The sequence below is a fragment of the Oncorhynchus clarkii genome, chromosome 9 (assembly GCF_045791955.1).
Source record: "Oncorhynchus clarkii lewisi isolate Uvic-CL-2024 chromosome 9, UVic_Ocla_1.0, whole genome shotgun sequence".
NCBI lineage: Eukaryota > Metazoa > Chordata > Actinopteri > Salmoniformes > Salmonidae > Oncorhynchus > Oncorhynchus clarkii.
This window is the reverse complement of record NC_092155.1, coordinates 49,737,893-49,809,981: the sequence shown is the minus strand read 5'-3', so window position 1 is coordinate 49,809,981 and position 72,089 is coordinate 49,737,893. Positions and strand designations below refer to the sequence as shown.

The 72,089-nt window shown below is 45.4% G+C and overlaps 1 long non-coding RNA gene across 2 annotated transcripts; it reads right to left on the bottom strand.

Moving 5' to 3' along the window:
• Positions 1–36,970: 36,970 nt before the first annotated feature.
• On the bottom strand, positions 36,971–60,699 carry LOC139417280 (uncharacterized). Of its 2 annotated transcripts, XR_011635174.1 has the most exons (3): positions 60,593–60,699; positions 59,682–59,819; positions 36,971–37,580 (listed from the first exon to the last, which is right to left on the bottom strand). It is a non-coding gene; the product is annotated as an uncharacterized lncRNA (long non-coding RNA). The 2 variants fall into 2 exon arrangements; XR_011635173.1 differs by lacking the exon at positions 60,593–60,699 and having other exon boundaries at positions 59,682–60,306.
• Between the last annotated feature and the right edge of the window lie 11,390 nt (positions 60,700–72,089).

Sequence of the window (72,089 nt, the reverse complement as noted above, 5' to 3'; positions counted from 1 at the left end):
GAATCATGAAGTAACCAAAAAAGTGTTCTTCAAAGTAGCAACCATTTGCCTTGATGACAGCTTTGCACACTCTTGGCATTCTCTCAACTAGCTTCACCTGGAATGCTTTTCCAACAGTCTTGAAGGAGTTCCCACATATGCTGAGCACTTGTTGGCTGCTTTTCCTTCACTCTGCGGTCCAACTCATCCCAAACCATCTCAACTGAGTTGAGGTCGGGTGATTGTGGAGGCCAGGTCATCTGATGCAGCAGAGACGGATTGGTTGCTGAAGAGACGGAAGAACAGAAGGTGCAAAAAGTGACATCATAAAACTTCCTGATGTTAGTACATCTGTATTTCAAATCTTTTTTGTTGTTTTTGTGACCTACTTTGTATTTTGTTTTTATCATGGGCTCAGATTGATTGAAGCTAGATCTCCTTTATAAAGCTAGCCAGCCTCAGTTAGCTTCACATTCCAGCTCAGTCGTAATCCGTACAACAGCGGTGGATACTGTTTATCCGCCTGCCGCTCACTCTAGCAGACTTGCACTTCATTCAGGATAAATGGAGTTAGCCTGCCCATGAGCAGGTTCATTCTGAAGGATTCGTTGCCATCGAAATGAACGTGGCTAAAAGGTGAGCCACTTTCGTGATTCCGGTTATCCCGAATTGAACTCAGAGTTGACCAAAGTTACCTCACAAACTTCTCAAACTATGTACGTAGTAGAGGGCACACACACACAGGTGTGTGTGCAAAATCGCATTTAACAAATACATAAACAAAGAATTGAAAGACAGTAGAAAATAAGAACAAGCAGTCAACGCAAAACGCCAAACAGAAACAATAAATAATAAACAAGTTAACAATTGTCCTGTCTACAAATCGACTTTCTCATCTGTGACATGACCTGCCGCTAATAACATCCACTCTGGCTCTGATGGAGGCAAAGCTGAAAACTGGCTGCCCTCCAGCTGCAGGTTGGTGAACCCTGCCAACCCCGCAGCCGTCCTCCAATCATTCTGTATCATAGAGACACTCCCCACCAAGGAGCTGACAGACGTTAAAGCAGAGCTGGAGAGCCTTAGCCTTCAGCTGCTGTTCACCCACGAGTCCTGCACAGAGAGGGGCAGCTTCTCAAACCTGTTGCCCATCAGTGGGTTCTCACACAAGGTACATGAGTTGGTGGTGGTGACCAGGTAGCTCTGAGAGCCAATCACGTAGGCCCCTTTGAGCTTTAGCGTGACCACGCCGAAGCCCTGGCCCACAAGGCTGTGGCCAGGAACAAATGAGGCTTGGTGCACTAGTTGGTGGTCCCCTGATGGCAGTGGGAGACCTCAGACAAGGCCCAGGTGTGACCAGACCAACAGACACAGGCACAGGTGGATCAGGGGCGAGTGAGAGAGTGATGCTGTCAAAGTGGTCTTCTCTCTTCCAGCTTGCTGCAGTCTTTAAAACAGTTTAGAACCATTGGTGAGAAATACTGTGACAGACAAACACTTCTACGATCAGTACATTCCAGTCTTAACCACTATTACAATCAGTCAAGTCATCAATCTGCAAAATATTTGAAGCATTTTGAAGGTAACTCACCGGAAAAGTATTTCCCATTTTTCTTTTGTCACTTCTAGATTAGACTACTGTCATGTTCTACTCTCCGGCAACCTGGATAAAACACTAAATACACTTCAGTTAATGCTAAACACGGCTGCTAGAATCCAGACTAGAATCCCAACATTTTATCATATTCCTCCAGTGTTAGCCTCTCTACATTGGCTTCCTGTTAAGGCTTGGGCTGATTTCAAGGTTTTACTGCTAACCTACAAAGCATTACATGGGCTTGCTCCTACCTATCTCGCCGATTTGGTCCTGCCGTACATACCTACACGTACGCTACTGTCACAAGACGCAGGCCTCATTATCCCTAGAATTTCTAAGCAAATAGCTGGAGGCAGGGCTTTCTCCTACACTGCTACATTTTTATGGAATGATCTGCCTATCCATCTAAGAGACGTAGACTTGGTCTCGACCTTTAAGTCTTTACTGAAGACTCATCTCATCTTCAGTAGGTCCTATGATTGAGTGTAGTCTGGCCCAGGGCTGCGAAGGTGAACAGCAAGGCACTGGAGCGACGAACTGCCCTTGCTATCTCTGCCTGGCCGGCTCCCCTCTCTCCACTGGGATTCTCTGCCTCTGACCCTATTATGGGGGCTGAGTCACTGGCTTACTAGTGATCTTCCTGTCTGGTTTTGCGCCCCCTCAGGCTTGTGCGGTGGAGGAGATCTTCATGGGCTATACTCAGCCTTGTCTCAGGGTAGTAAGTTGGTGGTCAGCTGATATCCCTCTAATGTTGTGGGGGCTGTGCTTTGGCGAAGTGGGTGGGGTTATATCCTGCATGGTTTGCCATGTCTGGGGGTATCATCGAACGGGGCCACAGTGTCCCCCGACCCACCCTTGTCTCAGTCTCCAGTATCTATGCTGCAATAATCTATGTGCTGGGTTGCTAGGGTCAGTCTGTTATGTCTGGTGTAATTCTCCTGTCTTATCTGGTGTCCTGTGTAAATTTAAGTATGCTCCCTCTAATACTCTCTCCCTCCCCTCCCGGAGGACCTGAGCCCTAGGATCATGCCTCAGGACTAGCTGGCCTGATGACTCCTGGCTGTCCCCAGTCCACCTGGTCGTGCTGCTGCTCCAGTTTAAACTGTTCTGCCTGCGGCTAGGGAACCCTGACCTGTTCATCGGACGTACTACCTTGTTCCGGACCTGCTGTTTTTGACTCTCTCTCTCTACCACACTTGCTGTCTCAACTTCTGAATGCCCGGCTATGAAAGTCCAACTGACATTTACTCCTGAGGTACTGACCTGTTGCACCCTCTGCAACCACTGTGATTATTATTTGACCCTGCTGGTCATCTTTGAACATTTGAACATCCTGAAAAACAGTCGGGCCTTAAATGGCCATGTACTCTTACAATCTCCACCGGGCACAGCCAGAAGAGGCCTGGCCACCCCTCAGAGCCTGGTTCCTCTCTAGGTTTCTTCCTAGGCTCCTGCCTTCTAGGGATTTTTCCAAGGCACCGTGCTTCTACATCTGCATTGTTTGCTGTTTGGGGTTTTAGGCTGGGTTTCTGTATAACACTTTGTGACATCTGCTGATGTAAAAAGGGCTTTATAAATACATTTGATTGATTGATAGTACATACAGCCCAGTACATCACTGGGGCCAAGCTTCCTGCCATACAGGACCTATATACTCAGCGGTGTCAGAGGAAGGCCCAGAAAATTCTCAAAGACTCCAGTCACCCAAGTCATGGACTGTTCTCTCTACTACTGCATGGCAAGCGGTACCGATGCACCAAGTGGAACCAACAGGACCCTGAACGGCTTCTACCCCCAAGCTATAAGACTGATAAATAGTTACCCGGAATATCTGCATTGACTCTTTTTGCACTAACTCTTTTGACTCATCACGTACGCTGCTGTTACTGTGCATTGTCTATTTCGTTGCCCAGTCAATTTATCCCTACCTACAGTATATGTACATATCTGCCGTGGGATTTATTTAAGATACACTTTGAAGATGTTTTTGGAGGACGGGCAGGGACTCCGCTGTCCTGACATTAGGGGGTAAGCTTGTTCCACCATTGGAGTGCCAGGACAGAGAGAAGCTTTGACTGGGATGAGTGTGAGCTGACCCCCATAGGGGTGCGAGGGCCAAGAGACCAGAGCTGGCAGAACGGAGTGCTCGGGCTGAGGTGCAGGGTTTGAGCATAGCCTGAAGATACATGGCTATATTCAGGGAGTACCAGTACCGAGTCGATGTGCAGGGGTACAAGGTAATTGAGGTAGCTATGCACATATATGTAGGGGTAAAGTGACTAGGCAACAGGATTGATAATAGACTGAGCTGTAGCAGCAGTGTATGTGGTGAGTGTGAAAGTGTGGGTGTGTTTAACAGGGTTAAGTTGTTAAAGTGTTGATCGCAGGCTCTGTCAGTGCCAGTTGTCTGTAAGTGCCAATTAAGGGCATGGCCCAAGGAACAAATACTTGTTTGTTTCATTCATTCACGGGACCCCGTTACAATGTGCAGGTTGGCGTGCCTTGGGAGGATGGTTGTGGTGATAGCGGCCTAGACAAATATGATGTAGTGTGAGTATGTTAATGACAAGGTTGCCTGTAGCCTTTGGTATCTGTTCTCCTTCTCTCATAGCACATCTTCCTAAGTATGTATTTTGTGTGTTGACCAGAACTGATAAGTATATTGATTAAAACATAATACTGTCACGTTTTGACCATAGTTCTGTTATTTTATTCTTTGTTTTAGTATGGTCAGGGCGTGAGTTGGGGTGGGCAGTCTATGTTTGTTTTTCTATGTTGGTTTTTGGGTTCGGCCTAGTATGGTTCTCAATCAGAGGCAGGTGTCGTTAGTTGTCTCTGATTGAGAATCATACTTAGGTAGCCTGGGTTTCACTTTTGGTTTGTGGGTGTTTGTTTTCCGTGTTTGGTACTGTTTCGGTTTTCGGTCGTTCACGGTATTGTTTTGTATTTCAGTGTTCAGTTCGTTTCATTAAATATTACATCATGAACACTTACCATGCTGTGCTTTGGTCCGATCCTTCTTCCACCCAAGACAACTGTTACAAATACATTGATTGACAATTGAATGCCTATGTGCTGATGGAACTCAGAAGATGATTTAACCCTGTTGTGCTTGTCAGCAGTGATTGTACCGAGTGCCAGGGGCTAAAGATGATCTACATGAGAAGCTTTTATTGAGCTGTTTGAGTAATTCAGATTGTTAATAAAACATATTTTAAAATATTTCTGGACTGGTCATTCCCATGCTCCACTCCCTGATGCAAAGCACCTGTGTATTTTAGACTAATCCTGAGGACCTCAGCTTTCATAGATAAAAAGTGGTAAAGTAGGGCTATGGCGATATTATTTTATGTGTGAAATCCCCTATGTACATTTGACGATGGTTGGTAGGATCAGGTACTGGAGCATGGGAATATATTTAGTGTTTATTTATTTGGTAAGGGATCGTTTTAGTATATGTATTGGTGCATTTAGATTTGTATGCCTCTCTAGTTGCTCTTGGTTTTAGTGGAGCATCTGAAGCCTGGAGTGCACTGTGGTGTTTGGGTGAGTGGGAAGGAGTTGTGCTGAGGAGGGCAGGCCCTCAAGAGGCAGCAGAGGCCAGTCCCTGCCATGAGAAACGTGTATAAAGGTGTTTGTTCATCTCTCCCTCTTTGTAAGTTTGTTCATTTTATCTGGGATCGCTTACGTTGCCATATGAATTTTGAAATCGCACTAAGAATTTTATCCCAATAGCCAGAAGGGGGAGACATGGGAAGCATTGAACTACAGAAATTCAGCCGTGGCAATATATTCATTTTTACAATAGATATTCTGCCGGTTAAAGTAACTGGGATGTTAGTCCATCTGAGGTTGGATTGAATTAATTTCAGCGTTCTGTTAGTTTCTAGCAATGGTTTTATGTAAGGAATTAAATATATATACTCCCAAACATTTAATATGGGTAACAATTGGGATTCCATAAGCAGAGATGGAGTCCTCCTTTGGGGTCTTGAGAGGCAGTAGATCTGATTTGTTTAGATACAGTGGGGCAAAAAAGTATTTAGTCAGCCACCAATTGTGCAAGTTCTCCCACTTAAAAGGCCTGTAATGTTCATCATAGGTACACTTCAACTATGACAGACAAAATGAGAAAAAAAATCCAGAAAATCACATAGTAGGATTTTTTATGAATTTATTTGCAAATTATGGTGGAAAATAAGTATTTGGTCAATAACAAAAGTTTATCTCAATACTTTGTTATATACCCTGTGTTGGTCAAATGTTTTCTGTAAGTCTTTTGCTGGTATTTTGGCCCATTCCTCCATGCAGATGTCCTCTAGAGCAGTGATGTTTTGGGGCTGTTGCTGGGCAACACGGACTTTCAACTCCCTCCAAAGATTTTCTATGGGGTTGAGATCTGGAGACTGGCTAGGCCACTCCAGGACCTTGAAATGCTTCTTACGAAGCCACTCCTTCGTTGCCCGGGTGGTGTGTTTGGGATCATTGTCATGCTGAAAGACCCAGCCACGTTTCATCTTCAATGCCCTTGCTGATGGAAGGTACGATACATGGCCCCATTCATTCTTTACACGGATCAGTCGTCCTGGTCCCTTTGCAGAAAAACAGCCCCAAAGCATGATGTTTCCACCCCCATGCTTCACAGTAGGTATGGTGTTCTTTGGATGCAACTCTTTGTCCTCCAAACACGACGAGTTGAGTTTTTACCAAAATGTTCTATTTTGGTTTCATCTGACCATATGACATTCTCCCAATCTTCTTCTGGATCATCCAAATGCTCTCTGGCAAACTTCAGACGGGCCTGGACATATACTGGCTTAAGTAGGGGGACACGTCTGGCACTGCAGGATTTGAGTCCCTGGCGGCGTAGTGTGTTACTGATGGTAGGCTTTGTTACTTTGGTCCCAACTCTCTGCAGGTCATTCACTAGGTCCCCCTGTGTGGTTCTGGGATTTTTGCTCACCGTTCTTGTGATCATTTTGACCCCACGGGGTGAGATCTTGCGTGGAGCCCCAGATCGAGGGAGATTATCAGTGGTCTTGTATGTCTTCCATTTCCTAATAATTGCTCCCACAGTTGATTTCTTCAAACCAAGCTGCTTACCTTTCGCAATATTCAGTCTTCCCAGCTTGGTGCAGGTCTACGGTTTTGTTTCTGGTGTCCTTTGACAGCTCTTTGGTCTTGGCCATAGTGGAGTTTGGAGTGTGACTGTTTGAGGTTGTGGACAGGTGTCTTTTATACTGATAACAACTTCAAACAGGTGCTATTAATACAGGTAACGAGTGGAGGACAGAGGAGCTTCTTAAAGAAGAAGTTACAGATCTGTGAGAGACAGAAATCTTGCTTGTTTGTAGGTGCCCAAATACTTATTTTCCACCATATTTTGCAAATAAAATAATTAAAAATCCTTCAGTGTGATTTTCTGAATTTTTTTTCTCTCATTTTGTCTGTCATAGTTGAAGTGTACCTATGATGAAAATTACAGGTCTCTCTCATCTTTTTAAGTGGGAGAACTTGCACAATTGGTATCTGACTAAATACGTTTTTGCCCCACTGTACATGTTATGACTTGAGAGGAAGCTGAATTTATCTATGATATCCAAAGCGTTTGGGAGTGATTGAGATATATTGTCTAGATATAGTAAAATATTGTCTGTGTATAATGAGATGACGTGATCTGTATATTTTAGGGAAACTTTGTCTGTTGTTTCTAGTGATTCTGAACGGAGCATAGCAGATAATGCCTGTTATAACTCTAGTCGAAGGATTGGCATATAGTATTTTATTCATAGTAATGAAATTGCAGCCAATTCCCATATGTTCCAAGACAGATCAGAGATATGACCTTTCTAGTCTATCAAAAGCTTTTTCAGCATCGAAAGCTGTTATTTCTGATGAAGCATCTAAGATATGTAATGGTTGACAGAGGTTAGTCTGAGGATAAATGTTTTGTAACAATCCCACGTGGACCAATTTGTGTAAGTAAGTCTCAAGATGGGATGACAACATTTTGGAAAACAGTTTAATACGTGTTTATCAAAGATAGGGGGTGATAGAGAGAACACTGGGCAGCATCCTTACCTTTTTTAAATAAAATTGATATTTGTGCTGTATTCACATCTCTCCCAAATGAACTGTTTTAGACTCAAGAGTTGCTATATCAGCTATTTGATTATTACTGCATTGCTTGTTGGCCAGTAAACTGGGACGATTAACATGGAAGTTATGGTTGAGTCTAACGCTCTGTCTTATCAATAATTTAAGTTCTGTCTTGACTTTGGAAAATGCAATAGCTACCAGGTTTGATTTTTTTTTGTTGCTTTTGTTGAACGCTCATATGCAGTTAACAACATTTCCAATTCTGATATCTTCTTTAATTGTGATTTATTCAACCCAGATGCAAATGCAGTTGCACTGTTGTTTTGGGTGGCATCCCATAGATTTAACTGTCCTCTTGTGCTTTATTGCTTAATTATTACATTTGTCCCACATGTCCAAAATGGCATTGAAGTCTTTCCCAATAGCAGTTGGAATTCAGTTAATTCTAACAACATGCTGTTCAGAGAATAAAAAAAACTTAGGATCATAATTATGGAATTGGAGCATACACAATAATAATTGAAATGTCCTTTCCATTATGGATGCATTTAAGTAAGGTGATTCTGCCTTCTTGGTCTTTGTCTTTAACCAAGATGGTGATTTCAACTTTTTAATGTAAGATTATGTTTACACCTTTAGTTTTGTTTGGGGCTGATGAAAAAGAAGCTGTTTGTCCAAATGGTTTTGTATTTTTAACTTTTATTTAACTCAGCAAGTCAGTTAAGAACAATTTCTTATTTTCAATGATGGCCTAGGAACAGTGGGTTAACTGCCTTGTTCAGGGGCAGAACCACAGATTTTTAACTTGTCAGCTCGGGGAATCGATCTTGCAACCTTTCAGTTACTAGTCCAACTCTCTAGCCACTAGGCTACCTGCCGCCCCAATATCATATCTGCATCCTTATGCAGCAGGTGTGTTTCTTGGAGCAATGCTATATCAATATGGTTTCTTGCTAGGATATCAAGACAGCTGGAACATTTGATAGGACAAAAGTTTGTTATATCTGGAATACTTCTCCTGTCCTATCCGGTGTCCTGTGTGAATTTAAGTATGCTCTCTCTAATTCTCTCTTTCTTTCTCTCTCTCTCGGAGGACCTGAGCCCTAGGACAATGCCTCAGGACTACCTGACATGATGACTCCTTGCTGTCCCCAGTCCACCTGGCCGTGCTGCTGCTCCAGTTTCAACTGTTCTGCCTGTGATTATTATTATTTGACCATGCTGGTCATTTATGAACATTTGAACATCTTGGCCATGTTCTGTTATAATCTTCACCCGGCACAGCCAGAAGAGGACTGGCCACCCCACATAGCCTGGTTCCTCTCTAGGTTTCTTCCTAGGTTTTGGCCTTTCTAGGGAGTTTTTCCTAGCCACCGTGCTTCTACACCTGCATTGCTTGCTGTTTGGGGTTTTAGGCTGGGTTTCTGTACAGCACTTTGAGATATCAGCTGATGTACGAAGGGCTATATAAATAAATTTGATTTGATTTGACAATTTAGCCCTTTCAAATTCCAAGCCAGAACAGCTAACAATGTCATTGTTTTTCAGACAGGAATGTTATATTAATTATATAATTGTTGTCTTTAGTGTTGATAAGCATGGATGTGTATCAAAAAGCAGCACTCACAGGGAAACCCACCAATTGTTTGTTCCCCACCCAGAAAACCCTACCTGTAAACTATTTTTCCCTTGCCTGATCCCCCCCTTCCCTTTAGTCTTGAGCCTTGTTGGCAGTGGAAAGTTTGCGGGTTGCTTCATCCACCTCGATGTTGGTCGCCTTCTGTTTCAGCAGTTCATCACTCAGATCTGGTTAGATGCTGATCCTCTTCTCCGAATAGGTCAGAGCCCCCAGATCTGCTGCAAGGTGAACAATTAACCGTCTGACTTCGAAACTGTGGATTTGTACAGTCATACACCGAGATCCGTTGTGGAGAGGACCCGTGTAGTGGGACCCAGCTTCCCCTGCCCAAACAGTTTCATATAGCCTTCTCATATGTTTATCTGAAGGTAAACATTGAGTAAAGAACCCACGTGAGAGGAACACTTGAATGCACCCACCTCCGTTGTTTTTTAAAATCAAATTAACTTCCTTGTGCAGTACTTTCAAAGTCTGGCTCTAAATATCACATGTTTCTGCACGTAGATATTTGTCAAGAAATAAGCGAAAAACACAATTGGCCTAAATGACAGAACAGGGAAAATAACATGAACAATAAAGAATATCGTATCATATATATTCTTATGTATTTTTTCTTCATGTAGAAGCCTAAATGAATCTTTGTGCTTTATTAGAGCTTTATTGTATGCAGATGAGTCATCAGGTTAAATAATAGTCTAAATGAAGGTATGCCTATCTCAATAAGTAGGACAGGGTCATCTCTATTACTCATTCAATGTCCAAGAGCCATCAATAGGTTTGTTGTTATCACCAGGCCTAAATAAATACAATTACCAAAAGTTGTAACATAAACCTGTATACCGATGACACTTGTGTATTGCATTGCACCCACGGTTGACTAAATTCTTTCGGAGCTTCAATCTGCCTTCATTGCATTGCAAAAATACTTTGTTGAACTGAAATTGGTACTTAATGCATGTCAAATCAAGTATGTTATTCTCCAACGTAAAAAAAAAAATTTATCCAATGATTTGTTAATTGGATAGTGCCATTATTGATCGTGTCCGGGCTTATAAATATCTGGGCATCTGGATTGAAGGAAAGCAATCTTTCAAAAAGCATTTTGAGGAGTTAAGAAATTAAGAATTGAAATGTGCTTATTGTATAGGAATAGGCCATGCCTTTTATTAGATAGCAGAAAACAAATCATTCAGTCGCCATTCATACCGGTCATAGACTACAGAGATATTGTCTATATGAATGCAGCTGCCATTGTATTAAAGCCATTGGATGCAGTTTATCATAGGGCAGTAAGCTATATTACGGGTGATAAGTTCAATACACATCAATGCATTTTGTATCAGAAAGTACGCTGGCCCTCTTTGAAATCCCGTAGATCAATGCGTGTTCATAAAGCCTTCCTTACTTTTGGAATGGCTCTCTAAAGTTGGATGAATTGGTGCCTCTAGGGAAATTTAAAAAGGCGGATTGAGGACCTTTTTACTGAAAACCACGTTTGTTTTCTATGATTGTTTTGCTTTTAGTGTATTGATGTGAATATCGATGTGAATATTGATGTGTAGTGATGTGCACGCAGGGCTCATCTGAGAAAGAGACCTTGATCTCAGCTTGAGAATAAAAATAAAATTTAAAAAAGTACCTTAAGATTACCCTAATCAAAAAGTGCATCTTGTCTTTCCTCCCAAGGCCAAGTTGTAATAGCAGCTCAATAATACCATCAATAATAAGGTAAACTTTGAAGTCACACAAATTATTTAGCTATACATATTAATGGGCAGCTTCACATAAAGCAATACTCTATTGCAGACAGTGGTTAAACTGTTGTGGCACCAACTACAGTGTGTAAGCATAGACTCCGGTCACATGGATCTAGGCTACTGCACAAAGCCACCTGCCCCGTCTCATCTCTCAGCCATCTCTCAGCCATCTCTCAGCCACCTCTCAGCCATCTCTCAGCCATCTCTCAGCCATCTCCCAGCCATCTCTCAGCCATCTCTCAGCCATCTCCCAGCCATCTCTCAGCCATCTCCCAGCCATCTCTCAGCCATCTCTCAGCCTCGTCTGAACAGTGACATCACAATTACGTTTGATTCCTTGTGAATAATAGGGTGTCATTGTGCACAGTACTGTATATATCACTCTGGTTAGATTTGATACATTTTCCCTCACTAGTTAGCTTAGGTCTTGCATGGTGGTAAGGCCCATGGTTTATAATATTGAACCAGGACAGCGTCCTCATGAATCAAAGCAGGAGTCCCTGTCCATTTATCATTCATCATTGTTGCATTATGATATTCAGGTGATTCAATATGAATGAACTCACTGGGCTGAGACGGTGTGCCAAAAAGAAAGAGCTGGCTGAAAGCGAAAAGAAATCAATGTACACAGGAAAGGCTGTTCTCAGCAGTACTGGAGAGATGGCTTTTCCAGCTATAGGCTTCTGTTCTGTTCTCCATATCACAAAGATCTGAAGACTTGGAGGACAGTAGGCTTAGCTTCATTCAGGAGGTAGGTACACAGACACCCACATAACGCACACCTTTCCATAACAGCTGTGACAGCCTAAGCAGGCCTCTCTCAGTTTGGATTTATGCGAGCGATGATGACCACTTTGGTTATTGTTTCAGTGATGTAAAAATTAGATGGAGGGACGAGGTAGAGATTACAATGCATTTTTTATGAGGGCCATGGTTTCATATGCATTATTGTACCTAGTGTGGAAAATGCCCTGCATTAAAAGTGAGGGATTGCTTACAGTGATGATCTAATGCTTCACAAATAAAACTCACTCTTGCATAATAATAACCAAGACGTCTGTTATACATTTGAAGATCTTCTATGGCCTACTTGTTTGTTTAGCATGAACTATTGGGATATGTGGTGAATGAATGAAGATTCTGAGAATTGTTATATCTTCTTTTGACCAGCAGGGGGAGTCCGGAACACATTACAGCAGGATTTACAAGACCAAGTTATTGACTAAGATTATTTAAGATTTCTCATCAATACATTTATTTACTATGAGGTATCAAATATATTGCATTAGTTACAGAAGGGAAAATGAGTCAGAACCATCATAAATAGCCTACAACCAAAAGGGGCAACTGTAATGAAGGCCCTGCTACTGGGTGCTCCTGCTCTGACAAGCCAGCCAGACCAACTCTGATTTCGTATACTGGCCAATCACCTCCTTAGCACCCTGCCCTTGGGCAGGTTAGTTACACCCTTAGCAGAGTTGCGAACAACCGGATTTATCAGGTTTTTAGGGGTACAGTCTTCAACCTAGCTTCCTGTACAGTATTGCAGAGGTCAAACAGTATGAGAACCTGCACTAAAACCCTGTTTAGTTCAAAGACTTCAGGAACTTTGTCTCTGTGCAATGAAATGAAGTCAACAGAGTAGATGGGTTCCCTGCAGACCTCTTCTTCTACTTCTTGATGCAGGTAAATGGCCTGAGGTGTCTGACGCGGACGTGAACAAAAATAAATACATAAAGTGCAGCAATTCGCACCTTTACACCGTTGCATTGTGCCCATTGGACTAGAGGCATCCACCCTCTCTGGCAGTGTTCCACTCTACGGATTGTCCCCTGCAAATAATTCATGATTTTTGTCCTACTTTGCAATTAAAACGCCATTCTCAGAAGAGACAGCGGATGATGCAGTGTGTATTTAGGCCTACAAAGTCATTTATTCAATTCCAAATTAAAACATGCATCTTTAGCGTTAAACTGGGGGAAAATAATGCTTCGACATTGATCTTGGTGGACGATAATGTCTGTTCTGCAATAATAACTGGAGATTGAAAAAAAAAAAGTAAATTAGCTGAAGTCATTGTGCAGTTCAAATGGATACCTTCAGTAGTCTTGTCATGGAGATGAGTTTACATGAATACGCTGTTTGAACTTCAGCTTCGTCATAGTGTGGTGGTGATCAACGTGCATATCAGATAATGATGACATACAGCTAGCAGCAATCTCAACACTTCACCTTGAGTTTTGATTTCTCATTATCACCTTTGTCCCACCGTTCCCCTTTCTCTGTGCCTTTCTATCTCTCTCCTTCTCCCTCTCTCTCTGAGAGATGGCTGGGCTAGGCATATGGGCTCCCCCTCTGACCTTTCCCAGGCCAGACACAGAGGTTGACAGGACTGAGAGAGAAACCATTGATCTGGAACACAACAGCAAGCAGCCTTGTATGGAGACCACCATTGGCCTCAGCTTCAGTGAGAGAGGGAGAGGGAGAGGGAGAGGGAGAGGGAGAGGGAGAGGGAGAGGGAGAGAGATACTGTACAAAGTGCAGTATTCTCATGTGTGCATTTGTCCTGACATTGTAATGTACACAGTATCTTTATCTGCATCCTCTCTATTCCTGCTGTGCAGGCAGGTTGACATTTATTGGGATGAGTCTTGTCCTGGAGGCAGAAATGAGTGATTTCCTCTAGATGGGCCAGCTGCAAAGTGAAAATGGTCTATATTGTAAAAATTCATAAAAAACGAAATTTGCTTAATTAAAGGTTAGTGTTAAGCATTAGGGTTAGCAGTGTGGTTAAGGTTAGGATGTTATGACTTTGTGGCTGTGCCAGTGGGAAGGAAGTAAGTTATTATTAGAGCCGGTGCAGTGCATTGTAAATCCATTCAGTGTTGCTGTCACAGCGATTCTGTTCCATCGAATTAAGTGGGGTCAATCCGACAAATCAAAAGATTACACTGAGGAGTGAGCGAGGACCAATTGCACTCACACACACAAACTTGCAGTTTGCACGTGCAGGAACGCATGCACGCACACACACAGACACACACGCACAATCTACCTTGCGTGACAGTCCGATCGCAAGGACCTAGAGCAGACAATGAGATGTAGTAGTGATTGTGCTGAGTGGGATGCTCTTGAGTCTGGGGACCTTAGCATTGACACACATGCCTCGCAGCAACCCAAGCTTCCCTTAATTATTACACGGGCCTGGCTAATCGATTGCATATGGCTAATCCTAGTTTTATATTAATTTGAGCCCGTGTCATATTTAAAGCAAGCACAGTGATTTCTGTCTGTATGTGGGTAATTGTGTGTGTGTGTGTGTGTGTGTGTAATTTGTGTGTGTGTGTGTGTGTGTGTGTGTGTGTGTGTGTGTGTGTGTGTGTGTGTGTGTGAGTGCGTGTGTGTGTGTGCGCGGCTTATACTCCGCAGTATGACCATGCTCTTTGAGGAACAGCACGCTTTTGTTTCAGAGTCCTAGCAGTTTCCTCAAGGTTTCCTTCGGTTGTTTCTCTCTGCTAGTTCAGATGGACAACATTCCTCAAAAGTTCCCCTGAGCTGTGATGTTCCATCTGCTTTCTCAGGGGACTGCAGTGCACATTGCTGCTGTTCATTTCTCGCACACAATATCAATTAGAAGTTAAGAACTTGTTTAGACTGTGTGATCTATCATTTTAGTGCTTTTAACTTCAAACCCCATTTAGACTTTATCCGGAGCGTCAGTTTCTGTGAGTTTTAATGTTGGGTTTAAGTGGAGAGTAGTACAGTATTGAATGTGTTTCCCTCAGCTTCCGCGTCTTGTCTCCATATTGTGGTTGGTGTAATGTGTTGTGTGTGTTAACAATAACCTTGTGTTTGCTCTGTTTGACTGTGTAACAGGGAGGACTCGGCAGCGGGGCATTAAGTGAGTGGTGGGGGAATAATTAGAAGACTGTGTGAGATGTAACTGAACAGTCTGGCTGGCAGAAACACTTTGGCCCACAGCCAAATGACTTCAGTACTAAGTGTTTCCAAAATTAGACTCAAGCAACTCTTACCCTCCAACTCACTCTCTTCTTGTTTTTCATCTACATCACTCGCTTCCTCCTTACCCCCTCTGTCTTTATTGCTATCTATCCACTCTGTTCTACCTGGTCTCAGAGCATTTTGTATTATTCTGTACGTAAATCCGAGGCGCTCATTTTAGTATGATATGTTTCATTTCATATGGTATTTATTAATCTTTGTATGTCCATCACAAATTTCGTATGATAGGTTACGAATTACAATTCGTATTGTATGGTATGAATTTGTAAAATGGACAATGTTACATATTTGCAAACGTACGATATGTTACAAATTCTAGCTAGGTGGTTCATGTTAGATAGGTGGCTGACATTAGCTAGCTGGCTAACATTGGCTTGGGGTTAGGGTTAAGGTTAGGGTTAAGTTTAGGAGTTAGGTTCAAGGGTTAAGATTAGGGTTAGGGGAAGGGTTAGCTAAAAGGGCGAGGGTAAGGGTTAGCTAACAGTAGTTGCAAAGTTGCAAAAACAATGTAGGTATTGAAAAGTTGGTAAAAGGGTAAAGTTGTCCGCAAAGAGATTCGAACTTGCAACCTTTGGCTTGCTAGATGTTCACGTTATACGCCCATCCATCCACCCTGATCAACCACCCTACTTTCATTTTTGCTTTAGGTAACCATCTGTCTTATGTAACCATACCAAACATAACATGTCAGACTAATTTGAGTGTCCCAGATGTATGTTGACTATGTTACGTCTAGTCTATGAGACCAGGCTGCTCTGTTATTTAGAACTCAAAATTGATTATATACAAGAATGACAAAACATACTGCTCATTATGCTTAAAGATATATCAATGATTATTGTCTTCTCTATTGGTGTGGAAATCATTTGACATATTGCAAACAAATGCCGGCTGCTATGCAGTGAGTTATTGGTCTGAATAATGTAGCACGATTTATAACCACTAATACAGCCCTGGGAAAGAGTCCATTTGCCTCGATATTTTACGACACAATACACGTAATGCCAAAACTCAGTTGTAAAACACTTGATGGCCAAACAGAAGCCAAAGACATGGGGTTTGTGTTTATGTGTAAATGTATGCTTGTCCCTCTCACTATTGATAGTGCTGTATTCTGTCTTTTCCATCTTGAGGTCGGTCAATAGAAGACGTCTCACCCAGAGAGAAAGCGATAACGGACATAGCTGAGGGGGTGGATAGACCATGGACCTCCAATCACACACCTCCCCAGAGACAGCCAGTAACCACAGCCTCTACAGAAGCAGCTCTGGTGAGTCTGCGTCATCATGTGTGTCTCCAGAGTAACACAGAGCCCTGGAGGCAGATAGCACTGTGAGTGGTGGCAGCGACAACATCCCACCCTTTAGCCCAAGATGGAGCTTTCCCGATCAGAGCGCATCTTCTGTTACACGACATGAACCTATGACAGTACACTCAACCCCACAGTGACCGCTGACCACAGAATGGGATTCAGGAATATGTAATAAGTCCTTCAGTTGGGCCATGAGACGACCCATGGTTCAGTTGATGATGAGATAGCAGTTATCACATTCTTTATCTGCTGCACTATCGCGGAGTTCTCAGAAAACACATTCAAATAATGCCAGGGGTGAACGCTCCGCGGCATGAGGAAGGTGACGAAGTCATAGAACGGGCTGGATTATGGATCGCCACTCTTGCACGATGGGCTGAGCTTTTACTGTGAAGCTGTGGTGTACAGCGATTCGTGCTGTGGCTGCACTCTTGACGTCCCAGCCCAGGGACGAACGATGCACGTTGACTTTGAGAATAATGTGTTGGCATCATTAGCTCAGTGTTAATGCAGGGCTGAAGTCCTGGGCTATTGAGCGCTGCATAATTTATTCGATTTCACGCTGGTGATCATTTCAGATTGAAATGGATGTGATCCCGTATTGTTCCGCACTGTTACGCTGTGCAGAGTGAGTAATGAGGCTGCAGTGGAGAGTTGAGAGGAGCGGGGTGGACAGGCCAGAGCCAGAGAGCCAGAGCCAACTCACAGCCAGGCAGCCAGCAGATACTGTAATGCAGCCAGGACATAGCTACTGTAGCTAGCTAACATCTCTGGCTACTGGAGGGGAATCCACAGGTGAGCACTGTGGGGCACAATGGGTCTCCTTTTACTATACAGGATAGCTGAGAGTGTTGCAATTGCAAGGTTCAGAGAACGTGCTGTAAACCCCTTATATTACAGTAATTGTGGGTAATATTTCTCTATTTGCTTTGCTGTGTGATTAGAGTGGGACTGAGTGTTTCTTTTTGTAGGTGGGAAAGTGTTTGAATTATTTCATGATTTGTTTTGTTTGTGTGAGTGAACAAGATAGAAGGTGTGAATGTGTGTGCGTTCGTGTGTTTGCATGTTCCATCTGTCATTGGGTGAGTGTGAATAGGACAGGCGGAGGCCTCGGTGCAGAGAAGCGATGTCACAGAATCACAGTGCAGGAATGGGAAACAGGGGAAATAATGGGCACAGATTCTTCCATTTAACTCAGTATTGATTTCTGTTCCTTCCCTTTGGGTTGTGTCTTTCCTGGTCCTCTTCTGGAACTGCCTGCCAGGAGAAGTAGCTGTGTCTCTGAAACAGGGACTTAGTCCTGGGAGAGAGGGAGAGTTCATTCACTCTGCAGCCCTGCAGCCTACACAGGTAGCTAGCTAGCATATATGGAGACAGGATACCAGTCTTTTCTCCTCTGTTGGGGATGATTGAAACTACTAACCCTCATTAGATCCTATATCGGGCACTTTCAGATACATGGAGTTGCTGTCCTCTCCCCGACCATGTTTCCTGGGTGGCGGTCTAGGGAGATATCTAAAATGTTAGCTGTCCATGAGTTGCCTGCCAGATGCCATAGGTAGCTGGAACGCTGCGTGCTCCTGGCTTAGCTTTCCCCAGTACAGTAACCCTGAGGGCTGGCAGTGACCTGGTACAGTGAGTTTTATCAGCAGCCACACAGCCAGATCCCCTGGGGTTCCTCTCTCTCTCTGTCTGCTGATGGCACTGGGAGACAACACTGTTTAATTGCAAACGGCCGTGCACAACAACTTTATTTACCGGTTTAATTGTTGTGCAGAGGGGCCCAAAACCTCGTTGGAGATAACTCATTTAAACACAACTTATCTCCTGGGAAACACAAAGAGAGGGAGAGGCGAGGCAAAGTCAGCCAGCATCCGCCACTAAAGGGTAATATATGAATCTTCCTCTGTAACGGATTGGCATAGAGTGTAGTTCTGTGTGTAATAGTACCCAGGGCCCCTCTGGCCCCACATCATGGAGGGAAAAGGCCTGCATTGACTCCAGCCTCATTTCAAGGTGCTTTCTCTTTCTGATGCTCATTATTCTGAGGCTCTGCCACAGTGCTGTTGGTCTTGTTCTGCTGTGCTCTGATCTGCTGTGGCCATGTTGTTGTAAAGCTGAGACAGAGGTCTGGTCCCCAGGTCACATCGCGGGCCTCGTCATGTTTAAGTGGAATCGTAAACAGAGGTTCTGTCAGGCCTGGCTGGCAGACCTGCTACACCTGGGAGGAACACTGAGGAACACACAACACTGTACACACACACACACACTGCTGTGTTCTAACTTGCTGGACTGATGCTGACAAGTGCTACTGGAAATTATGTTGCAAAATAAAACAAGATGTGAAAAAACACACGCACACACTCACTCACTCACTCTGCAGCATAAATGCACACTGGAGTTCCCCCTATGTATGTCCTGTCAGTTGATGTGACTTATTTCCATTTCTGTCTTAACGCATTTCTTCTCTCTCTGTGTGACTGTCACTCTGCTATAATAAGAGGGGTGAGAGACAGACCCCCTGTTTCTCTACTAACTGATTATCCCGTAGCTCAGCGGTGCCTCAGCCTTGCAGGTGTGGAGCAGATGGACTGATAGTGGCTAGTTACGGCCCTGCTCCCTGCCGGCTCGGTGTCTAAGTGATGGGCTGCGGTGGCATGACGTGCCCAGCGCTCTGCCCTCTGCTCCTGAGTGTCCATCTCATCATCGACATGAGGGCAACACAGCTTCTCTTTCTTTTATTTCTCCTTCTTATTGTGTCCTTGCTCAATGCACTTGTCAGTGTTGTTGTTGTATTTTTACAGGATGTTTTCCTTGGCTGTTTGGCAGATATGGTGAAACCACCGCCCCACCTCCACCCCCCCCCCCTCCTCCTCTGAACCTATCACTGAGCTGTCTGTTCCCTCCTGTCGCCTCGTTTGTTTCTGCATGAACCTCCTCAGAGAGAGATGCCATCCGATGCCCTTGTCAGGAAACACCAGTCCACGAAAGGTCATCTCTCTCTCTCTCGCTCTCTTCTCGTTCTCTTTTCTTCTCTTTCTCACTGTCTCTCTATTCTCTTTCTTTTCAATCTCTATCCCCTCTATCTCTGGGGTATTCAACTCTCTCCTTGTCTCTCTCTTCGTCTCTCTTTCTCTCTGTGAGATTCAGGCATGTACTACCCCGTTGAGGTCTATAGTCAATTCATGCATGTTTAGACCATCCCGACGACAAATATCATGGATAATTTAACGGCTAAAGGAAAATGTGCATCTCCTTTGTTTTGTGTGTGTGTGCCTCGGGAGGTACACTGTAGTTTGTGTCTATGAGAGAGTGTGATATAGAGTGCGTGTGTGTGTGTGTTGGGGGGGGGGGGGGGGGGGGGTGTTCTCTCCCATGAACAGAGAAGTTCATGTGTGAAGGTAGGTCGAGCCAGAGGACAGGAGGATGGGAGGGAGGCTGGCAGAGTGGAGAAGCAAGAATTTAGCGCTTCATTAACCCCACCCCCAACCCCACTCACCCCCCCTTCAGTCCGCCACCCCTCCTTATTCCATCCCCCCTGCCAAATGCCCCCGCTCCCGTCCCCTGTGTTAGCCTGCCACAGCTACATTCCACTACCCCTCTCCCCCTGTCTCCCTCAGACCCGTGGGCCTCTCATGTTCTGTCCCCATCATAACCCATAATATGGTCTCTGTAGGCTGTAAATGGGGATACATTTCTACAGGTACACTAGTCATATTTTCCCATTCCCTGCTCCCCTATATCCAGCCATGGTTGTCTCAAGGACAGTCTTCCTCTCCCTCTCTCTCTCTCTCTCCCTCTCGCTCTCTTCGGCAGCAGCGTCTAGATGTATGGATCCTGAATGCGGTGCAGGAGCCAGTCAGAGGGTTCATTCACGGTGTGATATGTATGCTGAATACACATTGGAATGAGGAGGGAGGGAGGGATGAAGGGAGGGAGGGACGGATAACTATTCCTGTGGGATGCTCTGTGGCAGGTGTCACATGGTGTTCAAAGGAGAAGTACAAGATGATCTCAGTATTTTTTATTCGTATGGAGCAGGTGATAAGAGGGACAGAGCAGAGGAAGAGCAGAGTAGGGAGGGAGAGGGACTACTGAGTGGAATCTGAACACAATACTACAGTTACATCAGTCTCTCTGACCTATCTGTCTGTCTACCATTATTTCTCCCTGTAGAACCTGCTGGGTAGACAGCATATGTCAGTCTGGACTGTGTGTGTATACGTATGTGTGCTGATCGTTGGTGTGTTTAGGGGACAGATATAGACATTTGCTTTTAACTGTGAATAGTTGGGCGTGTGCATATGGGTATGGGTCTGTGTTGGCGTGCGAGGCCGCCCGTGTGTGAGAATCAGAGGGAGAGGAGAGCGGTAGAGAGAGAAAGGATCTATGAATAGCTGGTCTCACACTCCTCTCTGGGATAGAGGGCATTCGTTATCTCCTGGTCCGCCGGGAGTTCCCACCTCTTTAAAATGCGGCCAGTTGAGATGCCCCTGAAAGGGGGCCGGGCTTACGTTTAACCTGCGTTGCGGCAGGCCGTAACCATAGCAATTTATTTTACAATGTGATGGCACAATTTAGGGATTTCCTTTGTCGCGCCCTTCTTGTTCGCGGTCGCATTGCAGAGGTGTGCTACAGTAAATTGCTTTAGACTCTAGAAGAGTGGCTCATCATTCCTGGACCGGCATCATGTTCCTCTGTGGAGTCTTGATATTTCTAATTGACTCCTCGTCCTTTAGTCTTTCACCCGTCATTGTGTCTTTTCTCGATTGTTCTGTAATCATCCGAATACACAACTTTTCACAAATACAAATTTGCTTTCTCAAATACAAATCAGAGCGCAAGAACACTGGTCCATTTGGATAATTTGCTAGTTTGGATGAACAGACTCCATTGATTTTCTCTCAGGGAGTGTTATAGTATTATATGAAATGGGTTGTTTTCCTGACTGGTGAAGTAATGAATTATCTTAATTAGAGAGCTCAATAAAAAAAGTGAAGAGAATGTTCCACAGGAGGATAATAACGCAGACTCTCTCTCTCTTTCGTTCTCTCTCGCGCGCTCTCTCTCTCTCTCTCTCTCACTCTCGCTCTCTCTCGTTCTCCCTCTCTCTGCTGAATGAGACATCACAGCCATCGCTCCCCCAGCGCAGCGCCAGTCTCACTCATATCGATGTTATCTGCACATTTTATTTTTAGTTTACGCTAATGACTGATTAATTATTCCCAGCTCCAATGACCATGCAATTACCACCAACACATACAAATGTCCATGTTTGGCTAAATAACGCTTTGCAATCATGCCGTGCCACATTACTGAGCTAATTGGGGTTAATTAAGTAACTGGTAAGTAAAAACACATTAATGAGCCTAATTGAGGATATCATTGGTGCGGGTATAAGGAAGTAACGCAGTAGTTACTGGAGTCAACTTCCCATCACCCCCCCTCTTTCAGAAGACAATCAGACAATCATAGACTTTCATGGGTAGCGATTGAGAATTGCTGCTTTCAAGGCAAGGCAACTGTTTGGTTTAGATATGATTGTAGTACTGTGCATATGAGCATGTCTCTGCCTGTATGTATGTACTTTATGTCTTTGAGTGTGAGCGTATATATCTCCTTAACTCAGACCTATCCTCTGACCAATCCTGTGTGTAGTTCTGTGCGATGTGGTGGTATGACAGCCAGTGCTGTATGATGACAGATGAAGCAAGGCTTCCCTGGATCTGAATCACTGCGGAAGTGCCTGGGCCATGAGAGATGGCTCTCGGCACTCACACAGGCAGGCGAGGCAGACACACTAGGCTGACAGGGAGAAACAGGCAGATGGGCAGGTAGGCAGACAGGGCAGAGAGTCGAGCAGGCAAGACAAGCAGGCAAGCAAAGAGACAGACTGCAGACAGAGAGAGATAGAGGCCTAACAGCACACGCCACAGATAAGACTGCGCCTGTGAAGATAGGACCTTTCAGACCAGCAGGACATAGACAAGCAACAGTAGAGGAGAGGAGAGGAGAGGAGAGGAGAGGAGAGGAGAGGAGAGGAGAGGAGAGGAGAGGAGAGGAGAGGAGAGGAGAGGAGAGGAGAGGAGAGGAGAGGAGACAATGAGAGCGAAGAGAATAAAGAGGGACAGTAATTCCTCATTCTGATCCTTCACTACCAAGGAAGGAGGTACAACCCTGTAATGATCTTATTACACATTATGAAACTTTAATTTCAGTCTATTCCAAGGGAAGGCTCCTTTAATGTAAATGTTGCCAACATCTTAGTTCAACAATCTGGTCTGGGAAATACTGGGATGGTCAGTAATCAGTCTCTGGTCATAAGGTTCAAATCTATGTGCTGTCTTATGATGTGAACTTGAAAAGAGATGCATCGTCCATCGCCATGGTGTCTAACTGGTCTGAAAGCCCCAGGAGTTTTTGAGATGCTTCTTGCTCCTAAGCAACTTTTAAGTATTTTTTTTCTTCGTTTTTGTTATTTCTTACATTATTAGCACAGACATTTGTTTGTGTTATTACATACAGATGGAAATAACTTTTGGATATCAGAGCGACGGTAACTCACCAGCATTAAGACCAGGAATATGACTTTCCCGAATTTGATATTTTGTTTGTACCCCCCAGGGCAAATTAACTCATTCCAGAGGCTGCTCCAAGACACCGCCGGCGGAGAAGAGGTATTCGGAGTGGAGTTCTAGTTCGACTCAGGAGGCATGCACACCATCCACCGCTTCCAAGTATATTACTCGCTAATGTTCGGTCTCTGGATAATAAAGTAGACGAGCTCAGGGTGAGGATCTCCTTCCAGAGAGACATCAGGGATTGCAACATACTCTGTTTCACGGAAACATGGCTCTCTCGGGATATACTGTCCCATCTTGACAGCCATCAGTAATAAAGAACTCTCCGGTAAGAAGAAAGGCGGGGGTGTATGTTTTATGATTAACTACTCACTACGTTCCGGGTAGCCTCTGAGAATAACATCGACGAATACATTTGCATGAAACTGAAAGCGCAAACCACCGCATTTAACCATGGCAAGGTGACTGGGAATATGGCTGAATACAAACCATGTAGTTATTCCCTCCATAAGGCAATCAAACAGGCAAAATGTCAGTACAGAGACAAAGTGGAGTCACAATTGAATGTCTCAGACACGAGACGTATGTGGCAGGGTCTACAGACAATCACGGACTACAAAGGGAAAACCAGTCACGTCGCAGACACCGATGTCTTGCTTCCGGACAAGCTAAACACCTTCTTCACCCGTTTTGAGGATAACACAATGCCACCAACGCGGCCCGCTACCAAGGACTGTGGGCTCTCTTTCTCCATGGCCGACATGAGTAAGACATATAAGTGTGTTAACCCTCACAAGGCTGCCGGCCCAGATGGCATCCCTAGCCGCGTCCTCAGAACATGCGCAGACCAGCTGGCTGGAGTGTTTTCAGACATGGTCAATCTCTCCCTATCCCAGTCTGCTGTCCCCACTTGCTTCAAGATATCCACCATTGTTCCTGTACCCAAGAAAGCAAAGGTAACTGAACTAAATTACTCCCCGTAGCACTCACTTCTTTCATCATGAAGTGCTTTGAGAGGCTAGTTAAGGATCATATCACCTCTACCTTATCTGACACCCTAGACCCACTTCAATTTGCTTACCGCCACAATAGATCCACAGACAATGCAATCGCCAACGTACTCCACACTGCCCTATCCCATCGGGACAAGAGGAATATCTATGTATTAATGCTGTTCATTGACTATAGCGCAGCATTCAACACCATAGTACCCTCCAAGCTCATCATTAAGCTCGAGGGCCCTGGGTCTGAACCACGCCCTGTGAAACTGACTTCCTGACGGGGCGCCCCCAGGTGGTGAAGGTAGGCAACAACACCTCCACTTTGCTGATCCTCTACACATCGGCCCCTTCCTGTACTCCCTGTTCACCCATGGCTGCATGGCCACGCACGCCTCCACCTCAATCATCAAGTTTTCAGACGACACAACAGTAATAGGCCTGATTACCAACAATGACGAGACAGCCTAGAGGGAGGAGGTGAGGGCCCTGGCAGAATGGTGCCAGGAAAATAACCTCTCATTCAACACCAACAAAACAAAGAAGCTTATCATGGACTTCAGGAAACAGCAGAGGGAGCACGCCCCTGTCCACATCGACGGGACAGCAGTGGAGAAAGTGATAAGCTTCAAGTTCCTCTGAGTACATATCACTGACGATCTGAAATGGTCCACCCAAACAGACAGTGTGGTGAAGAAGGCACAACAGTGCTTCTTTAACCTCAGTAGGCTGAATAAATTTGGCTTGGCCCCTAAAACCCTCACAAACTTTTACAGATGCACACTGCCTGGTACAACAACTGCACCCCCCGCAACCGCAGAGCAACGCATCACCAGGGGCAAACTACTTGCCCTCCAGGACACCTACAGCAGCCGATGTCACACGAAGGCCAAAAAGATCGTCAATGACATCAACCACTCGAGCCACGGCCTGTTCACCCCACTATTATAAAGAAGGCGAGGTCGGTATATGTGCGTCAAAGCTGGGACTGAGAGACTGAAAAACAGCTTCTATCTCTAGGCCATCAGAATGTTAAATAGCCATCACTAGCCGGCTTCCACCCGGTTACACAACACTTCACCGTATAGGCTGCTGCCCTATATACATAGACTTGGAATCACTGGACACTTTAGTAATGGAACACTTGTCACTTTAATAATGTTTAAATAATGTTTACATACTGACTTACTCATCTCATAAGTATATACTGTATTCTATTCTACTGTATTTTAATCAATGCCACTCCGACATTGCTCGATCAAATATTTATATATTTCTTAATTCCATTATTTTACTTTTAGATTTGTGTGTATTGTTGTGAATAGTTTTTAGATAATACTGCACTGTTGGAGCTGGGAACACAAGCATTTCACTACACCCGCAATAACATCTGCTAAGTATGTGTATGTGACCAATAAGATTTGATTTGTTTTGGATGTTGGGCCCGTGGAGCTGATCAGATACATTGATCACAATGTTCCTCTGCTTTAGGCCCCGGTATCTTTCCCTTTCCATTCCCTGGCTAGGCTGATCTGAGCTTACTGAGCTGAATCTTATGAGCGTGTTTAGCAATTCGATCGTTTTGATTTGTTTCCTGTTTGCGGCTGCAGGAGGGAAAGGGGGAGGGACTGCAAATAGTCTGGGTAGCCATTTGACCAGATGTTCAGGATTCTTATGGCTTGGGGGTAGAAGCTGTTTAGAAGCTTCTTGGAACTAGACTTGGCGCTCCGGTACAGCTTGCCGTGTGGTAGCAGACAGAACAGTCTATGACTAGGGTAGCTAGAGTCTTTGACAATTGTTAGGGCCTTCCTCTGACACTGCCTGGTATAGAGGTCCTGGATGACAGGAAGCTTGCCCCCAGTGATGTACTGGGCAGTGATATAGCCTATCATCCATGTTTTTCAACCCCTAGAGTTAGTTAGTTTATAGCGTTCCTTTCCACTTTCCCCTTTTCCCAAATGAGGTGAACAATATGTACTACATTACATCTGCAGAAAAATACAATATCTATTTTTTATCCTGAACAGAGTGAGAGTCAGAGACAGCTAACACAGACTGTCAGTGGTTTTGTCTGCTGTTTTAAACCTGTCAATCTCACAGCATTTCCCTTTCCTCAGTCCTCACTGTATCAGATGTATCTGCTGTCCCCCAGGTCCTGCTGGTCCCACTGGGTCTGGGCTGCTTTCGACTTAGGAATGCAACAGGCTCTATCCACTCTGCCTCGATCTCAGTCCCAGGTGGTATCACATTCACAAATATAGAACCATGCTGGAAGCATAATAGTGTGTGTGTGTGTCTAGATGGGTTTCAGGTGTGTGTGTGTGTGTGTGTGTGTGTGTGTGTGTTTGCCTGTGTGTGTGTGCGTGTGTGTGTGTGTGTGTGTGTGTTTGCCTGTGTGTGTGTGTTGTGAAGACTATGTGTGTGTGTGTATTGCTGTGACTGTGTGTGAGCCAGATATAGAGACCTCCCGGCTGCTCTCCCATTGACTTCCACTCTGTCTGATACAGGATGTCAGTTTAGCAGTCCATTGAATATCTACCAGGCCCTTATTTATGACACTCAGGATGAAGTGTTGCTCTCTCTTTTTTCTTCTTGTTTGAAGAAGAAGTATTGGGAGAGAAAGAGGGAGGGGGCAGGGAGGGCGGGGGGAGGGGGGAGAGATAAATCAATAACATTTTTACAGAAAGCCCTTGTGTAGAAGTAGTGGAATGGAAAAGGGGGGATGGAGGGGTGGGGGAGGCAGGGTTCCCCTCAGCCCAGCCTGTCTCTCAGTCTTCTCACGCAGGCCTCCCACTGTCATTCCCCTAGCCAGACTAGAGTCTGACCTTACCCTCGTTAAGTACACCTTCCCCTGCAAGGTTGGACAGGGCTTCTGTTTTGATTAAGACACCGTGGAGCCGGTGCAAGAAAACATACCTGAATCCAGGAACAGTCCATGGCTCTGTACTCCAGATGTTCCCATTATCCAAAAAGCTACACCGAGAAGATTGAAATACTGCTCGTTCTTTTAATTAAACTGCCTTTTTCATCCTCACGCTAGGTAGCATAAGCCACAGCAGCCATTTTGGAATGCACGTCACATTGAACAACAAGGGGTCTGATTGGCTGACTATCCTTTGTTGTTCAATGCTATGTGCATTCCAAAATGGCTGCTGTGGCTTCTGCTACCTAGCATGAAGACGCAAAAGGCAGTACATTTTTAATTCTTAAGTGCAGTATTTCAATCTTCTCGATGTAGCTTTATGGATAATGAGAAAAGTACAGTGCCATGGACTGTTCCTGGATTGAGGTACGTTTTCCCGAGACATATTTTATGCCAGTTCCGACATATTCGGAAAAAAACAATAGCCCGGACCGACAGGGTAAGGTGTAGGCCTATTTACAAGCGTTACGGTCAAAATCTAGTCTGGCTAAAATTCCCCATGCACCCGCCACCATCAGTAATGTCTCTAAAACAGAGTGTGTGTGATTCCCTGTGTGCCCGCCACCATCAGCAATGTCTCTAAAACAGAGTGTGTGTGATTCCCTGTGTGCCTGCCACCATCAGTAATGTCTCTAAAACAGAGTGTGTGTGATTCCCTGTGTGCCTGCCACCATCAGTAATGTCTCTAAAACAGAGTGTGTGTGATTCCCTGTGTGCCTGCCACCATCAGTAATGTCTCTAAAACAGAGTGTGTGTGATTCCCTGTGTGCCCGCCACCATCAGCAATGCCTCTAATATCATCAGCAGGGTTCAGGGATGACGACAGCTAGCTGGGGGTGGACCTGCTGCTGCTCCACTGTCTCTCTGTCTGTCATCTCTCGTTTTATAAGCAGAGTAATGCAATATATTCAATTCCTTTCTGTTGAATTGGATAATACTTCATTGCTGTCACTTTTCATTTACTTGGGGATACAATGTGAAAGCACAGGTTTGTGTCCCATCTATTGTTCTAATAAAATTCACGGGCTCAATGTTCCCTTGAGAATGTTCATGTAGAGGCACACTTCCCCCCCCCCCATCAAGTCAGAGGGGTATACCACGATGCAAGCTAGACATACTCAGCTTCACATTGCAGCTCAGGCTTCATCTGTATTACAACGGTGGATTTTGCTCGTCCGCCTGCCGCTAACTACCTGCTCGTATATGTCACATGTGGCTAGTCGAACGACAAACTTTGAGACAATGCTGAAACATCATTGTGTGCCAAAATCAAAAGGAGCAAAATCTTGCAAATTCAGCAGGCTATGGTGTAAAATAGGCTTTTTGATGTTATGACTTATCATAAATGCTGTCTTTGGTGTGCTTTGGTTTGCTTATCAATGCACAAGCAGCTTTTTTCCCACTCTTATCGATAAAATGATTGTATTAAAGGCTTTTTTTATATCAATACTAAATGATTTCTGGGTAACAATTAAGTACTTTACTGTAAGCCTCATGAATTTACTGTGTCAAATGAGGCCTCTCCTCCTGGTTACACTATTGACCATAACCCCCTACGAATCCTGCAAAGGCGGAGGTGTTGCTAACATTTATGACAGTCAATTAAAATTGATGACCAAAAAATACTGTGTTTTCGTCTTTTGAGGTTTTAGTCATGAAATGTATGCAGCCTACTCAATCACATTTTATAGCTACAGTTTACAGCCCTCCTGGGCCGTATACAGCATTCCTAACTGAGTTCCTTGAATTCCTATTGGACCTTGAAGAAATAGCAAATAACATTCACATTTTTGGTGACTTCAATATCCACATGGAGAAGTCCACAAACTGTCTCCAAAAGGCTTTTGGACCCATCATCTACTCAGTGGGTTTTGTCCAACATGTCTCGGGACCTACAGTGCCTTGCGAAAGTATTCGGCCCCCTGGAACTTTGCGACCTTTTGCCACATTTCATGCTTCAAACATAAAGATATAAAACTGTATTTTTTTGTGAAGAATCAACAACAAGTGGGACACAATCATGAAGTGGAACGACATTTATTGGATATTTCAAACTTTTTTAACAAATCAAAAACTGAAAAATTGGGCGTGTAAAATTATTCAGCCCCCTTAAGTTAATACTTTGTAGCGCCACCTTTTGCTGCGATTACAGCTGTAAGTCGCTTGGGGTATGTCTCTATCAGTTTTGCACATCGAGAGACTGACTTTTTTTCCCATTCCTCCTTGCAAAACAGCTCGAGCTCAGTGAGGTTGGATGGAGAGCATTTGTGAACAGCAGTTTTCAGTTCTTTCCACAGATTCTCGATTGGATTCAGGTCTGGACTTTGACTTGGCCATTCTAACACCTGGATATGTTTATTTTTGAACCATTCCATTGTAGATTTTGCTTTATGTTTTGGATCATTGTCTTGTTGGAAGACAAATCTCCGTCCCAGTCTCAGGTCTTTTGCAGACTCCATCAGGTTTTCTTCCAGAATGGTCCTGTATTTGGCTCCATCCATCTTCCCATCAATTTTAACCATCTTCCCTGTCCCTGCTGAAGAAAAGCAGGCCCAAACCATGATGCTGCCACCACCATGTTTGACAGTGGGGATGGTGTGTTCAGCTGTGTTGCTTTCACGCCAAACATAACGTTTTGCATTGTTGCCAAAAAGTTCAATTTTGGTTTCATCTGACCAGAGCACCTTCTTCCACATGTTTGGTGTGTCTCCCAGGTGGCTTGTGGCAAACTTTAAACAACACTTTTTATGGATATCTTTAAGAAATGGCTTTCTTCTTGCCACTCTTCCATAAAGGCCAGATTTGTGCAATATACGACTGATTGTTGTCCTATGGACAGGGTCTCCCACCTCAGCTGTAGATCTCTGCAGTTCATCCAGAGTGATCATGGGCCTCTTTGCTGCATCTCTGATCAGTCTTCTCCTTGTATGAGCTGAAAGTTTAGAGGGACGGCCAGGTCTTGGTAGATTTGCAGTGGTCTGATACTCCTTCCATTTCAATATTATCGCTTGCACAGTGCTCCTTGGGATGTTTAAAGCTTGGGAAATCTTTTTGTATCCAAATCCGGCTTTAAACTTCTTCACAACAGTATCTCGGACCTGCCTGGTGTGTTCCTTGTTCTTCATGATGCTCTCTGCGCTTTTAACGGACCTCTGAGACTATCACAGTGCAGGTGCATTTATACGGAGACTTGATTACACACAGGTGGATTGTATTTATCATCATTAGTCATTTAGGTCAACATTGGATCATTCAGAGATCCTCACTGAACTTCTGGAGAGAGTTTGCTGCACTGAAAGTAAAGGGGCTGAATAATTTTGCACACCCAATTTTTCAGTTTTTGATTTGTTAAAAAAGTTTGAAATATCCAATAAATGTCGTTCCACTTCATGATTTCCCACTTGTTGTTGATTCTTCACAAAAAAATACAGTTTTATATCTTTATGTTTGAAGCCTGAAATGTGGCAAAAGGTCGCAAAGTTCAAGGGGGCCGAATACTTTTGCAAGGCACTGTACATATTGCCACAATCACACCCTGGATCTAATTTTGTCCCGTGGAATAGATTTTGTGGATCTGTTTTTCCTCATAATCCTGGACTATCTTCTTATGTTTGCAATTGCAACATAAATGTCCTTAGACCCCAACCAGGGATTATCAAAAGCTGCTCTATAAATTATTAGACAGCACAAAGATTCCTAGATGCCATCCAGACTCCCTCCACCTTGCCAAGAATGTCTGTGTACAAAAATGTTTAATCGAGGATCTGAACTTAGCCTTGTGCAATACCCCGCTAAAAACAAAAAATAATTGTCTCAATAAACTAGCTCCCTGGTATACAGAAAATCCTAAACCCTGAAGCAAGCATCCAGAAAATTCTTCTGGACCTTATTTCAACTAAACTACTGAAAGAGCTACGTCCTGTGCTTACCCCTCCTATTTTGAATATAATTAACAGCTCCCTATCCTCTGGATGTGTACCAAACCCACTAAAAGTGGCAGTAAAAAAGCCTCTCCTGAAAAAGCCAAACCTTGACCCGAAAAAATATATATAAAATATCGGCCTGTATCAAATCTCTCATTGCTCCCAACCATTTTAGAAAAAGCTGTTGCTCAGCAAAAAAATAGACAAATGATATAAATGAAACTCTCTAGTCTGGTTTAAGTCCCAAACATAGTTCTGAGACCGCCCTCGTGAAGCTGTTAAATTACCTTTTAATGGCGTCAGACCAAGGCTACAGTATGTGTCTATTCTTGTGCTCCTAGACCTTGGTGCCGCTTTCGACACCATCATTCACCACATTCCTTTAGAGAGATTGGAAACCCTAATTGGTCTACGCGGACAAATTCTTGCCTGGGGATCTTATCTGTCGGAAAGATATCAGTTATTCTTTGTGGATGGTTTGTCCTTAGACAAATCAATGGTACGTTTTGTTTTTCCTCAAAAGTTCCATTCTAGGATCACTATTGTTTTCATTATATATGCTACCTCTTGATTATGTCATTCGGGAAACACAATGTCAACTTTCACTGCTATGCAGACAACACATAGTTGTACATTTTGATGAAACATGGCGAAGCCCTAAAATTGCCTACCCTGGAAGGCTGTGTTTAAATGTTTAACTTTTAAACTCAGACAAAACAGAGATGCTAGTTCTAGGTCCCAAGAAGCAAAGAGATCTGCTGTCTGATCTGACAATTACTCTCGATGGTAGTACAGTCGTCTCAAATAAAACTGTGAAGGACCTCGGCGTTACTCTGGACACTGATCTCTCTTTTGACGAACATATCAAGAATATTTCAAGAGCAGCCTTTTTCCATCTTTGTAGAATTGTAAGAATCTGAAACTTTTTATGCACCACAATTATGCTTTTGTCACTTCAAGACTAGACTACTGCAATGCTCTATATGGCCGCTAAAACCTTGACTAGAACAAAATAAGTTAGAGATATTACTCCAGTGTAAGACTCTTTACACTGGCTTCTTGTTAAGGCTAGGGCTGATTTCAAGGTTTTACTGCTAATCTACAAAGCATTACATGGACTTGCTCCTACCTATCTGCCGTACATACCCACACGTACGCTACGGTCACAAGATGCAGGCCTCCTTGTTGTTCCTATAATTTCTAAGAAAACAGCTCGAGGCAGGGCTGTCTCCTATAGAGCTACATTTTTATGGAATGGTCTGCTAATCCATGTCTCAACCTGTAAGTCTTTACTAAAGACATCTCTTCAGCAGGTCCTATGATTGAGTGTAGTCTGGCCCAGGGGTTGAAGGTAAATGGCAAGGCACTGGAGTGAAGAAATATCCTTGCTGTCTCTGCCAGGTTGCCCCCCTCCCCCCATCTCAGCTCAGTCACCAGTATCTATGCTGCAATAGTCTTTGTGCCGGGGGGCTAGGGTCAGTCTATCTTTCAGGGCGTAACTGTACTGAGTCAATGTGCGAGTGTACAGGTTAGTCAAGGTAATTTGTAAAGTGACTATGCATAGATAATAAACAGTGAGTAGCAGCAGAGAAAAAACAAAGGACGGGGGGGGGGGGGGGGGGGGGGTCAATGTAAGTAGTCCTGGTGGCCATTTGATTAATTGTTCAGCAGTCTTATGGCTTGGGGGTAGAAGCTGTTAAGGAGCCTTTTGGTCCTAGACTTGGCGCTCCGGTACCGCTTACCGTACGGTAGCAGAGAAAGCAGTCTATGACTTGGGTGACTGGAGTCTTTGACAATTTTATGGGCCTTCCTCTGTCACCGCCTAGTATATAGGTCCTGGATGTCAGGAATTTTGGCCCCAGTGATGTACTGGGCCATACGCACTACCCTCTGTAGCGCCTTATGGTCAGATGCCAACCAGGCGGGGATGCAACCGGTCAGGACGCTCTCGGTGGTGCAGCTGTAGAACTTTTTGAGGATCTGGGGTCCTATGCCAAATCTTTTCAGTCTCCTGAGGTGGAAAAGGTGTTGTCGTGCCCTCTTCGCAACTGTCTTGGTGTGTTTGGACCATGATAGTTAGTTGGTGATGTGGACACCAAGGAAGTTGAAACTCTCAAGCCGCTCCACTTCAGCCCCTTTGATGTTAATGGGGGCCTGAACGGCCCTCCTTTTCCTATAGTCCACGATCAGCTCCTTTGTCTTGCTCACATTGAGGGACAGATTGTGGTCCTGGCACCACACTGCCAGGTCTCTGACCTCCTCCCTATAGGCCGCCTCATCATTGTCGGTAATAAAGCCTACCACTGTTGTGTCATCAGCAAACTTAATGATTGTGTTGGAGTTGTGTTTGGCCACACAGTCGTAGGTGAACAGGGAGTACAGCATGCACCCCTGAGGGGCCCCAGTGTTTAGGATCAGCGTGGTTTATGTGTTGTTTCCTACCCTTACCACCTGGGGGAGGCCATCAGTCCAGCATACAGTTACAGAGGGAGGTGTTTAGTCCCAGGGTCCTTAGCTTAGTGATGAGCTTTGTGGGTACTATGGTGTTGAACGCTGAGCTGTAGTCAATGAACAGCATTCTCACATAGGTGTATGTGTCGAGTGCAATTGAGATTGTGTCATCTGTAGATCTGTTGGGGCGGTGTGCGAATTGTAGTGGGTCTTGGGTTTCCGGCATGGTGGTGTTGATGTGAGCCATGACCAGCCTTTCAAAGCACTTCATGGCTACCGACGTGAGTGCTACGGGGTGGTAATAATTTAGGCAGGTTACCTTGGCGTTCTTGGGCACAGGGACTATGGTGGTCTGTTTGAAACATGTAGGTATTACAGACTCGGTCAGGGAGAGGTTAAAATTGTCGGTGAAGACACTTGTCAGTTGGTCTGTGCATGCTTTGCTTACACGTCCTGGAAATCCCTCTTGCCCAGCGCTTTGTGAATGTTGACCTGTTTAAAGGTCTTGCTCACATCAGCTACTGAGAACGTGATCACTCAGCACAGTTGGTTAGGAGCCCGTAAAACGGCAGCCATCCTCTTCAGCGCCATTATCCTATCGTCCTCTGTAGAGATGCGAGAACCTTCCAGAAGGACAACCATCTCTGCAGCACTCCACCAATCAGGGCTTTACGGTAAAGTTGCCAGACTGAAGCCACTCCTCAGTAAAAGGCACATGACAGCCCGCTTGGAGTTTTCCAAAAGGCAGCTAAAAGACTCTGACCATGTGAAACAAGATTCTCTGGTCTGATGAAACCAATGTTGAACTCCATGTAGACTTATTCCATGCAAACCTGCTTATTAAAAGGTCCTGTGTAGATTATATTTTCAACCAGCAACTGTCAGGAAATAACACTGATATTTTTTTGGGGGGGGCGCTTTTACAGTGTTAGTTTCATCAACTGTTCTGCAAAATGATACCAAACCATTTTGACTGCACTGGGCCTGTAGGTAATACAAAATGTTACTGTGCATGATGTTTAAAATTCATTCTGTCATTATTAAATGTGTAGTGTGATCTATTTAACATGATTATTTTCTAACAGACAAAACTTTTTGATGAATAAAATATTTAATCAGTTTTCTTCCTCAAATGGGCATGACGATGCAATCTTTGCGAGAGGGAGGGAATAGGATTTAATTGGTCCTTAGACACTTAAAGCTGCAGTCACTTTCTGGGAGACATGACCAAATTCAAATAGAAATATGAGTTATAGATAGTCTAAGAAGCGGTAGATATGTGAGCTATGTGCACTATTTCTATGCTTCCCTTGCTTCGTTTTCCTTCTTTTACTTTTGGATTTGGACATCCGCTTCAAACAGCTGAAAATCCAATATTTTTGGTTATTGAAAAGATGGTGGTTTACCTGGTACAATGATTTTCTAAACCAGGGGTATTCAATTCTTACCCTACGAGGTCCGAAGCCTGCTTGTTTTCTGTTCTACCTGATAATTAATTGCACCCACCTGGTGTTCCAGGTCTAAATCAGTCCCTGATTAGAGGACAACAATGAAAAGTGGAACTGGCTTCAAGGTCCAGAGTTGAGGTACTAATCCGTGATATCCTGTAATGCCCCAGACAAGCAGGCAGCACCATGTCACTATAGTGTTTAAGTCTGTCCACTAGGAGGCATCCCCTCAGGGACCATGAAGTAGCAGCTCAGTTGTCATCATGAGTTCCATCCCTCCCTCCACCTGTCCTTTCAATATACGACCCGTTTACACTTGACTAAAATACTGGTTTGTTGTGGACAGAGATTGAGCAAGGAGAAGTAAGGGAGGAGGACAAAAAGGGAAAAGGAAGAAAGAGGGAGGGAGCGGGAAGAGAAATTGTCCTCATTGCTCACAGAGCCGTGTCACATGGTGGGTGATGAATGTGGTCAAACATCAATACAGTGTGAATAATGGGGCTTGGTGCACCATGTTGTTGTTTTTGCACCCATTTAAACACACACACACACGCGCGCACATACACATATTCACATACACACACATCTAACACTCTGCAATACTCAATTATCCTCATCCTCATTTCAATATTAAAATGTGGTCGATTGTTTTATGTGACTTGGCACATTGCACCCTGCTCTCCAATGTCACCCGGCCACTAAATCGATGAACAGTAAAGGGCAGCTAGCGTCATCATATTATATGATGGTGTGTTGCATTGCAGGGTCTTCAGGAGTTGCAGGATCGTACAGGACAGAAGTGGTTCAATGTTGGCGCTTCTGGTCTGTGTTTGGTGGTTGCCTATTCACTTCGTGCTAGTCTACTGCAGGTGTATTGTAGAGTAGGTGTACAGTAAATTCATTGGCATTCTTACTTCATTCGATTTATGTTTTTATCAACCGTTTACATCACCCAATAGAACCGTATCAATGCCCTCTGTGACATTGGTTTTGACATTGGTTTTGAGTCCCATTAATTTAGATGGATTAGGTTCTGAAACCAGGACATGTATTTGTTCTGTGTGTGTTCTGTTTGATGCCTTTGTAGTTGCTTCAATAACAGCTGTTATTAAAGCTCCTATAATTGCCTACATTTTCCTTCAACTACCTTACCACACCCAAAACATGACAAAATAAATGATCACATCTACCATTTACCCAGGCTGTGTCAACTTTGTTCCTCTTCCCCTGCAAATGCTTCTTTGGTTAAACATACTGCTCTGTTCAAGGCATTCAACACCATCTATCACAGGAACGACGGCAATTTGAGCTTTCATCTGGGGGGTGATAAGGAATCGCAGACACATTAAAACATCTGTCACATCTTCACAGATCCAGAGATATAGAGACACGGAGAGAGGACACCTACACAGCTCCAGAGATATAGAGACCCGGAGAGAGGACACCTCCACATGCCCAGAGAAATAGAGACCCGGAGAGAGGACACCTCCACAGCTCCAGAGATATAGAGACCCGGAGAGAGGACACCTCCACAGATCCAGAGATATAGAGACCCGGAGAGAGGACACCTCCACAGATCCAGAGATATTGAGAGAGACACTGAGGAGATGACACCTCCACAGCTCCAGAGATATAGAGACCCGGAGAGAGGACACCTCCACATGCCCAGAGATATAGAGACCCGGAGAGAGGACATCTCCACAGGCCCAGAGATATAGAGACACACAGAGGACACCTCCAGGCCCAGAGATATAGAGGAGAGGAGAGGGGAGAAGAGGAGATAGGGTGGGTGGGTGTGGTTTTAACCAGGGACAATAGGTTAATATGCCACGGTAACAGACAGCGACACAGAGAGACATACTGATGGACTCTATGGAGGCAGATTATGTGAATAATTATAGAGGAATGTTTGCAGCTGGTCTGATAGGTGCTGCAGACGTGGACGTGTGGTAACCACGTCCCTTTCTCTTTCCAAGGTCATGTATTGTGGTCGTGCTCCTGTGTTTAATTGGGGAAGCAACATTTAACCTCTCAGCATGCTTCTATGGTGTGTTTGACTCCTATTTCTATTAGTGTAATCAACCATCTAGTTCCTTCTTCTAATCCTCTCCCCTCTTTTCTTTCATACCCTACCTTCCCCCATGACGGATGTATCCTTTCCCCCACTATCTCCCTCCTCTTTCTCCTCCCCCCACACTCCTCAGTAAGATCACACTTAAAAGTAAAGACCACTTCAGCAGTTTATGGACTTCAGGATGGGTTTTTATTGATCAGACGTCTGCATTAAGAGTCAAAGAGAGAGAGACAACCATTGCTTCACTTATTTACCAACCCCACATCTCCCTTCTCCTTTCCCTTCCAGTACAGTCCGTTACAAAGGATAGCAACAATATCGACTGTAAAACATTACAATACATAGTTATGACAAAAACGCTGACTCACTAAATAAGTAATTACCTGGACTATTTTTTATTGCAAAAAAAATCTATATCCCTTCTGGTGTACAAAAGATTCATTCCTACTTGCAGCCTACCCAGTTGTGGTCTGAAGGTTCAGTTGGGCTTTTCTGCTCCTGGATCAGTGTGTCCATTCCTGACACAGTGTCTCTGCCAGATTCCCTCTGGTGAGCCCTGTTCTCAGGTCAGTGAGAGATGGAGTCTTGGTGTGTCTGTCAGCCATTCTTTGTCCCACTCTTCAGTGATCCGGAGTGATCAATGCACAGCTACAGCTGGTTGAAGGGGACCAAATCCATTGAACAGTTGATTTGGTTCCATTTTACCAGCTTTAGCAAAGCATTTTTGGTGTGAAGTCCTACAGTATGGTCTGAAGAGGTGGGACAGCTTCAGAGTCCTGGATGAGAGGTAACAAAAAGGAGGAGAGGATGAGCTCATTGACAGACACATGTCGTTGTGGAATTGTTATGATCAAATAAATGCACATCCACATAGAAAGCACTCAGACAAAGAACTGATATTGGAGAAAACGGTGCCATTGTATGAATTCCTAGGCCTGCATGGAGTAACAAGAGGGTCGGAGGGAACAGAGAAAATAATGATGGCAGTTACAGAGCAGAGAAAATTAGAGGAGGAGGAGGTGAGGAGGAGAAAGAGAACAAAGGAGATTGGAGTGGGGCCCAACACACAAAAAACAAATGGTTCTATGAAGTGCCAAATATGGGCTGTTTGGCTTGTAACCATAGCAGAACCCTTTTTTGGTGCTATATGGAAACTCTTTTTTGATGGTTCTATAAGATCCGTGCTAATAAGGTTCTAAATGGAACCTCTATGGTGCTATAAAAAACCCTTTCCAAAGGATCTATAAAGAACCATTAAAAAAGTTGGTCCAGGGGCCCCCCTTGGTGCACGTTTTGGTTTTTGCTCTAGCTCTACACAGCTGATGAAAATAATCAAAGCTTGATGATGAGTTGGTTATTTGAATCAGCAGTGTAGTGCTAAGGCAAAAACCAAAACGTGTGCCCAGGGGTATAGCACCAAAAAGTGTTGCGCTAAGGTTAAATCCCATTTTTAATGGTTTTCATGATTTTTTAAATCCCATTTTTTATTTCTAGAACCTTTATGGAGAATGGTTCCATAAAGAACCTTTCTCAATCTCAAAGGTTCTTTGTAGAACCATACTGTTTTTTGGGGGTTTAATAGCAATATTATATTGTTACAATTCTATAGGTTTTATTATAGTCAAATCAGGTGTGCTAGCTCTGGAACAGCTTGGGGACCCTGAGGAGAGAATTGAAGACTACTGACTTAGTCAACCTTTCTCAATTGACACAAGACCATACGTGAGTCTTTCACAAGACACCGTCACCAGCCACAGTCATATGTACTATTATAACATTACAGGTTAGATCAACTGGAATGACACTCACAGTTGTGCAAAAAGAGCTGTGCGCAAACCACGCACCAAAATATTATAATCATTATCACTAAAAGAGGAAAGAACCCTTTTTAAACTGCAAAGAACAATTGAAGGGCTTAAATAGTTATTTTGGTCAGTATGGTTCCACATAGAAACTTTGAGGAACCCTCTTTTTTTGCATGTAAGAGAAAACAGGAGGTGAGAGCATATAAACTGCAGACAAACTTGAGAAAACAATGAATTTATCACAGGCCTGTCAATACTGCTAATGAACCTCCAGGATTCGACACCTCAGGAATGAACTCCCATTGACCTCTACAGAGCATCTCTCTCAATCCCCCTCCCTCTCTCTTTCTCTCTGTTTCCCTCTCCCCTCTTTCTCTCCACAACTTTCTCCCCTTCTCTTTCTCACCCTCTCCTCCCTCTCTCTCCCCATATCCCCGATCTCTCTCTCTCCCTCCTCTATCTCTCTCTCTCGCTCTCTCACATTTACTCCTGCCCCCTCCATCTCCATCCTTTCTTGTGTCTACTTTCTTGTACCTTCATTTCTTTATTGTGTGATCTGTCATTTCTCCTTCAGGGCGATGTTGGCCCTCAGTGTATAACCAGCCCCAGTGTACTCAGCCACCCGCTAACTGTGTGCTGCTTGCCTTTGGTGCAACTCACTCATATCCTCGTTCAATTAGCTTTAGCAGATCATTTAGCTATTAGGGAGTAAACCACTTCACACCCGCAACAGACTCCTGGCTCCACAAAACGAGCCATTGATAGTAAAAGTGTTTTTACTGACCAAGTTTCGGAGGATAACATTATCATGATATTTAGTCCTGTACTATCCTTCCCCTTGACATCTTTCCTCCTTATACCTTGACCACTTCACCAATCCCTAGTCTATCTCTCATCTCATCAGAAAGCCAATGTAGCTACAAATGCAGCATACTACTCAGCATACTGCTCAGTCTCCCCAATGTGTGTTTCTAAGGCTACATTTAGACAGGCAACCCAGTTTTTATCTTTTTTTCACTAATTGGTCTTTTGACCAATAAAGATCAGCTCTGAAAAAGATCTGATGTGAAAAGATCTAATGGGATTAGTAGTGGAACAAATATCAGAATTGGGCTGCCTGTCTAAATGCAGCCTTTATATCTTCCCACTCCTTCTCTCTCTTTCTCTCGGATGCTTGTCCACAGGGAGATATGTATGTACAGTGTCTTGCGACATAGCATGGGATGCACACTCATATATAAGTATCAACCTGCATGAATACACATAGTCACACTCAGACTCACACATACACACAGCTGGGTTCCTATCCCAGTATCACCAACATCAGTAGTTACTCTACATCCTCAGATATGACCTCTACCTTTCAAAACCAGGTCACGTTCAGAACCAGGTCATGTTCAGAACCAGGTCATGTTCAAAACCAGAAAGTAACATCTAAATCATTTCAGGATAAATCCTGAACAAAGTGGTACACCTTGTCGCACTGTAACTCACTGGCACCTCAAAGTGCTAACCTGAATGTGAATGTGACTACAACATGTACTGCACCTATTGCTACCAGGGCTTGGTTAGACTTCTACAGAACAGGACTTTAACAGGCCGATTAAGATGTCAACACTGTTCCCCAGCTGTCCCCACGTGAAGATAACAACAGCGACACGAACTGCAACACACAAATCAAATTTAAAAAATGAGTGATTAAAAAACAGGCGGGCGAGCTAAAGAGCAACACAAACTTGTCACCTGAGCGCCCGGTGAATTGATGAGGGAGACACTTCCTTGGCTGGGAGAGGAGATGAGAAGAGAGGAGAGGAGAAGAGAGGAGAAGAGGAGCAGGAGTATCCACTAGATAGCACAAACATAAAGTCAAAAGTGGCTATATGGTAAAAACGAATTAAAACAAAAATGAGATTTTTGGTCTTAATTTAAGGTTAGGGTTAGACATAAGGTTTGCAGTGTGGTTAAGGTTAGGGTTAGGTTTAAAATCAAATTTTAAGAAGATAAATTGTTTAAATATGCGTGTTTGTGACTTTGTGGCTGTAGTAACTAGTGACAACCGAGGAGAGGAGAGGAGTAGCACACGGGGAAGGACACCGAGGTATGGCCTGAATTCTACCTGTCCCCGAGATGCTTTAGTTATAGCTCTACCGCACCGTACAGCACTGCAGAATGTGCCCACATAAAAAATACTATGGTATACTATGGTATAAATACTATAGTATTCACTGTAGTGTTTTTGCTGACTTTACTATAGTATTCACTGTACTGTTTTTGCGGACCAAATTAGTTTTGACTGTAGTATAATATAGTTTATATATGTAGTATATATATATATATATAGTTTACTGTTGTATTTGCAGTTCAATACTGTAGTAAAATAACTATACTAAAAGAGCTGATTTTCCATAATCTGTAGTTCGGTATCACTTCTGCCCTTTAGGGAACACAATATGGTCTACACTTGGCATGTAGATTTGTCCTTTTTAAAATTGAACTTTTTAGATTTGTCAGTTTGAGATAGGGGGTTGGGGAATGTTAAAAAAAAAAGTGTAGTATTTTTGGCAACTGGAGTGTTTTTCCGGATATTACTGTAGTATTTACAACCGTGTTTTTTTGCAGGTAATACTGAAGTATTTTACAGTATACTACAACATTCTATAGTAAGTACTAAACATGATCGAGGGATACTAGCAGTGCTTAATTGGAGCGGTATCCCTGCAACTCTGTTTTGGAGTGTTTCGTTACGGAATCCATTTTCCAGGACCCGGTACCTCTCGTGGCATGACAAACAATTGTCACTGTTTGTGATGTAAAAATGATAATAAAAGCAATCAGAGTTAGGCTAATTCAAGTCGACTCCTCTGTAATTCTCCTAGCTGCCCTCTAAACAACGTAAAGTGGACACGTGCCTGATAATTGATTCGTGTTGGGCAGGCCCGGGTTTATGATTTGCGCAACATTGTAGCCTATGTAGAATAACGCTTGCTGTGGTGAGAGAGATTTGCGCGCCAGTATATCGCTCAGAACTAGAATGAGATTCACTTTCTGTGATATATCTCTCTCTCTACTCTGAAAGACGTGAGCTTGCAACTCTCATCTCTCCGGCATTGTACTTCATCATTTATTTTCTTATCTTATAGAATCATACCCGCGCGAAGGAGTTTGGAGGTGCCGCCCCAGCTAGCAATGAGGAATCGGACCAGAAGCGGCCCTCTTCCGGGGGGCCGGAACTGATTGAATCGGATCTGAATCGGGTGTCAGACTCAGACCGGAATCAAAAATGAATGACAGCCCTGAATCGCAGCACCCCTGATAAATTGAAATACATTTTCCAAAGTTATAGAATTACTGCTGTCTTTTTTGTTGTTGAAATAAATGAAATCATTTCGAATACTACACCAGGAGTAGGCCTATAATTTGATGATCAATATTATTATATTATTTATATTTTTGCCTCGCTGTGTGTAGCCCAATCACAAGGCATGCCTACGAGGCAAATCTGTCAATGAACAGCAAGCAGCCAAAACAGGCCTTTCGCAATATTTCAAATAGAATCAAATGGATTGGCAATCAAATGGATCATGCTAATCTGTCTGTAGGCTACCAAGTTAACAACTTCCAAATAGGCCTAATGAGCGAACAGCGTTGTTTTACCAAATAAAACAAAAGAGAGATAAGCTTTTGACACGAGAGCATCGGCCATCGCGGGTGAGTGAGCTGAGCATCATTGGGTGGTGAATCAGTGAAACTGGAAACCTTTTTAGGACTATATTTTCCGACTCATATTGTACAATTTGTGTGTCTCCACACACCTAGGTCTAGGCTATTGATGGATTGAAGACAAGGTCGTTTTTATTGATATCAGATACTCAGTTTGTCAGTGTCAAAGTAGCCTGTTATTTGTGAGGTATGTGTGTGTGTGTATGTATGTATGTGTGTATGTGTGTATGTGTGTGTGTGTGTGTGTGTGTGTGTGTGTGTGTGTGTGTGTGTGTGTGTGTGTGTGTGTGTGTGTGTGTGTGTGTGTGTGTGTGTGTGTGTGTGTGTGTGTGTGTGTGTGATTTAGACCAAGGGAGTGTATTTAGGGTGTACTTGAGTTAAGAGGAGAAAATGGCTTTGCATGAAATCCTTTTCACACAAGGGCTTTCTATAGATTAGAGACAGAATCCCTCTGTTACACTTTCCTGCTTCTCATTCCAATCTTTCCCTCCATATGTTTCCCCCCTTAAAAATACACATCCGTTTAGCTCATATAGACAGGTATTTATAAAGTCATCTGTACTTCTTCAGGTGAAGGTGATGAGATTGATTAATTGTGTGGCAGCCGGGTGATGTCCTTTGGCTGTTCCTTAGAAAGTACACAGTAAAGTGATGATATTAGAGGTGTCATATTCTCCAGGCATAAATTGTAATTAGTAGTCGAGGCAAATGCTCACCTCTCAACACCCCCTCTACTCAAATGCAAATTGTAACACGCAAATAGACAGGCTTAGAAGGCGTGCTTGTTTTGAGACGTATGGGTGTGTGTTTTAGGCAACTGTACTGTACGTGTGTGTATGCAGCGCCTATATGCATACTTTTGTGAGGAATCAGGGGGAGAGTGTGTGTCTGGTGTGTGTGTGTGTGTGTGTCTGGTGTGTGTTTGTGTGTGTGTGTGTGTGTGCGTGCGTGCATGCAGTGTGCCCTCTATCAGTCTGGCTGCTTTTAGTCGGACTGGATGCTTGTGTCTATTCTGGGAACCTGCTCGGCCCTGCATTCCTGCCCTTATATTGGAGATGGGAAGGAGGGATCAGGGTTTGGGACAGCTGGACCCTGGAGGGAGGGGTAGGGAGGGGTAGGAGGGAACTGTGTACAAGTGGTGTAAGGGGCAACTGCTGATGAGACTATGTTTAGCCCTAAAGAGGGTCTGACACTCTGAACCCTGTCCCACTGCACAGCCTGTCACTTTGCTTCAATATTATCTTTATTTTTATTTTAGATGCACAGAACGGTCTGTCCGTCACTCTCTCTTGCTCTCTCTGTATCACTCCCCTCTCTGTCACAATTCTCTCTCTCTCTCTCTCTCTCTCTCTCTCTCTCTCTCTCTCTCTCACTCTCTCTCTCTCGCTCTCGCTCTTTCTCTCTCTCTCTCTCTGCCCCTCTGTTCCTGTCAACCATTTCACTCGGCTCTCTCTCTCTCCTTATCTGGACAAGTGAGCTCTGAGTGGTTCTCAGGCAGCTGGCCTGTTGAATGACACTACACCTCTCCCTTCCCTCCCCTCTGGTCTGGAGGGCTGGTGGACCAAAGGGCTGGGGACCATCAAAATGCATCACTTCCTGTCACATCCACATTGTGCAGGGACCCGTGCTGCTCTTACTCTCTGCCCTCTAGTGCCACCACAGATTCAGTGACCAATTGTCATTTTTTGTAAAACATTTTTTTTTAAATGTAACCTTTATTTAACTAGGCAAGTCAGTTAAGAACATATTTATATTTACAATGACGGCCTACTTGAGTAATAGAAAATTAAATGAAAGTCACCCATTAAAATATTACTTGAGTAAATGTGTCAAAGTATTTGGTTTAAAAAATGTTAAGTATCAGATCAGAGGAAGTAGGCATGACCACGGATGTTCTCTTGATAAGTGTGTGAATTGGACCATTTTCCTGTCCCGCTAAGAGGTCAAACTGTAATTAGTACTTTTGGGTGTCAGGGAAAATGTATTGTGTAAACAGTACATATTTTCTTCATGAATGTAGTGGAGTAAAAGTAAATGTTGTCAACAATATATATAGTCAAGTAAAGTACAGATACCCCCAAAAACGACTTAAGTAGTAGTTTAAAGTATCTTTACTTTAGTACTTTACACCTCTGCAATTGAACAGAGCAGGGCCTTGGGGATGCCGGTCTGGACCAGCCAAACACAAGTAACACAAACTGACAGAGATGTACAGCAGTATAAAATACCAACACTACCTTGTGACAGAAAAAAATCACTCATGTAAAATCATGGCAATCATCCATTCATGACGCAAAAAAAAAAGGTATGAGTTCACTACTAGAGGTAGAGACTGTGGGAGACAGCTCAGCAGAAACGCCAGATTTGAGTGTGACCGTATGGTTTTTTCCGCTGGTCCATGTCAGTGTTGGACACTGTGGTACACTGTGCTGTGCCCCAGTCATTGTTAATGGAAGGCCCGTGACAGCATGTTCTGGGGAAGATGTCAATCAGTCCTCTGGTTAATGAGGCTAATTCACTCCCAGTAATGAAACCGCTTGACCTCTGCTCAGACCGTAAACTTTATCTACACAGCCTTTATTTACTTCTACTAATTATCTACTTAAACGGAAGAATTGGGGATGTGTTGTGTTGTGTGTGAGCACTACACTCTTAGAAAAAATGGTGCTTTCTAGAACCAAAAAGGGTTCTTTGGCTGTCCCCATAGGCGAACTCTTGTACTAACCTATTTTGGTTCCATGTAGAACCCTTTACACAGAGGGTTCTACATTTAACCCAAAAGAGTTCTACCTGGAACCAAAAATGGTTCTACATGGAACCAAAAAGGGTTCTCCTATGGGGACAGTCGCAGAACCCTTTTGGAACCCTTTTTTTCTAAGAATGTACACTGGAGGATAGGGAAAATTGGAAGGACTAGATGTGGTCACAGTTCCCTGTTCTTAGAGCGAGGGTCGAGCCCAAGGCCTACCCAGCCATTGAAGCCTGGGGTTGGTAGTTTGGTGGTCTCCCCAGCTGAGGCCCCCTGGTGTCAGGGGAGAGAGAGGTGGGAGTGCTGCTGCAGTGCAGTGTGGTGGTGTGCTGGCTCCTCTCCCCTGCATTCGGACGTGAGCAGAGCAGCACCCAGGCCCTGACTCAGCACTATTCCCTTTCCTGATTGGTTGATCAGGGAAGGAGTCGGTATTGTAACAGGATCCTTTATCCTCCCAGGCCGGCCGGCTTCTCTTCCCTCACAAAGATAAAAAATGACAGAAAACCTGACTGACCTTGCGTCTGTACTGTATAGTTTACACTCCGTAGGCCTAGTTTACACAACAGACATGTTCTATATTGTTCCATAGTTTGTTGATACGCAGTATCCTTTCCTGACTGTGTCTAACGAATTATGTGACATAATTAAAGCTCTACTCTGTGAGAGGGATACTCTCTGATTATTGCCTTGTTTAATTCCTCAGTCTTGATTTTACTTCGGAATGATTTAATCCTCAAAGCGGTTTTATTTCTTAACCTTTTAATCTAACGGCGACACCCTTTAAAGAATCAATAGCAATTTAGATGATATATTTAATTATTTCCTTGCCCTCTTTATCTCTTTCTGTCTGTCTTTGCATAGAGCCACCAGATGTAAATTGGGTTTGATTATTTCTCTTCTCCTGCGCATCCTGTGTGTGACTGGGTTGGAACTTAAAAATCCTCTCAGTTCTGGGTCAATGTAGCCTCTGCCGAGTCCCCAACAACCGATATGGAAAGAAAGCCTTCGATGTGACTTTTGTAAGTTAACAAGATGACACTCCATCTTAACTCCTCCTCCACATTTACTGGATTGGTTGAGCAGTGCAGAAGAGAACCTCCCACTCCAGTTGTTTTTCTTCTCGTCAAGACCAGTATGTAGGGGATCTAGTTTCAGGTATTTATTTTAAGCCTGCTACGTTGTGTTAGGGTCAATGTAATGTTGCTTAAAAAAGAAAGAAGATTTATTTTACTTAGAGCTTTTCATCATACAGATCATCTCAAAGACGCTTAAAAACAACAAAAACTAAAGTACATGTAGTTATTGGGCTATATATTTGCTTAAAAGCAGTTTACTCTTGGACACGCCATTTGTCTTGTTGGCCTTGACAGTCTGAGATGAGAGTGCTGAGCCTCTCTTTTGCGGCGCGGCTGATTTTAACCTGCACCTTCTTGCAGTAAAATTATTTACGGCTCAGGGAGGGGGACAGACGGTGCCGTTAAAGGCAAATCTCGGGCTGCGTCGTCACCGCTGTTCTGAGGCCGGGACGATAGCCGGGTCTGGGACTCGCCCTGGTTAACCCCAGCGGAAAGCTGCCTTTCCTCTTGCCACTCAGACACAGCAGAGCAGAGGAAGTAATGGATCCACTCAACTCCTAATAACCATGATAGCAGTACCCGGGTCAGGCTCTTAACTCACCAGCACAAAGAGAGAAAGCCAGAGAGAGACAGACAGGGCAGTGACATAAAAAAAAATGAATGTGGAGGTGAAGGACTACTGGAATTCCGTAAAAGCATCAGACATCTGTGCTCTACATTTAACAGAAAACCACCTTTGATTTGATGACGTCCTCGCACTTTGTCAGAGAATGATGTCATATATACGCATTACAACTGGCTGCCAAACTGCAGCAGAGCAGACCCATCTTCACATCTCTCTCTCTCTCTCTCTCTCTCTCTCTCTCTCTCTCTTCCTCTCCCTCTCTCCCTATGCTTACTTTATGCAGACTGATTCTTACCACATGCACGATCCTACTGCCCCCTCCAGCCCCTCCCCACACCTCTCCCACCATCGCTCCCACCCCTCCCTTAACGAAGTACAACCACTTAGATATTTTAGCCATGCTTTCATCACCATCACCGGCAGGCTCACAAAGCAGTGCTTGATATACACTCTGCCGCCAAACAAAAATCCAATGCAGTTAAACTCAGAAAGGAGCTCAGGCGGAAGAATATGCTGGCTGACACGCTCTCTGTTGTGAGAGTCGGACAGCCCTTTGTCAGCCCAACAGTCCCCTGCACGTCTCTCTAAAGAGAAAGAGGTTGTATTAAATGTGCTGTGTTTAACTGGTGTCACCCAGAAACAAAAGGCAACAGAGGATGAACCCAGTTAAGGCCATCGAATAGATTTGAATCTATTGCATTTAATCTCCGCTTGTCTTCTAAAGCTGTACATGAGAGAGAGGGGAGGCAAGGTGATTCAAATCAGCAATTCTGGGTTGCCTTGAGACAGAGTACTGTATGATAAGGCGAAGAAAGAAGTCAGCCACTTGGGAATAGTTCTTATCAAGGTAAGGTATGCGTGTAAATGAGGGGAAGATTAAGTCCGATTTTGCGTTCGCTACGTATTGACAGAGCAAGACCAACAACTTTCAATCTGTTTGAGTGTAACTGAAAAATATTTGATTGAATTATAGGTTTGGTTCTCAAATGTTCCACAAAAAAAAGTCTGTGGATGACCTAACTTTATAAACCTTCTCCCACAATATACATAATTGAAGCAAACACAAATACACATTATCCCAAGAATTCTATTGGCACACGCACCACTGCAGTACTCTCGAGGGTCTCTAATTTAACCCATCCTGTGTGAGTTCATGTTTTCCCCTCTATTCCTCCTAGCTCTGCTCGCTGGTTTCTTTCCTACCCTACAGTCCTTCCCCTTACCTTCAAGTGTCCTTCAGGGACCTTGGGCACTTGGCTTGCTGCTCGGCTCTGCTCCAGACCGGTGTTCCCTATTGCTCCCATTACAGAGCCACACAATCTCTGTATTTCCCCACTAATGAGCCCCTCAGCCTGGCTGCCTGTCTGTCCGGCTGGCCAGCAGGCCACAGGCAGATCAGTAGGGTCCGGACAGTAATCATGCAAATAACTCAAACTGCTCTCCTTCCCACTCATGTTAATACTACTCCCACTGTTACTGCTGCTGCTGCTGCTAATAACACTGAGCCCATGCACATTCTACCACTTTACATTCCTACCATTATAGATAATAATCTGACCATGACATTGTAATAGTTTTCCTGCGAAAAGAGGAGCAATTATTTCAAACCACCCAGCGGCTGCTGGAACAGCTCAGAAGACATAACTCTTTATGTGTTTTAGGGACTCATTTTCAGTCCACTGGCTCTCTCTCACTCACACACTTCCCTGGCTTCTTTCCAACTCCATCTCCTCTCTTGTTCACTCGTTTCCTCCTTCTCTCTCATCCCCATCTTTTTAATTTTCACCCATCCCTCTCCAATTTCCTCTCTTCCTCTCCTCTCCCTGCTCTCGTTCTACCTTCTTTCTCCCGTTTCTCTCTTTCATTGTTTCTCTCCAGCAGTCCCAGTTCTTAGCTGTTCCAGCTTGCTGTGGCAGTGTAAAGCTAACTCTCCCTGGCGTCGCACTCCTCTCACCCTGAGATGTATGTTCACTTAAAACATTGTTTAATCAGGGATACTTGCTACTCCGGTCCTCCTCTGTGCCTGCCGTGTCTCCTCCTCTCACCTGCCACTCCTCCTTTCCTCTCCTCCTCTTCTCGTGCTCCACAGCTGTCCTGACACCCTGTCTGCAGCACTACACACACTGCTGCTGCTCCCAATTACACCCCGCTTATAGGGGACCAGCAGGACGATACGCTAGGCCACACACACAAAGAGAAAACCCACACACATCATGCATGCACAAGCATGGGCTCGTACACACACACATCCTGAAACAGACAATCACAAGAACAAGCAAACACTAAGTGAAAGTGTACATCCACTCAGACACAACTGTGCTAGGCTCCGCTTGAAGTAGGTTAGGTTGCCCTTGTCCTGCTTTTGCCATTCATTTATATTCGTACGTTTTATTCTGGCAATGTTCTGGCTATATTCTGACAATGTTCTGGCTATATTCTGACAATGTTCTGGCTATATTCTGGTTATGTTCTGGCTATATTCTGGCTCTATTCTGGCTATGTTCTGGCTATGTTCTGGAAATGTTCTGGCTCTATTCTGGCTCTATTCTGGCTCTATTCTGGCTATGTTCTGGTTATATTCTGGCTATATTCTGGCTATATTCTGGCTCTATTTTGTTACAACCATAGATAGTATAATAAAGGTGTCCAGGCACATTGTTGAATCTTATATTGCCTCTGAGAAATACTATTCCCCCTTTGGCAGTGCTATTTTACATAGCCCTATGTTGCAGAGGATGGTGAGGTTTATGAATGAGAAAAAGACCTAGCATATGACCATGTCATCATTTATTTTGACACTTCATAACAAAACATTGTTTGAAGTTAAAATATCAAGTAAAGTCAGTTCTGGAACATAATGACTTTTGGGAAACATTTAATTTGCAATTGTGTAATCCTAGTTACCTTGGGTTATCATTCGGATAAAATATAGTCATTCTTTCCCATCTATAATTACCATATTATTACAGCATAAGCTATAAACGTTATGACCTTATAAACAGAGGATCTATGTAACGATAATATTACGACAACTATAAACCTTTGCAATGTAGTAATTGTTCTGGCGCACAAATGTGTGTGCGTGCGTGTGTGCGCATATGTGGGTGTGTGTGTTTGCGCACTTGTGTGTGTGTGTGTGTGTGTGGCGAGGAAACAGTAGAGCAGTAGACATTTTCGCGGCCGTCATTGACAAGAAGATGCTTCCATCAGAGTGCCCTTGTTCCTTTAATTACTTCCTCCGTCTTTACAGCTCCGCTGAATTTTAATTAGCCCACGTGTTAATTTCCAGTAAGCATTGCCAGTTCATATTGTGAACTAATGGCCAGGGTCTGGACCGAACATCAGTTCAAGCAGCTGGCAATTCTGGGTACTTGGACTATACGCTACTATGATAATGCTGTGTAGGCCTTCTTCACAATACACATGCAAAACTATAGCCTATCGCAATTATAATCAGTGAAACTGTTTTCTATCCACGTTGTTCCATTTGATTTGTTCCATGTTGCATTAATTATTACAAAAACACAATGAAAATGTCAGCATAAATTATACTTAGAGAAAAAATAAATGCTTTTATGATCCAAAATAATTTACCCTGTGGAGTCCAGCTGTGATTTTAGCGATGCAGTTATTCATTATGTATCCATGTAAAATGGAGAGCGCCTGGACTATTCTACAGTTCCTGTGTTTCTGCAGACAGAGAGAGTTGTGTAGGGTTTGGATGGGGTTATTGGAAATTAATGCAGCCACTTGTCTGTTTAATTGATTGAAACAAACCTCCTCAACATTGATCCCTGTTCTCGTGTTCAGGCCGATGGGCACGGCCCGGGGAATGGGGAGGGGAAACGAGGGGCTAGTCTGGAGCAACAGAGAGGCCTGAGCCCCTGACCCTGCCAGGATACAACTGGATGGTATGGATGGCCCACATAAGAGGTTTCACGCTGGGTGTTTTAATAGAGCTTCGTTTGAGTAATATTGTAATTGCACTGGCGTGAAAAACCTTCATATTCAGTTTCTTAGATGCAGCCTGTGTCTTCTCGCTGATCAATACTTTGATTGTGCTTCGATCAGATCAGACGTCCCACAGTCTCTCGTCAACAGCCGTGTAATGGCCGATTGACTAATTGACTTTTCAAAGATGTAAATAAATGATGGAGAGGTCACAAGGTTCAGCACTATGGTAATTGAGTAATTAATTAAGCATCTTTTTTTCAGGACTGTTTGAAGTACTGTATGTCTTTCGCCGTCACTCTTCTGCTACTTTGTTGTCACAAGGTCGCCACATTTCCGATTGTTCGTATATTCAGAGACAATGTGCAGTCTTTCTCTGAGGCATTCTGGCATACTCTGTTTTAGTTTTATCGCCCAGGATATCTTATCAATTACCATTTTATTGACTGATTGAGGGTTGTTAGTGGCAATGCATTTTGGGATAGGTCGTGGCCTCGCCCCCTTAAATCTGCCACAAAGACAAGACTGCACTGGTGCAAGGAGTAATAGAATATCAATGTCACTATAGAAAGTCCAGCCACTGATAATGTGTACATTACGGAAAAAGATACACTGAGAACGATATAACAAATAACAACCAAATCGATAGAGTGTTTGTTTGTGATGTCAATAGTAGGCATTCCCCTGTAACCTGAGGACTTGAAGTTGTTTTCCAGCCTACAGATAGATAGGTGTTCTGTTTGAGCTATAGTTCCAGAACTATAGAGTAATATACAGTACAATAGAGTAATATACAGTACAATAGAGTAATATACGGTACAATAGAGTAATATACAGTACAATAGAGTAATATACGGTACAATAGAGTAATATACGGTACAATAGAGTTGTCCTGTCTGTGTCTTTGTGTTGAAGCGAGGCGAGGCGAGGAGGCACATACAGTCAAGTCCCAAATGATTGGCACCCTTGAAAAAGATGAGACTGTGTAAAATAAATAGTACAAATACTAAGTATTGAAAACAGAAGTGCCAATCATCTTGACACATTGTTAAAAAAAATAGATATCTGAGCAATTATTTCAATCAAACTATATATATAGATATATAAAATCATACTATATATATAGATATATAAAATCATACTATATATATATATATATATATATATATATATATATATATATATATATATATATATATATATATATATATATAGCTCTGTATTTGTATTATTTATTTTATCAAAGGTGCCAATAATATTTGACCTGACTGTACATTACTCAGTACATTGCTAGGCGTGCACTAAACTCTTACACTCACATGATATCACACACAATGTAGTGTAGTGTAGTGTGCTATAGTGTACTGAACTGTAGTGTACTGTAGTGTAGTGTACACCCTCGCACAGCACAGTACAGGACACTGCTACGAACAGATTAAAGCTCCCACACAATAAACAGCCCCCCCCAGGCCCCTCTGCCTGACACCCAGATACACCACTTTTACTTATCATAATGCGCCATACTAATTTACACCATAGCACCACACTGACATATTGGGCCATATTGGTATGTAACACAATTACACCACATAACATTACACCTTTGGCCTGTATTATACCAGCTCGCATTCTTCAGTCAGTACAGTATTTCCGGTCATAATTTTCAATGTTACACTTAACTGTATCCTATTGCCCTCCCCTTTGTAGAGCCCCAGACAGGGTTGTCCATTCGGACAGCCAGCCAGGCAGGCAGGCAGGTTGACGGGAGGCTGTGGTGTGTGGGTCAGGCGGGCGGCACAGGTTTAGTGGGCCCCCCAGTCAGCTGGCTTTGGCTGTCTCAGCACGGTGCCGCAGTCAGCATTGTTGCATATTTAATGTCCTGATGAGCGCTTCCACCTGCTGACACAGGCAAATGACAGAACAATATACCCCCCCCTAACCCCCCTGCCCGGAACACCATCATCAATCCAGCCCTGCCTCGCCTCGCCTGCTCACCACTATTCCCGCCGCACCTCTCCCCCTCCAGTGCTCTCTTTCTCTATCTCTCCCTCGCTGCCATTCTCTCTCTCGCTCCCAGCCCCCACTCAGTCTGTCCCTCCTCTCTCTGTCTCTGACCATACTACCGCTGACCATACAGACACTTCCCTCGAATAATTCTCTGTCTGTAGGGCAACCTTTCCCTCTGTTCCTTTCAAATCCACCTCCAACAGGCCATAATAAAGACACTATGCCCACCCCATCATCACACACACATCCTCTACACTCACTGACCTCTCAGAGAGCGTGCAGTCAGGTCACCTCTGATGTGTCGTTTCATGCATTTCAGATCCAGATTGTCTCTGTAGGCTAGGTAGATGTATCTCTCTGTACAGACCAGGGAACAATCAGTGACCTTTCTGGTTCCTAACACTTTGGGGCAGCAATGTTTCCTGTCCTTTTAGAAGTTGAAAGATCTCTGACCAACTCGTATCTGTAGCTTTGTCGAAGAGTGATCATCAGCTAAATGATTATAACTACACCCAGATACGGTTCTGTATGGTAACTGTACCCAAAACCGGCTTAAAGAACAGACCCGGCACAAAACACAGGTAACAGTATTTAAAAAAGCAGAGGTTTCTTCCGTCCATCCAAACCAGGCCAAGTGCCTACAGTATGCCCAAACCAGTGTAATTACTTACAGCCAAACTCAGACGGACATTACGACCATGCGCAAACATCAGACAGAGTGTCAATCATCTGGTGTTAGAGCTACAGCGTCTTAGTCCCAGTCTTAGCTCCTTCCTCTCTCTGGCCTGCTGCTGAAGCCCATGGTATCCATTAGTAAGCATTTGTTCTCTGCACCATTTACTGTAAACTGCTGTCTGTGTGAGTTGCCGTCGCCCAACAGACAAACCAGTTCTGATTCCCGTTTTTAAAAACGTTGAACTAAAATCAAAGGGCCAAAAAAACTATTCTGTGACCGTTGAAGTATGAGATACAACTGTTTCTTTTTTAGAAAGGTAGAAATGAATGGGATGAATAATGTCCTAAAATCTATTCAGAGCAGGTGAAAAGTGCTGACTGATTCGCTGCACCTCCTATATGCTTCTCTGCAGTACGTGTCGGATTGGACTCAACCGAACCAGAACGGAGCGGAAAACTGCGTATGCCTTCTCTTTAAATACTCCCACAGACACACACACACACACACACACACACACACACACACACACACACACACACACACACACACACACACACACACACACACACACACACACACACACACACACACACACACAGGAACACACACACACAGGAACACACAAGAAACACACGCACATAAAAACATAAAACAAGAGCACACACACACGAACAGAATGTACACACACAGGTGGAATATAGACAGTGTTCAGGCTCTTTCTAAGGTCAGGGGTCTCTGTAATAAATGAGCATGGTTCTGTTGAGTCAATCATGTTAAATCTTGGTCAATTAGTTCATTCTACGTATTTAAACCTTTTCGTGTTCGACTGGTTTGTCCGTGTCCCAAATGCGCTGCGTTTGTCCCCTACCTGGGATACATACTTCTTTACATTCCATAGTTGCTCTTGTTCATATGGGCACATAAAGAAGTATGTTCCCCAAGCAGGTAATGCTCCTTTTTGCGCATTGGTTTCGCTCCACCTTCTCTCCTCTCTCGCCCGAGGAGCAAAAATGTTGAATCAGGGTCCCAGGCCGACCCCACCTGCATGACGTCCCCCCCCTTCCCCACCACAAGGGTCCCAGTAAGGAGAGAAGAATAGCCTCCCCTGTCCACCACCCCTACACTGAAATCCCAAAGTCATTGATTCGCGTGAATCTGACAGTCCGTGGTGTACATGAACAAATCTACTTGTTTCAGTTCAATCAATACATGAGCAGTGTTAGCGATATTGGAAAGGCACTCACACAACACAGCCACCACCGTTTTGTTCCGTTATGAGGTTCTATTACTTATCTGGTCACACCATTAAGACTTTCGCCTTGTGCTATTTTACACCTCATTTCTCAAGGATAAACCTCTCAAACTGTCCCATCGCAAGGAAAAAGAATCAACTACATTCTGTCTTATCATCCCCCACTTCCATACGGCTATATTGTATTTTTAATGTCAATAAGGAAATAATTCATATTTACATTTCCATGATTTTCAATTTCATTTCCTCTCACAAAAACCTGCATTGCCATAAATAAATGTTGCATGGTCTGCAGAGTACAACTTGTGGTAGTTTGACATAAGGAGCAGTTTCTTACACAGGCTACGCAGAACGGCACACGATTCACCTTGAGTGTCACGCTTAGAGGTGCAGCTGCAGCGGAGGAGAAAGAGAGAGAGGGAGAGAGAAGGGGAGAGAGGGGGAGGAAGAGAGAGGGAAATCTAGCGCTTACCTAGCGGATAGCTGTCAGGTAGTCTCCCCGGGTTCAGATGGGCCAATGCACCAAAGAGGAGTAAAACAATAAAGGAGAGAAAGAATGAAGATGTGGAGGAAGTGCATCCCCTGTTTTTCTTCCCTCTTAGTCAGTGTCCCAGGTGCTGCCTCTGCAGTCTCTCTTGCTCGCTTTCTCACACACAGCAACACACACTCTCTCGCCCTCACTCTCTCTAACAACCCCCTCGATTTCCCCTCACTCCTCCCCTCCCCCTCTCTCTCTCCCCGTCTCTCTCTCTCTCCAACAACAAACTTTTAGTCCAATGCAGTGCTCCTCTTGTCCCACTGGTCTACACCTTTTCAGGTACTGCTCTCTCACCCCCCCCCCCAACTCTCTCTCTCTCTCTCTCTCTCATTGCCACACGTCCATGACTTTCTCTCTCTCTCTATGATATAGAGCCTATACTTAATACTGCCCACTCCTGTCCTTTGTATCTGTGTATCTATGCTCCCCCTTCTCTCTCTTTCCCTCTGCCTCTCCCCTCCTCTCTCTTTCCCTCTGCCTCTCCCCTTCTCTCTCTTTCCCTCTGCCTCTCCCCTTCTCCCTCTTTCCCTCTGCCTCTCCCCTCCTCTCTCTTTCCCTCTGCCTCTCCCCTCCTCTCTCTTTCCCTCTGCCTCTCCCCTCCTCTCTCTTTCCCTCGACCTCTCCCCTCCTCTCTCTTTCCCTCTGCCTCTCCCCTTCTCTCTCTTTCCCTCTGCCTCTCCCCTCCTCTCTCTTTCCCTCGGCCTCTCCCTGCCTGTCTCTCTTTCTGATCTCTAAAGCTCTGGTAACAATGTGGTCCAGGCAGGATGAGCAGACAGTGATGAGATTGAATGGCAGGCTATTATGGTCAGGTTTGGGGTGAGAAGACTCAGGGATTTCTAGGGAACTCTACCGAATATATGTACATTACTGTATAAGTATGTGGTTTTTCCGCATTTGTGAAAATGTGTGCTTTTTGTGTGTCTGTCTCAGTACAATGTGTGTGTGTGTGTGTGCGTTTGCTTGTGAACGCACGTACGCATGTGTGTGTGGGTGTGTGAGAGAGTGCCCTTCACCTGAGAACCCCATTCACCTGAGTCCCCCTGCCCCCTCCTATTAGCTTCTCTCCCTGATCGAAAAGCCCTCCGCCCCCCTGTCCCTTTAGATCAATACCCATCTATAGGCAAATGCACAAAGGCTGACTTGTGCTTTTAATACATTGAACCGTTGCTAACGTCAGTCTTCTAATGAAGGCTTTGAGAGGTGTGTTGAGTAATCCTATTGGCGGGGAGCCTGTAGGTGAGGGAGTGTGTGTGCACATTTGCGTGTGTGTGTTTATGAACCCGTGTGTGTGTGTGTGTGTGTGTGTGTGTGTGTGTGTGTGTGTGTGTGTGTGTGTGTGTGTGTGTGTGTGTGTGTGTGTGTGTGTGTGTGTGTGTGTGTGTGTGTAGTCAGACACACACACACACACACCACACACACGGATACAGTGAACAGCTAGTGCTCTGCCTGAATTTCCCTACAGACCAGTTTGGCCTCTGTGCTGACTGTTTGAAAACACCCTGATTCAGTGACAGACATGAGAAGAGAAGGGGGTAGAGAGAAACAGACAGAGGGCGTGAGATAGAGGGAGAGAGAGAAGGAAGGAAGGAAGTCCCTGTGCTGTTTCTGGTGGAAACGAGGTGCCATAACAAGCAGCAGCCGCCACCGCGGGTGACTTACGACCCGACATGCAATGCTCTCCTTCACCACGGCAGGGGCCACACTGCCAGCGTCTTTACTTGTGAGCGGCGGCCATTAGCCATGACAAATAATTACAGCCCCCTCCTAGAGGTCGCTCAGAGGAGGAGCATCACAGGGCTCTGAGAACAAGACATTATCTATTCACCTAACGTGACATGGATGACTGAAGCCTGGGATGGTAGGAAGCTATAGGCAATGTTTTAGGGAATTTGAATGCACTGTCTAATTCAGCAGATTATTTTACCTTTGTTAATTTAAGGCAAATATTGTAACGAAATATGTGTACAACTTTATCAACTCTTCCACACTAAGTGGCTAAACAGGAACTATCTGGAGAGCGAAACGTACTAACAGAAATAAATAGGAAGCGATAGTGAGTGGGTTAACTCACCATCTACAATGTTCTTAGAAGTAAGTGGATATGCGACACAAATGCGACAATGGGCGTGAGAGTGAGGAGGAGGAGCAGGAGGAGGAGGAGGAGCAGGAGAAGGAGGAGGAGCAGGAGAAGGAGGAGGAGGAGCAGGTGGAGAAGGAGGAGGAGCAGGAGGAGGAGAGGAGGAGGAGCAGGTAGAGGAGGGGGAGGAAGAGGAGGAGGAGGAGGAGGAGGAGGAGCAGGGGGAGGAGCAGGTGGAGGAGGAGGAGGAGCAGGTGGAGGAGGAGGAGCAGGTGGAGGAGGAGGAGCAGGAGGAGGAGGAGGAGCAGGAGGAGGAGGAGCAGGTGGAGGAGGAGGAGGAGGAGGAGGAGGAGGAGGAGGAGGGGCAAGAGGAGGAGGAGGAGCAGGAGGAGGAGCACGTGGAGGAGGAGGAGGAGCAGGGGGAGGAGGAGGAGCAGGTGGAGGAGCAGGAGGAGGAGAAGGAGCAGGGGGAGGAGGGTAGGATAAAGAGAAACAGACAGGGACAGCCTACATTGACATTGTGTTACACACACACATGCATAATGTATCCACTGTACTTCACCTCATAAGCATAGAATTCCCCAGAGACAAATACTGTGTGCATGTGCATTTGTATACAGTTATCTGCTGTATGTATGAAAGTGCTGGTTGCGCAGTGTTGTCAGAGTCTCCGTGCTCCTGTCTCTCCATGGCAGGACCTGTGCTTCTACAGGACTGCTGCATACATCAGCCAAGCCCTCCCAGTAATTAAACTAAAAGTCTCCATCATAAATCACAGTGCTTCTTTCCCCTTCTCTCTCTTCCTGCCCTGTTCCCACCACCATCCCTCTCTTCCTCCCCTGTTCCCCGCACCATCCACCATGGAAGGCAGGTTTGTGTAAATCACTATCGCCTGGGACTGGGATAGTAACAGAGGGAAGGCAGCTTCTACATCCCTACACCCTGTCCTGTATTCACTCCATTACCAGGCATTAAACCCAGTCTCAACCCTTCCCACTACACCTCTCGCCAGGTTTGAAGAGGGCTCACAAGTCAAAACACAGATGAATGGAAGAGCCTTGTGTATTCAAGCCCCTAAACATCTGGACAAGGACTCCCAGAAGCAGGTCCATCTGTCCAAGTATTCAAATGAATCCTGAAATCAACCTCATTTCATATTTGTTGGACAGCTGCATCTTGTTCTACAAGGCAAGGTAGAGATTCAAACCCAACCCGTTTAGAGAGTGTCAGCAGGTCAGAATCCTTTCAAACAGCTGCTTGTATATGTATCACAACCAGCAACAGCCTGTCTCTCCAGCAGCACCTGGGTCACCCAATCTCCCTCAGTACCAGACCAGGAGTCACTGTGAACCTCTCACACTCTGGTGCTTGACAGACAGCTGACCACCACTGATTCCCCTGCTGGTATCTGGTGTCTGATATCTGGTATCTGGTGTCTGGCACCATTGGATTTAGAGTAAAATCAGTCGAGTCAAACACACGTCTGCCTAGATTGGAACCTTGCTCCCATCTTCACCGCCTTCTCCTCCTCTCTCTCTATCTCTCCCTACTCTCGCTCCTCTCCTGAGAGTGACACATGCGTCTGTCCCATCTATAGATAGTCCATTAGGGCCTGCTGGGATATTCCGGTCCCATGACTGCCCTCGCTCACATTCACTTGGTGTCATTTAACCCCGCAGTGCCAGGATCAGTCCACTTTCAACCACTAAAACCTCACACCTGTCTCCTTCAAACCACAGACATAGTCACAAGTAGTCTGTCAAGCAGTCGTATCCATGACAGTGTAAAGAAATGACTCCTAATGTGCTGTGATGCAGTGGAAGTGTGAATGCTAGGATGTTAGATAAAACAAGAAAAAGTAAAGCCGTTGAAAATAATTGCGTGAATAGGTTTAACTTAATTTATCAAATAAATTCTAAACTGCACGGGTGTCCTTCAGAAGGAGAGAAAACCCCCAGCAATAATGATAGCTAATTCAACCACAGTGAAGTAAATGAATGCACTATAAGTGAACTAAAGGCAAAGAATTAAGCATGCTAGTTTATATATGATGTTTCTGATAATTGTCGACCTTGTAGAGATATAAAATACTCCCTCTTCCCCCCTCTCTTAAGAATGCATGGCAGTCATCCACTGGGGTTCACACATTACAGCTATACCCTTTCTGCTATAACACTAAAGCAACTTTGACAAGAGGAGGACAATGGAATGGACAGCAGCTCAGCGCCCCGTGCCCTGTCGGAGCGACAGTCAGAAACAACTGCACTGAGAAGACAGCCGAGCTGTCGGACTGACACAGAATACACCCACACATGCACACACACCACACATGTACAGACAGAGACAGTATAGACGTACGCATACAGTATGTTGAATGCACACACACACATAGAGCACGTACCGGTGTGAGGGTGATCTGGCAGGGCGGCGGCCCGTGCGGTGTGGCTGCTGCAGGCGGAGTGTCTGTCTGTTTCCTGGGAGCTGAATCAGCGACGGAGAGTTTAGGGATGCAGAGAGGAGAGGAGGGTCATGGGAGATGCTGCTTTTCTCACACCGGATGGGAGGAAGAGGATGAGAGGAGGAAAAAAATACCAAAAAGAACCAATGGCAGGTACTAAGAAAAAGTCCTACATAAAATCAAAAGACTTGAACCTTTCTTATAAGAGGATTTTTTATAACCTGATGATGTGGCGTTCAAATGCGTCAAACTCACGGCTGCCCATCCCTCCCCACCTAACCATGCAAAGTTTGACTGAGGAAGCTTAATGAAACTGCAATAGAGGGATCAGAGAATGTGGACTGTGCGCTGACAGAGCTGAAGGACAAATTGAGAAGAGGGACGGAGGAAGGGAGAGAGAGGGAGAGAGAAAGAGAGACTGACTGAGTGAGAGAGCGCCAGAGAGTGCGTGAGGAAAGCAGAGGAGACACAATAGATGACAGGATAAGTGCAAGAAAGAAAGAAAGAAAGAAAGAAAGAAAGAAAGAAAGAAAGAAAGAAAGAAAGAAAGAAAGAGAAAGAAAGAGAGAGAGAAAGAAAGAAAGAGTCTGTTTTGCCTCAACGGCGCATTGAAGAAATGACATTTTCCTTTCTAACCTCTCAGCTGTCCGTCATTTCCCCACATCTCCTTCTCGACACTGACCCCCCCATATTCCACAGCGCCACACATCCTGAGGTCACAGCAACGCAGGGCCTGTATGAACCTCCAAAGTACGGATACAAAAAAATGAATGTGTCGATCCCATCACAGGGAGACTTCAGAAGCAAAAGGGTTGAGAAGAGAGAAAGTAAGCAAAACATTTCTAAAACAATACCCTTTCAGCTGACGATGCTCTGGAGGAGTGGATGAAGACATAAGCATTGATTTTGAAATGAAAAGTGGAAAGGTGGACTTCAGAACGAGACGGACAAACTCTGGGAGAGAATGGAAGGGCAGCGTGATCAGAGTAACCCCCCACCGTCCAGGGGCTTATATACCCAGGTAGGAACGGCAGACATGCGCCCCCCTGACCGGCCCGCCTGCACCCCGACGTTGCCTGGCCTTATTTAGTGAAGCGTGGCAAAAAATAGCCTGTCAAGTGCTGAGCGTCCCAACGAAAGGGGGTGGGTGAGTGGGATATACAGGGTGGAATGGCTGGGGGGAGGCTGTTCCAATCCGTCTCTCTGTCGATTGACTATTCTACCCTGTCCTCCTCTACTCACCCTCCTCTTTTCCTTTTCTGTTCTCTTCCTGTCATCACCCTTGACTCCTCACTCTGGCGTTCCAGAGCCATCCTACCCCAGCCCATCCCAGCCCACCATACACCACACCAGACCTTTCCAGACCCTCCACCTTTCCCAAGCCCCTGCACCCAGCCCCCTGCATCCTGCCCAATCTCCCTGGGTATTTTTAGCGGGCCCAAATAAAGACGTGTGTGGCCGTCCACCCACTGCCCTGTCCCCCCAGTCCCAGCCATGTAGCCCTGGCCCACTGCAGATTGGGTGGCACTATGGGCCTCTGCTAGGTATGGACAGGAGTGGCTACGCTTAGGGAGAGAGAGAGAGGAGGAGCTGGGGGATAAGACCCTGACATTATATGAGTAGTGTGCGTGTGTCTGTGTGTATAGGTGCATGATTTTTTTGATCAAACCTGTTTACGTTAGTGTGTAAATGGCATTGCAATCTGTTCATAGTTTCTATGATCACAAGAGTGTTTCTGAGCGGATGCAGTGTGTTCTCTCTCAGACCTTGGCTTGGTGTGTGTTGTTCAGTTTATGTGTGTGTTTCTCTGTGTGTGTGCCAGCCCCAGTACTGATGAAGAGTCTCTTGTGGGGTAGATGTGTCTTTGGAGAAAGAGGAAGAAAGATACAGAGAGATGGAGGGAGAGGGTCAGGGAATTGAAAGGACAGGAGGAGGAGAAGGAGGAGGAGGAGAGGGAGGGGAGAGATGGGAAAAGAAAGGATATTGATTTCCACCTTAAATAGGCAATCTCCGTTTCTCCAGAGCTCCTGGGAGAAGTGTATGTGTGTGTGTGTGGGTGTGTGTGTGTGTGTGTGTGTGTGTGTGTGTGTGTGTGTGTGTGTGTGTGTGTGTGTGTGTGTGTGTCATGGTGGGCTGTCACAGGAACACGGTACGGTTGGGTACTAGTTCTGTGATGTGTCCATCATTAAGAATCCATTTCAACACACTGCTATCTCTGCGCTGTGTGAGCTGAGCTGAATCTGATTACACAGCATTCAGAGGTCCTGGCACAAAACACTCCTCTTTTACGTTCTGATATATACTGAACAAAAATATAAACGCAACATGTAAAGTGTTGGTCCCATGTTTCATGAGCTGAAATAAAAGATCACAGAAATGTTCCATATGCACAAAAGGCGTATTTCTCTCAGTTGTTGTGCACAAATTTGTTAACATCCCTGTTTGTGAGAATCTCCTTTGCCAAGATAATAGATCCACCTAACAGGTGTGGCATATCAAGCACCTGATTAAACAGCATGATCATTACACAGGGGACAACAAAAGGCCACTCTAAAATGTGCAGTTTTGTCACAGAACACAATGCCACAGATGTCTCAAGTTTTGAGGGAGAGTGGCATGCTGACTGCAGGAATGTCCCCCAGAGCTGCTGCCAGGGAATTGAATGTTCATTTCTCTACTTTAAGCTGCCTCCAATGTCGTTTTAGAGAATTTGGCAGTACGTCCAACCAACCTCACAACCACAGACCACGTCTAATCACACCAGCCCAGGACCTCCACATCCGGCTTCTCCACCTGCGGGATCGTCTGAGACCAGCCACCTGGACAGCTGATGAAACTGAGGAGTATTTCTGTCTGTAATAAAGTCCTTTTGTGGGGAAAAACACATTTGGATTGGCTGGGCCTGACTCCCCAGTGGGTGGGCCTATGCCTTCCCAGGCCCACCCATGGCAGCGCCCCTGCCCAGTTATGTGAAATCCATAGTTTAGGGCCTAATTTATTTATTTCAATTGACTGAGTTCCTTATATGAATGTAACTTATATGACTGTAAAATCGTTGAAATTATTTATATTTTTGTTCAGTATACATTTGTTCTCTCGTCTGCTCTCTGGTATACATTTGTTCTCTAATTGTGTCATGTTGTCCCACCTTGTCTCATCCCCTGTTTTTGGAAGTTTTGCCCCAAACTGTGTGCGCTGTTCCCATTGAGAAAGAATTGTTAGATTAACTCAAAGACGACAAGGGCTTTTTGAACTGAACTCCGAGAGCTGTTCTATGGCAAATGTTTACCTTTGTGACTCGGTTCATTTGAAAGAATGAATTGAGTTTGATTCCATCTATAATGTCTGAATACACAAACTCTCTATAAGAGTTTATGCGTGGGTGGGTGGATGGGCGTGTGGCTGTGTATTTGGTGAAGGGTTTAGATGTATTTGTTGATTGCTGGCTGCATTTTTAGACTCTGTGCTCATGACAACAATCCTGGAGAGCAGCAAGAATAATAAGGTTATACCGTAGGACGAAAAGCCAATAAACCATCTCTAAAGGACAGTCACAGTCACAGTCAGTGACCATGGAGACAAACTGCAGAGTGGAAAGCAGACACAAAAATGTTTCCTCTGTTTTTCTTGTCTTTTTCTCTCCTCCTTTAGATGCTGTGAAGCTGTTCCGGGTGAACATTACTTCAGCTGGCGTTTGAAATGGCCTAAGAGATGAATGCTTTTTCTGTGTTACCAGGTGGCAGGAGAAAAACCAATGGATACAGTCTACAGATCCCCACGCACTCACCACTCACTCCACTCCAGCCACTTTTTAATCTGGGAGAGAAAGCTCTCTCATCACAGCCAAAGTCTGGTGATGAAAACAAGAGAGGGAAAAGAGACGTCTCAATAGAGGTGGAAGCTTAAATGGAGGAGTATGACTATCAGTTGTGGTAATGGTAATGGACAGCATACTGCACGGCCTTGAATGCCCTGGGGGTCGAAATCAAAATCATGGCAGGGGCTGTGTACAGGATGGCACCCTATCCCCTATATAGTGCACTTCTTTTGACCAGGGTTCATAGGGAATAGGGTGTCGTTTCAGATGCAGCTAAACAATACTGTATGTATATGTGTCAAGGTGGAGAAGCCTTGGGAAGCAGCTGGTGCCTGTCCTACAGAGGTAAATTAGCCTGGACCACAGAGGTGAAGTAGCCTGAACACAAAATGGACCCTCAGCCGTGCTGTTGGCAGGCCGTTCGGTTTCCCCTCTAAACTGGGAGTGTTGGCAGGCCGTTCGGTTCCCCCTGTAAACTGGGAGTGTTGGCAGGCCGTTCGGTTCCCCCTGTAAACTGGGAGTGTTGGCAGGCCGTTCGGTTCCCCCTGTAAACTGGGAGTGTTGGCAGGCCGTTCGGTTCCCCCTGTAAACTGGGAGTGTTGGCAGGCCGTTCGGTTCCCCCTGTAAACTGGGAGTGTTGGCAGGCCGTTCGGTTCCCCCTGTAAACTGGGGGTGTTGGCAGGCCGTTCGGTTTCCCCTCTAAACTGGGAGTGTTGGCAGGCCGTTCGGTTCCCCCTGTAAACTGGGGGTGTTGGCAGGCCATTCGGTTTCCCCTCTAAACTGGGAGGTTTGGCAGGCCGTTCGGTTCCCCCTGTAAACTGGGAGTGTTGGCAGGCCGTTCGGTTCCCCCTGTAAACTGGGAGTGTTGGCAGGCCTTTCGGTTTCCCCTCTAAACTGGGAGTGTTGGCAGGCAGTTCGGTTCCCCCTCTAAACTGGGAGTGTTGGCAGGCCGTTCGGTTTCCCCTCTAAACTGGGAGTGTTGGCAGGCCGTTCGGTTTCCTCTCTAAACTGGGAGTGTTGGCAGGCCGTTCGGTTCCCCCTGTAAACTGGGAGTGTTGGCAGGCCGTTCGGTTCCCCCTGTAAACTGGGGGTGTTGGCAGGCCGTTCGGTTTCCCCTCTAAACTGGGAGTGTTGGCAGGCCGTTCGGTTCCCCCTGTAAACTGGGAGAGTTGGCAGGCCGTTCGGTTCCCCCTGTAAACTGGGAGTGTTGGCAGGCCGTTCGGTTTCCCCTCTAAACTGGGAGTGTTGGCAGGCCGTTCGGTTTCCCCTCTAAACTGGGAGTGTTGGCAGGCCGTTCGGTTTCCCCTCTAAACTGGGAGTGTTGGCAGGCCGTTCGGTTCCCCCTGTAAACTGGGAGTGTTGGCAGGCCGTTCGGTTCCCCCTGTAAACTGGGGGTGTTGGCAGGCCGTTCGGTTTCCCCTCTAAACTGGGAGTGTTGGCAGGCCGTTCGGTTCCCCCTGTAAACTGGGGGTGTTGGCAGGCCGTTCGGTTTCCCCTCTAAACTGGGAGGTTTGGCAGGCCGTTCGGTTCCCCCTGTAAACTGGGAGTGTTGGCAGGCCGTTCGGTTCCCCCTGTAAACTGGGAGTGTTGGCAGGCCGTTCGGTTTCCCCTCTAAACTGGGAGTGTTGGCAGGCAGTTCGGTTCCCCCTCTAAACTGGGAGTGTTGGCAGGCCGTTCGGTTTCCCCTCTAAACTGGGAGTGTTGGCAGGCCGTTCGGTTTCCTCTCTAAACTGGGAGTGTTGGCAGGCCGTTCGGTTCCCCCTGTAAACTGGGAGTGTTGGCAGGCCGTTCGGTTCCCCCTGTAAACTGGGGGTGTTGGCAGGCCGTTCGGTTTCCCCTCTAAACTGGGAGTGTTGGCAGGCCGTTCGGTTCCCCCTGTAAACTGGGAGAGTTGGCAGGCCGTTCGGTTCCCCCTGTAAACTGGGAGTGTTGGCAGGCCGTTCGGTTTCCCCTCTAAACTGGGAGTGTTGGCAGGCCGTTCGGTTTCCCCTCTAAACTGGGAGTGTTGGCAGGCCGTTCGGTTTCCCCTCTAAACTGGGAGTGTTGGCAGGCCGTTCGGTTCCCCCTGTAAACTGGGAGTGTTGGCAGGCCGTTCGGTTTCCCCTCTAAACTGGGAGTGTTGGCAGGCCGTTCGGTTCCCCTGTAAACTGGGAGTGTTGGCAGGCCGTTCGGTTCCCCCTCTAAACTGGGAGTGTTGGCAGGCCGTTCGGTTCCCCCTGTAAACTGGGAGTGTTGGCAGGCCGTTCGGTTCCCCTGTAAACTGGGAGTGTTGGCAGGCCGTTCGGTTCCCCCTGTAAACTGGGAGTGTTGTCAGGCCGTTCTGTTCCCCCTGTAAATTGGGAGTGTTGGCAGGCCGTTCGGTTCCCCCTCTAAACTGGGAGTGTTGGCAGGCCGTTCGGTTCCCCCTGTAAACTGGGGGTGTTGGCAGGCCGTTCGGTTTCCCCTCTAAACTGGGAGTGTTGGCAGGCCGTTCGGTTCCCCCTGTAAACTGGGGGTGTTGGCAGGCCGTTCGGTTTCCCCTCTAAACTGGGAGGTTTGGCAGGCCGTTCGGTTCCCCCTGTAAACTGGGAGTGTTGGCAGGCCGTTCGGTTCCCCCTGTAAACTGGGAGTGTTGGCAGGCCGTTCGGTTTCCCCTCTAAACTGGGAGTGTTGGCAGGCAGTTCGGTTCCCCCTCTAAACTGGGAGTGTTGGCAGGCCGTTCGGTTTCCCCTCTAAACTGGGAGTGTTGGCAGGCCGTTCGGTTTCCTCTCTAAACTGGGAGTGTTGGCAGGCCGTTCGGTTCCCCCTGTAAACTGGGAGTGTTGGCAGGCCGTTCGGTTCCCCCTGTAAACTGGGGGTGTTGGCAGGCCGTTCGGTTTCCCCTCTAAACTGGGAGTGTTGGCAGGCCGTTCGGTTCCCCCTGTAAACTGGGAGAGTTGGCAGGCCGTTCGGTTCCCCCTGTAAACTGGGAGTGTTGGCAGGCCGTTCGGTTTCCCCTCTAAACTGGGAGTGTTGGCAGGCCGTTCGGTTTCCCCTCTAAACTGGGAGTGTTGGCAGGCCGTTCGGTTTCCCCTCTAAACTGGGAGTGTTGGCAGGCCGTTCGGTTCCCCCTGTAAACTGGGAGTGTTGGCAGGCCGTTCGGTTTCCCCTCTAAACTGGGAGTGTTGGCAGGCCGTTCGGTTCCCCCTGTAAACTGGGAGTGTTGGCAGGCCGTTCGGTTCCCCCTCTAAACTGGGAGTGTTGGCAGGCCGTTCGGTTCCCCCTGTAAACTGGGAGTGTTGGCAGGCCGTTCGGTTCCCCTGTAAACTGGGAGTGTTGGCAGGCCGTTCGGTTCCCCCTGTAAACTGGGAGTGTTGTCAGGCCGTTCTGTTCCCCCTGTAAACTGGGAGTGTTGGCAGGCCGTTCGGTTCCCCCTCTAAACTGGGAGTGTTGGCAGGCCGTTCGGTTCCCCCTGTAAACTGGGAGTGTTGGCAGGCCGTTCGGTTCCCCCTGTAAACTGGGAGTGTTGGCAGGCCGTTCGGTTCCCCCTGTAAACTGGGAGTGTTGGCAGGCCGTTCGGTTTCCCCTCTAAACTGGGAGTGTTGGCAGGCCGTTCGGTTTCCCCTCTAAACTGGGAGTGTTGGCAGGCCGTTCGGTTCCCCCTGTAAACTGGGAGTGTTGGCAGGCCGTTCGGTTCCCCCTCTAAACTGGGAGTGTTGGCAGGCCGTTCGGTTCCCCCTGTAAACTGGGGGTGATGTCTGGCCATTCGGTTCCCCCTCAAAAAATCTTAGTTTAAATATTCCTTGTGTTATATTTATATTGTACATATTTTACGTTTACATTTAAAAAACAAAATGTAATCAAATTTGTTTTTGTTTTCGATAACTGTAACGTCTTCTGGTGACCCATGGAATTGCAGGACTGACTATGACAAGTCAGTTTATATTGGCTAGCAAGTTAGCTAGCTTGCTAATATGATTTGACGGATGCAGCAGCACCAGATCAACAGCATCGGCTTTTTGCCCCCCTGCCCCAGTCTCTAGAGGCAAGTGGACTGAGGAGATGTAGAGGACCGGGGGGCTTTGTAGGGGGCTTTTCTGGACCACTGCTGAGGTGTGGTGGTCTTACTGGCTCTTTTACCATCGCCGAAGCGTCACCCAGGTGGGGGCTACATTTCAGTCGTGGACGATCCAGCCTGATCCACGGAGGAGGAGCTGTGACTATCGAGGCCCGATGAAGAGCTCCTTGGCCTGTCTGTCGGATATCTCTACCTCTCTGCCTGGCTGTACCATCTATGCTCCCTCCTCTTAAGATAACTTTCTTTCTAAACTGTCTTCACCTAAAGCTGTGGAAGACCATCGCGCAACAACTGCCAGATCCCTGCATTTGTTTTGTTCAATTGTTTTTTGTTTGTTTTGTTTGTAATGCAACTTTGAGATTCTACTTGGAATGAAAAGTGCTAGATAACACACATCTATTAGTATTATAATTTTTTAACAATGCAGCAGAGGAAAGGACAGGCCACAGAGACAGAGAGTTGTTAGTGTTGCCAGACAGAGAAGCCCATATACTGATTCTGGACCAGATTTGACCCCTTCTGTAATACTGTAAGGATAACAATCCATTTGGTCTCTGATCAGTTTTAATGGTTATGGGGTACTTAGTTTGGTGGAACCACTAAAAGCGGGTGATGGTGCCGTTAAGTTCAGGGCCTAAATGGCTATCGCCGTGTAGCACTCACGTCTATAGCCATGAAATGCTTTGAATGACTTTTCATGGCTCACATCAACACAATCATCCCAGACACCCTAGGCCCACTCCACATCGCATACCGCCCCAACAGATCCACAGATGACGCAATCTATATTGCACTCCACACTGCCCTTACCCACCTGGACAAAAGGAATACCTATGTGAGAATGCTGTTCATTGACTACAGCTCAGCATTCAACATCATTGTCCACGCCAAAGTCATCCCCAAGCTCAGGACCCTGGGAACACCTCCCCCTAAAACTGTATCCTGGACTTCCTGATGGGCTGCCCCCAGGCTGTGAGGGTAAGTAACAACACATCCTTCACGCTGAACATCAACACGGGGACCCTCAGGGGTGTGTGCTTAGTCCCCTCCTGTACTCCCTGTTCATCCACAACTGTGTGCCAGCGCACGACTCCAACACCATCATTAAGTTTACTGATGACATGACGGTGGTAGGCCTGATCACCGGCAACAATGAGACAGCCTACAGGGAGGAAGTCAGTGACCTGGCAATGTGGTGCCAGGACAACAACTTCTCCCTCAATGACAAGCAAGACAAAGGAGCTGACCGTGGGCTACAGGAAACGGAGTGGCGAGCACACCTCATCCACATCATTAGGGCTGTAGTGAAGTGGGTCGAGAGCAGTGTCCACATCACTAAGGAATTAACATGGTCCACACATACCCACACAGTTTGGAAGAGGACACAACAGTGCCTCTTACCCCTCAGGAGACTGAAAAGATTTGGCATGGGCCCTCAGATCCTCCAAAAGTTCTACAGCTGCACCATTGAGAGCATCTTGACTGGCTGCATCAACGTTTGGTATGGCACTTGCAAGGCACCCGACCGCAAGGCGCTACAGGGCATGGTGAAAAAAGACCAGGCGGTGTCAGAGGAAGGCCCAGAAAATTGTCAAAGACTCTAGCCACCCAAGCCATAGACTGTTCTCTCTGCTATTACACAGAAAGCGGTACCAGTGCATCAACTCTATAACCAGCAGGACCCTAAACAGCTTCTAAGACTGCTTAACAAGACTGCTAAATAGCTCATCAAATGGCTACCTGGGCTACCTGCATTGACCCTTTTTTGCTCTGACTCTATGCATCCATATGCTCACAACCATAACATGCGCACACACGCTCATAACCATAACATACACACACACACACACACACACACACACACACACACACACACACACACACACACACACACACACAGTGTTAGAGCACCATAGAGATCCATCTGTGTCCTCCTCATAAAGTCTGTCTGTATCACCATGCCATTGCCAGCCCCTCTGCTGGTCCTCGTCCAATGATTTAGTGACAGGGGGATTTAGCCAATCTCCATGACTGAATCTGAATTATGGGGCCTAGACAGGGCTAGTGTAGTGTGTCAGATCAGAATCGATAAACACATCTAAATATAAACTTGCCTCATGTAACAGTGACAAAATCACCTTCTATTTTTCAATAAATATCCAGTGTGTTTAACGGTCCCTGGTGGGGGTTTTCTCTGGCCTGGGTAAATGTAAATGGTACTGTGGGTATTCAACAGAGCTGTATGTGTCACGCAACCTGCAGAAAACGTGTGTGTCGTGTATGTGTGTGTTTGAGAGAAGACAGACAGCGGTCATGTACTGTAAGTGTGTAGTTGTGTTTTGACAACACCACCATTCACAGACACAGAAGGAGGTGCGGGTCGAGAGTTTCAAGTTCCTTGGTGTCCACATCACCAACAAACGATCATGGTCCAAACATGCCAAGACAGTCATGAAGAGGGCACGACACAACCTTTTCCCGCTCAGGAGACTGAAAAGATTTGGCATGGGTCCCCAGATCCTCATAAGATTCTACAGCTGCGCCATCGAGAGCATCCTGGCCCAGTTGCATCACCGCCTGGTATGGCAACTGCTCGGCATCTGACCGTAAGGCGCTACAGAGGGTAGTGCAAACGGCCCAGTACCTTACTGAGGCCAAGCTTCCTGTCATCCAGGACCTATACAATAGGTGGTGTCAGAGGAAAGCCCATAAAATTGTCAGAGCCTCCAGTCACCCAAGTTATAGACTGTTTTCTCTGCTACCGCACGGCAAGTGGTACCGGAGCACCAAGTCTAGGACAAAAAGGCACCTCAACAGCTTCTACCCCCAAGCCATAAGACTGCTGAACAATTAATAGAATCGCCACCGGACAATTTACATTGACCCCCCCTTCTTTTTGTCCACTGCTGCTACTATTATTATCTATGCATAGTCACTTCACCCCCACCTACATGTACAAATTAAACTAGCCTGTACCCCTGCACACTGACTCGGTACCGGTGCCCCCTGTATATAGCCTCGTTATTGTTATTCTTATTGTGTTACTTTTTATTATTACTTTTTTTATTTTAGCCTACTTGGTAAATGTTTTCTTTACTCTTCTTGAACTGCACTGTTGGTTAAGGGCTTGTAAGTAAGCATTTCACAGTGTACAGTGTACAGTCTACACTTGTTGTGTTCGGCGCACGTGACACATAAAGTTGGATTTGATTTGAGATAAAGGAAAACTCCCTCACCATGTCCGCACATCTTCAGAAACATGACTTAGGTAGCGTAACGCAGGGACATGGTGAGGTGAGAAAGAAACTCTAAAGTGAGGGAGGGGACAGGTGGGGGAGGGTTGGCGGCGGGCCTAAGACTTCTCAAAATGACCGTTTCTTTAGGCAGAGTACAGAATCCGCCCGCCCTCTTTATGTTGCTATATGATGGTCCTAACGACAAGGTCGCATGACAATCCTGTAGAGCCTCTCTCCCTCTATGAGTAGCGCCCTCCCTCTCTCCGCCTTTCTACCATGGGCGTTGCGTCACTGCAGTTGAAATTCCCCTTAGGTTGGCAAATAACAATAATGTTAAATCAAAGGGCGAGTTTCTATTATTATTGTCATATAGTGTGTTTGTCGTCTTCCTCCTTTTCTTCTCATGCTAATGTGTAGCTGCAGTCAGGGAGGGGGCTGGTCCTCAGAGGGGACTGGGGAACAAGCACATGACAAATTGATGGATCTCACTCCCGCCTCGCATAATCATTCTCCTGGCCACTCGAGGAAAGGAGGGAGGGAAGGAGGGAGGGAGGGTAGAGACAGAGGAGGAACGGGGGACCAGAGGGGCTTGTGAGATCAGAGCTGCAGCTGGAGCTCGTGATAGTGCACAGTGTGTTAACACGCTACCTTCACTCCCCTCTTACAGCTGTTCATTCACTCCACTACACTGACTTTAGCTTAGTGAGGTGATCATTTTCCCTTTGAATTAAAACTCCCTACAGATTGCACTCCATTATGCTGAACCACTGTATCAGTTTCTCCAACAATAAATAGGCATGCTTGAGAAAGCCTGTCTGCAACACAGCTAGGCTAAGTACACTCATAGACTTCAGTGATTAGTGGTTCAAGGTGACTCTCTCCCTATGATGTGGAAGGATATATCTTACACCTTGAACCTCAGGTATGGGGCCAGGAGTTTTTCATGGTCAAGCCCCTTGATCAGGAATATCTCCTGCTCCTACTCCTGTATAGCAGCTGCATCGCTCCAAGTGATGTCTGCCAGTCTGCGTGTTCCTCGGTCCAGGTGGGAGAAAGGAGTATGATTTTACTTAGAGGTAGATGAAGTAGGCAAAGATAGAGGAAGTGGGAGAGCTAGAATGAGCTAGAGGGGAGAGGAGTAATACAAGTCGAGCGCTAATATGTTGATGAATCTGTGTGTATTTTAGTCGTGGCAGCTTTGATTTATCACCAACCGTTTATTCAAGGTCCTGAAATTAGTAAGACACTCCGCAGGATGGAAA